The 72,089-nt window shown below is 36.5% G+C and overlaps 4 protein-coding genes across 5 annotated transcripts; 3 read left to right on the forward strand and 1 right to left on the reverse strand.

The window, feature by feature from the left end:
• Positions 1-13,656: 13,656 nt before the first annotated feature.
• LOC142609050 (peroxidase 44-like) lies at positions 13,657-15,802 on the reverse strand (the record flags this gene model as incomplete). Its single annotated transcript, XM_075780692.1, has 2 exons — positions 13,657-14,415; positions 15,608-15,802. Coding segments are annotated over 2 exons (954 nt in total), but the record flags the coding sequence as incomplete, so codon positions are not given.
• Positions 15,803-29,038: 13,236 nt separating this feature from the next.
• On the forward strand, positions 29,039-34,744 carry LOC142611223 (zinc finger protein VAR3, chloroplastic-like). The gene is made up of 5 exons (XM_075783274.1): positions 29,039-29,644; positions 29,726-29,831; positions 32,127-32,410; positions 32,583-32,681; positions 32,769-34,744. Exons 1-5 carry the CDS (start codon positions 29,091-29,093, stop codon positions 34,465-34,467), a joined length of 2,742 nt encoding a protein of 913 aa, XP_075639389.1. The 5' UTR covers positions 29,039-29,090; the 3' UTR covers positions 34,468-34,744.
• Positions 34,745-38,643: 3,899 nt separating this feature from the next.
• On the forward strand, positions 38,644-41,570 carry LOC142610012 (putative lysophospholipase BODYGUARD 4). Of its 2 annotated transcripts, none has more exons than XM_075781727.1 (4): positions 38,644-39,153; positions 40,085-40,449; positions 40,757-40,950; positions 41,072-41,570. In XM_075781727.1, exons 1-4 carry the CDS (start codon positions 38,733-38,735, stop codon positions 41,376-41,378), a joined length of 1,287 nt encoding a protein of 428 aa, XP_075637842.1. In that variant the 5' UTR covers positions 38,644-38,732; the 3' UTR covers positions 41,379-41,570. The 2 variants fall into 2 exon arrangements, with proteins under 2 accessions (XP_075637842.1, XP_075637843.1); XM_075781728.1 differs by having other exon boundaries at positions 38,645-39,153; positions 40,100-40,449.
• Positions 41,571-49,862: 8,292 nt separating this feature from the next.
• Positions 49,863-56,977, forward strand: LOC142609490 (NADH--cytochrome b5 reductase 1). The gene is made up of 9 exons (XM_075781084.1): positions 49,863-50,279; positions 52,446-52,587; positions 52,783-52,873; positions 52,990-53,067; positions 53,161-53,241; positions 53,359-53,448; positions 55,641-55,706; positions 56,384-56,470; positions 56,615-56,977. The coding sequence occupies exons 1-9, from the start codon at positions 50,171-50,173 to the stop codon at positions 56,705-56,707; spliced, it is 837 nt and encodes a 278-aa protein (XP_075637199.1). The 5' UTR covers positions 49,863-50,170; the 3' UTR covers positions 56,708-56,977.
• Positions 56,978-72,089: the final 15,112 nt, after the last annotated feature.

The raw sequence follows: 72,089 nt of genomic DNA on the forward strand, positions 1-72,089 counted from the left end.
TTGATCAGGGCAGCGGTGTAGATATCATGTACCCTGATTTATTTAAGGGGCTAAGGTTGAAGCTGGAAGATCTTACTCCTTATGACTCGCCACTCATAAGCTTTGAAGGAAGGGCCGTTGCGCCGAAGGGACAGATTCGTTTGCCCGTTCAATCCGGCTCAGAAACGGTTGAGGTGGATTTCATTGTGGTCGACGCGTACTCCCTATATACAGCCATCCTCGCCAGGCCATGGCTGCACACTCTGGGAGTCGTCTCCTCTACCTTGCATGTTAAGGTTAAGTTCCCCTCTGGGGAATATGTTGAAGAGATCCTCGGCAGCCAATCGGTGGCCAGACAATGCATATCGGCCGCAGTGCTTCATCAGACAAAAGCCGAGTCATCGGCTTTGCTCATCCAAGACTCATAGCAATTAATAGCTCCGGATGCACCTGGGGCGATGACAAGAGAGGAGGCAGTTTGTGAGGAGTTAGAGAAGTTTTTGATAGCGGATGATCCAGAGAGGTTCTTCCAAGTCGGCATACGTTTGCCGCACCAGGAGAAGATAGAGTTGTTGGAATTACTGAGAGGCAATATTGATGTTTTTGCGTGGGACCCTTATGAGGCTCCCGGCGTCGATCCGAGCTTCATTTGTCATCATTTAAATGTCAACCCCGCCATTATTCCGAGAAGGCAGCCACCTCGGCGTTCTTCCAAGGAACATTCCGATGCTGTCAAGGAGGAGGTGCTCAAACTCAAGAGGGCTGGGGCTATTAAAGAGGTTTTCTACCCCGAATTGTTGGCGCATACGGTCGTGGTCAAAAAGAAGAATGGAACGTGGAGAGTATGTGTGGACTTCACGGATTTGAATAAGGCCTGCCCCAAGGATTCGTTCCCAATGCCGCGTATTGACCAGCTTGTGGACGCCACTGTCGGACATCCTCGTATGAGTTTTTTGGATGCCTTCCAGGGTTACCATCAGATTCCATTGGCATTGGAGGATCAAGAGAAGACTGCTTTCATTATTCCAACAGGGAACTACCACTATAAGGTCATGCCGTTTGGGTTGAAGAATGCTGGGGCTACCTACCAAAGAATGATGACCAGAATGTTCGAACAGCAACTAGGGAAGACCATTGAGGTATATGTGGATGATATGGTGGTGAAGAGTAAAACAATACCTTCACACGTTAATGATTTGGCTAACACCTTCCAGGTGCTAAGAAAGTACAAGTTGCGCCTTAATGCCTCAAAGTGCTCTTTTGGCGTGGGATCTGAAAAGTTCTTGGGATATATGATTACTCATAGAGGCAAAGAGGTAAACCCAGCGCAGGTCAAGGCTATTCAGGATTTGCAGCCTCCTCGGAACCTAAAAGAAATCCAAAAATTGACCAGAATGATTGCCGCACTGAGCAGATTTATCTCTCGGTCAGCTGACCGGTGCCGTCCTTTCTTCCAGTTTTTGAATAAATGGAAGGGGTTTCAATGGACCAAGGACTGCGTGTTAGCCTTCCAACAGCTTAAGCATTATCTTTCTTGGCCACCCATTTTGTCTCGCCCCGAGGCGGACGAGGTGTTGTTTGCTTATCTGGCAGTGGCCGTCCACGCGGTCAGCCTGGTCCTCATAAGGGATGAAAGCGAGGTGCAAAGACCGGTCTACTACGTTAGTAAGTCTTTGAATGAGGCCGAGGTGCGCTATCTACTCTTGGAGAAAGCACTTTTGGCCATAGTTCATGCCACGCGGAAGCTTCCTCATTATTTCTAGTCTCACACTGTGGTGGTCCTTACCCAATTGCCTCTCAAGGCGGTGTTACGCAGCGCCGATTATTCTGGCAGGGTGGCAAAATGGGGAACCATTTTGGGAGCCTTTGACGTTAAGTACAGGCCTCGCACCTCCGTGAAGGGCCAGGTCCTTGCTGACTTGGTGGCAGAGTTTACCGAACCATTGCTAGAAGAAACTCTGAAAGAAGCACACATGGATGGAAAATCAGTTGGTGTGATCACACCCGCAGCACCTCCGACTTGGAAAATGTATGTGGATGGGGCAGCTAATCAGAGAGGGTCTGGTGTCGGACTTGTCCTAATATCCCCTAAGGGAATTGTCTTTGAAAAATCTCTAAGGCTGTCATTCTCGGCTACTAATAATGAAGCCGAGTACGAAGCAGTCTTGGTGGGCATGAACATGGTACATAGGATGGGTGGAAAGGAAGTCCATGCGTTCTTGGACTCTCAGTTAGTGGTCGGCCAGGTCACGGGGACCATGGAGGCTAGGGACCTAAGAATGCAGGAATATTTGGCCCAGGTCAAGCGTCAGCAAGCTGAATTTGACTCCTTCGTCTTAGCTCACATTTCTAGGAATGGAAACACCCATGCAGATTCTTTTGGCCACATTGGCAACTTCTTTGGCTCAGGATTTGCTAGAGCCAACTCTTATCGCTGTCAATGCGGCTCGCATCCATCTAATAAGGCCTGGACCTAGTTGGATTGACCCGGTCATATCTTTTCTTAAAAACGATATCCTTCCTAAAGATAAGTCTAAAGCAGATAAGATACGTCGAAAGGCGCCACGTTTCTGGTTGTCCGAGGACCAGAAACTGTATAAACGATCCTTCTCAGGACCGTACTTGTTGTGTGTGCACCCTGAATCAACGGAAGCACTTCTGGAAGAACTGCATGAAGGGATTTGTGGGAGCCACACCAGGAGAAGATCCTTAGCCCACAGAGCTCTGACTCAGGGTTATTGGTGGCCCAATATGCAGAGGGAGGCTCAAGATTATGCTCGAAAATGTGATCAATGTCAGAGGTTCGCCCCTAATATTTATCAACCTGGAGGGGTTCTCAACCCCCTCTCCAGTCCTTGGCCTTTCGCACAATGGGGATTGGACATCGTGGGGCCGTTTCTGAGGGCTGCAGGAAACAAAAGATGGCTTCTCGTGGGGACAGACTACTTCACTAAATGGGTTGAGGCCGAGCCCTTAGCAAATATCAGAGACGTTGATTCCAAGAAGTTTGTTTGGAAAAACATTGTCACTAGATTCAGAATACCACATACGCTTATTTCAGACAACGGCGTTCAATTCGATAGCAAGGCTTTTAGGAAATATTGTGGTGATATGGGCATCATAAATAGGTATTCCACCCCAGCTTATCCTCAGGGAAATGGGCAAGCCGAGACCGTCAACAAGGTCATAGTCAGTGGGCTCAAGAAAAGGTTGGACGATGCGAAAGGCAGATGGGTAGAAGAACTACCACACGTCTTGTGGACGTATCGGACTACACCACGCAGGTCCACTGGAGAAACGCCATTCTCTATGACTTATGGAGTCGAGGTGGTGATACCACTAGAATCTGGTTTTCCCACCCTAAAGACAAGTTCTTTTAGCCCGGAGAATAACGATGGCCTCCTAGAGAAATGCCTGGATTTGGTTGAGGAATGGCGCGAAGCAGCTATGGTCCAAATGGCTTATTATCAACAGAAGCTTAAGCGAGGATCTAATGCCCACGTGAAGCTAAGACCACTTGCACCTGGGGATCTTGTACTAAGAAAAGTTGTGGGCACCGCTAAGAACCCAGCTTGGGGTAAGCTAGGACCAAACTGGGAAGGTCTCTATCGCATTGTTTCAGTAGCTGGCATAAGGTCGTATCGTCTAGCTGATCTAGACGAAAGAATTGTACAACGCCCCTGGAATGTAAATAACCTTCGAAGGTATTACTATTAAAAAAGTGTGCTTTTCTTAGTTAACAGTTCAAAGTTATAAATATCTCAGGGGCTTACAGTTACTATTCTTAAGTGTCAAACAGAAACTTGGTTAAGTATGGTCCTCGGACCACAAACCTTGTGGAAATTGATATCTTGTCATTTGTTAAACGAAACCTTAGTTATGCCGGGTCCTCGGACCTCCTACTTTGGGGAAATTAACATTTGAAGTTACTATTCTTAAGTGTCAAACAGAAACTTGGTTAAGTAGGGTCCTCGGACCACAAATCTTGTGGAAATTGATATCTTGTCATTTGTTAAACAGAACCTTAGTTATGCCGGGTCCTCAGACCTCCTACTTTGGGGAAATTAACATTTGAAATTACTATTCTTAAGTGTCAAACAGAAACTTGGTTAAGTAGGGTCCTCGGACCACAAACCTTGTGGAAATTGATATCTTGTCATTTGTTAAACAGAACCTTAGTTATGCCGGGTCCTCGGACCTCCTACTTTGGGGAAATTAACATTTGAAGTTACTATTCTTAAGTGTCAAGCAGAAACTTGGTTAATTATGGTTCTCGGACCACAAGCCTTGTGAAAATTGATATCTTCTCATTTGTTAAACAACACCTTAGTCACTGTTTTTATCCTTATCACACGCTTTGTGGAAATCAGTATCTTACCATTCATTAACTTAGATCTTAAGTTCTATATCTTTAAGTGTTAAAGAAATTTTTGTAAGGAATGGCCCTCGGACCTTACATCCTACTGAAAGTAATACCTCAGATTACAAAAGTTTAACCATCATATGAGTTTTTTAACTAAGGCATTGTTTAATATCTAGACTAAGTTAATCTCTGTCAGGTTCTTAAATATTCTACTTTGCAAAGCAAATATTCGCATGGCTGTTTGGAGGTTATGATTGTGCAACTCCTGGAGTTAGAGTTGTTTATTCTGTTCTTCCTTTAACTATGTATTAGTGAGAACTTTCATGACAAGCACAAAAATAATAAAGTAAAACAAATACAACATGAGTGAAAGTTGAATAAAATTGTTCTTCATTAATTATATACATCATCAAAAAAAAAAGGGGGAGTACATGAAAGTCCTATGCTAGGCCCTAAGCTTGGGGAGGGGGGTCTTGGAGGGAGCTGTTGCCAACCTCAGTGCTCTTCAATTCCAGCTCAAAGGTAGACAAAACTTGCTTCCTTTTGTCTGTTGAAGGAACGAGGGGCTCCACGTTCTGAATTTGCTCCTTCTCGGCACCGCCACTCTCGTCCTTCTCTTTATGGGAACCTTCAGGTTCTGTAGGATCAGGAACAAGTTCTTGCACCACAGGAGGAAGGGCAAGGGAGGCAACAACATGAGGGTCTTCTATCTCCTGTATGTCTAGGGGAAGCCAAATGTTCTCAGGCTTCCTCAACTCGGAAGCTTAAGGAACCCCTACCGCATTCATGGCCTCTCTCCAGACCTGTTGACAGTACTCTCGGCACAAGGCCGTAAAGGTTTCTGTCAACAGTTCTTGCATTGCATTTACGCCTTCCTGATAGCTGGCCTTCTTCGCGGCCTCCAGTGCGTGCTTGTGGGCGTGAGTCTCCTCCTTCGCCCGCGTAAGCTCCTTCTCCAAATCAGAGCGTGCTCGTTGGGCTTGAGAGAGCTCGTCATCCTTTTGGCGAAGAAGCTTACGTTGCCCCTCCACTTGGTTTTCCATCGTCTTTAAGCTGGCCTCGGCACCATCCTTCTCTCTTTTTAAATCGGCCAGCTGCAATGTGATCTTCCCATTCTCTACTAGGACCTGGCCTAGGGACCTTTCTGCCTCTTGTCGTAGCTCTTGCTCCATCCCAGCGCATTTCCGAGAATCCTCCACGAACTTCTCGGCTGCGAAAACTTCTTGGATGGCCTGCAAAAAAAAAAAATGTCAGGAGGTTAAATATGGTAAAGTGTTTACAAATGAATCTAGAGTACAAGTGTGAGGTGGAACTTACCAGAGCTAAATCCCTTTTTAATGAAAGGAACAACTGAGGCTGGCCCATCTTCTCCAAGGTTTCCATATCCTTGGGCAGCAGAAGAGGACGCTCCAACGCCTCAGCCAAGTGGTGGGCGTGGCCTTGTTGGATTGCCCTAATACTGGAGTGGCAGGAGATTAGTGCACCGTCCAGTCTTAAGTCAGGAGACTAGATAGCCGGTGCTCGGTGCACTTCGGCCATGTCTCTGATCTCCCTACTCTCGACTGAGCGAGCCCGACCTTTGCCCTTGTCCAGCTTCTGCTGCTGAGCTGGCTGTGGTTGTTGTCGTGGCTTTTTTTGTTTTTCGCCACCAGTCTCCTCGGCCTTCCCCTTTCTTTTCTTTTTAGGCTCCTCAGTTGGAAGTTTGGGTTCGGCTGGAGGAGGGGGAGGTGGCAAAGATGGAAGAGCTTGGGACCTTCCCACCCTCTTCTGAGCAACTTTCTCGCCTCTTTTGGTTAGAAGGCCTTGAAGTTTGTCCATGTCCTCCTCGGAGTCATCTTCTGGGTGGGCAACAACGAACCCTGCAATTCCAAAGGCCTCGGTGGGCTCTTCTTCCTCGTCAGAGAGTATGACGAATTGGTTTCCTCGGGGTCTTTCGACGTCCTCGAGCTGAAACTTATCTATTTCGTCGTCTAATGTGTGCGAAGAGGACACTTGCTCCTCCGGGACAACAGTTGCTTGGGAGTGTGTCGAGAGGGGGATCGCCGCAATAGGACGACTGTACAGAATGGTGTTGGGGTCGTCAGGAATGTCGTGGTCGGCTAAGAAGTGCGGTCTGGCTACGTGAATCCTTCTTCGCCTCCGGTCACCCGCAATGATGGCGTTCTCAATCTCCTGGAAGTCCGAGGAGATAGGGTCGTACCCTAATATCAAATGAGCCGCCCTAAGTTGTAAGTCTTCACTCACGAACACCTCTGAGCGTAGCACTCGGTTCAGATCTGCGACGTTACAATGGCTCAAGCGAGGGCGCACGTGTTGTTTATTTGCAAAGAAAGACACCAAAACAAACAAACATGGTCAGATTTGTGGGACATGTAATAAACTAAAGTTAGACGCTTAAGTAGATGCAAATGTACATTTTTAGATGTTAGGTGGAGTTATGGGGTGGGAAATTAGATCCTAAGGAGTCGCACCTGGATCTCCCCACTCAACTGGGCAGTGAAGGCCGTCGTGCCAGTTGCCTGAGACGATGAGGTAGTCGTCCTTCATGCCTTTATTGGACTTGGGCAAACAGGAGACCAACCTAACTACGCTAGAGCGAGATTTGATATAATAGCCTACCCTAGTGAGTTTGTGGCATTCGTACATAAAGGCAACGTCATGCCAGGTAAGGTTCAGACCCATCTGCTCATTTAGAGCATTGACGCTTCCTAAGACTCTAAAGACGTTGGGAGCACACTGGCCAGGACACAACCGGTGGTTGCGGAGGTATTCCCTAGTCACACTTCTCATAGGGAGGGTCATCCCACCTTCTATGAAGGCAATCATGGGGATGATAACCTCTTCCGGTTTCCTAGACCCAGCTACGGCTTCCGCCGGGCTTCCGCCGGACAGTATCTTAAACCTACGTCACTGGGAATGTGGTATTTGGCTCTGAAGCCTTCCATCCCAGCGGCGGTGTCAACTAAACACTTAAATCTACTCATTAGGAAGGAAGGAAAGACTAAGTTTTAAGAGGGAGAACGGTTAAAATGGGAGCCGAGGACAAGATCCGAGGAGAATGGAGTAAAGAAAAAGAATAGGAACTTACAAGTTTGAAGTTGTGCGAGTTTCCACGAATTTCTGTAGAGAAAAGGTGATTACTGATGTTTTGATGGGATTGGCCTCTGAAGAAATAAATGAAGGTGCAGGTTCCCAAAGCGTCACGACGCGCGAGAAGCGGCCTCGAAATTATATTCGTCCCGCCCAAATTTTCAGGGGGTAACAAGGGCCGTTGGATGCTCATCTTACCGTTGAACGTGGGAGACAAGGTGTAACTTACGGTAATTAATGCGCGCGTTTTTGAAATTAAAATCGCCAAGTGGCATCCTCTGGAACGCAAAACGATCTCCACACGTGTAGTTTATTTACAAAACGTGTGGGGTAAGTTCTTGTTGGATCAAAACCCTATTTTTCTCCTCGGATGCTGAAAAATAGAGTTTTGAGGGGCTATTGTGGGGAGTAAAAGAACCCAAGCGGGTATTTGGACCCTTGGGCTCTAGCAAGGAGGGCCGATCTGTTCTTGAGCTAAGAATTTGTTAGTACTGCGAATCGGCCCAAACGCTGAGGGTCCGAGGACACATCCGAGGGTGAGTTTCTCCTCCGATAGACCCAAGAAAACTCGTAGATTCACTACGAAGGTCAAGGCAGAACTCTGAAAAGACTGTTGGTTAAGAGGGGGAAACCCTAAACCTTCTAGATACACCGATGTTAGAAAAATATCATAAGCAAAGGCTGCCACCTCCACATTAAAGACTCTGCACCTACCTCCCTGGCCGCATTAATGGGGAAGTGACCCCTGAACAGTAAAACTGAAACTTCTGGTCACTATTCAAAAGCATCAGGAAAAGAAGTATTTAAGGGGGGTAAAGGCCAAAGAAAAGGGCCCAGTTTGAAACGGAGAAAGAAATTAAGAATTGTAATCTTTAAGAAAGAAAGAGAAATAATATAGCAGTAGTCCTCGGCTCACGTCCGAGGAGGCCCGTCGGCAATTATCATTCATTATGTACAAGTGTTTGCACGCCAAAGCCTGTTATCAAGTTCTCAGTACCTTTAGTCTAGATTTCAAGCCCACGCTCTACAAATTTCATTGTTTAAGGCTCATTGGGCCTGAGCCCATAATTTTCTTTGGGTCCAGGTGCAATTGTGCACTTACAAGTATAACACCAAAACAACACAAGCTATATGAAGAGAACTTAGTGTTTGGGTTTTATTTAGAAAGATGGGCAAAAGCGTAAATAACAAAATTGCATAATATATTTTTTAATACATATCTTAAAACTTAAATATATATATTAAATATAGATGGGTCTGGTCAGGTTATGTGGATTTGTGAATCTTATGACCCAAACCAAACCCGACCCACTGTAAATATAAAAAAATAAAAATAAAAATTCACAACCCAACCCAACCCACCAATCCCTAAAAACCGACCAAACCTAGTGGGTTGGGTTGGATTGGGTTGGTTTTGGCAAGTTGGCTACACACCCCTAATTGTAGGGATCAACCAACTTCTACCCAAGTTAGGCTTTGACCAACAAAGGATAGGATCATCCTCCTAATCTCACAGTTCATTTCCATGGAAAAGCCGGTATTGTCCCTCTACTAAAAAAGTCCTGAACAAACAAAAACATCTTTCTTTTAATTTCATTTTCTATCCAAATATATTTCATAAATATCGCTACACATCCACAATTTGTTCATAACATAAAATAAACATTGATAAACTTTGTGAAATCTCATTTCTTTTCAAGTATTTGATGCAAGAGAAGTTCTTTAAAACTGAAAACATGAACCACTAAAGGCTCACATCACTATCCCTTAACTTAAGGCATATATCTTGAAGTCTCAAAGCTTGTAGTGGAGTCCCCTACTAGTCCTGACCTGTCCCTAGTTCAAAGGATAGCAATTCCATCACTTAGAACGCATTCTAACACATAAAGGTTATTCTTTTCACAACTTATCAGCTCTCGTGCATTTCCATTCCTTCTTATTCTTTATCCCATCTAGGTTCCTACCCTATAATTACCCAAAGGCAACCAAAAAGAAAGAATACAATTACATATCAAACATCAAACTTACCAATTATCAACTCAATCCTTTCACCATCGCTTTGGGAATAAATCCCCAATTTTACCAATTATCATATTTGATTTTTACACTTAATAATTCACTTGGTACAAAAATTCATAAAATTAAATGGGACACATGGCTCAAAATTGAGAATTCAATTGAAATATAATTTTATATATATATATATATATATATATATATATATATATATATATTAGTGGCAATTTTAAACATTTACACATAAAATCATAAAATAATTACAAACGGTCTTATTTTCATGTTGGGATCTTTTATACATATACTATAGATGTTATACATCAATTTCAAATCCTTTTTGAAAACATCATATGACCTTGAACTAAAAAATCCGTTAAATAAAGCTCATATTTCATTCAATCCAATATACATACAAACAAGGTTTGCACTCAAATCATACAAACAAAGCCAGGCCCCCCCCCCCCCCCCCTCCAACTCCTATATTAAATAAACACTGATGGTAGTGCTATAGGTAATCTAGGATTGGCTGGTGCAAAAGGAGTATTAAGAAATCATCTGGGTGGCTGGATATCTGGTTTCTCCTCTCATTTGGGACTAGCAACAAATAATATGGCAGAATTGGCAGCTGTAAGACAGGGTTTGGCAATTTCTTGGGATATGGAGTTTAAATTCATACAACTTGAGCTTGATTCTACTATAGTGCTAACTTGGTTAATAGAGACACATGCAACTTATCCTCCTAATATGATACCTTTAATTTGTGATTACAAGAATCTCATGGATCGAGACTAGGAGGTTCAAGTGCTTCACATTTACCGTGAAGCAAATGATTGCGCAGACGCTTTGGCGAAGTGGGGAGCTCACCAGCAACACCTTTTGTCTATTTATAGCATATGTCCCAGTTTTGTATATGTATGTTATATGCGGGATTTGGCAGGCCTCAAGACAAATAGACTATGTGTCCGACGGCCAAATGTTGTTGATGTATACACACTTAATTTATAAATAAGACCCCTGTTTCCATTATATATAAAATAAAATAAAAAATAAAAAGCAAAAAGCCATGCCCTTTAGAAATCCTTTTTATCTACACGCAATTTCACATACGTATGCCCTTTAGAAATCCTTGTTATCCACATGAATTGCACTCAAATATAACATAGGTATTTACATTATTGTAAATTATGTTCCATACCATTATTCAAACATTTTATCTAATAGTTTGACTTTTAAATTAACCTACTTAGAATTAAATATTTACTAAGCATATATCACTCATGCTAAATCAATTTGATATTACCTTACTGGTTACTAGGGTTAGTTGGACTAAGTTAAGGTATTAAAACGGTGCGAGGCATCACATCATTAGCACATGAGGGCTCCTCATCCGTTCCTTATAGCTCACTTCAACGCAACAGTAACGGTTCTAAGATTTTTTTTTTTTTTTTTTTTCAGAATGGTCATTAAAAAACTTAAATTAAAAAATAAACATAAAAATAAACTTTTTTTGAAAAACTGAAACATATTCATAAAAATAAACTTGAATATATTGACATAATATATATATATATGCGTAAATATATAAAGTTTTAAAATTTTCTTTTACGAGTTTTCATATTTTGAAATCATTGTATGATAGTTTCATCATCAATGCTATTAGCTACATCTTTTTATGTACAAAACCAAAAATTAATTACAACTACACAAAATAAGATGACACGTAATTTCTACCTACATAGGTTGGGCTCACGACCGAGGGGAAAAATGGGCATTTGCCTTTAATTTACAAAATATGCAGCAAAATGCCCCATGTTTTAAACCTCAATATCTTTAAAATCGGGTTATAAGTATATTTTTAATTGAAACTCAACATTAGCAATGTTGAATTTCACTTAAATTTTCAAAAAAAAAATTAAGTGGCAAAATATGCATAAAATTCAACATTGCTAATGTCAAGTTCCATCTGTAACTCGATCTTGTTAAAATCGAGTTTAAAAAATAGAGGCATTTTGCTAAATAGTTTTAAAACAGATACATTTTGCTGCATAGTTTGTAAGTTAGAAGCAAATGCCCATTTTCTCCCACAACTGAGCTCTATCTCTCTTCAAAGGTTGGGTCCTATAATCAAGATTCATATTCATAGGAAATGGGTTATTGACGGTTAAATGCCCATGATTATATCATTCACAGGAAGATAATGGGCTTATCTCTCAACACGAGGCTCGGGCCCACATTTTCTCACGCTTAATGGGCTAATAATAAGATCCTAAGCACTTGGAGCCCAAATCTTTATAAAAATTCAAATGGGCCCAATCCACTTACAAGTGAGCTCATGCACAACAAAGTGTTCTCAAGACCATCTTATCCATACTCCAAAAAGAGTTGAACTGTAGGTTCTAGTTAACTCGACTGATAAAGTCTCTAATAGTTAAATAAAAGATCTAGGGTTTAATTTCCGCCTACGCCAAAAACTGATCCATGTCTTGGTCTAATAATAAAGAGCTATCATCACGAAAACACCATAGAATGAAACTTAAAATAAAATAATAAAGAAAAAAAAAGAATAAGAAAAAAAGAGTTGGACTTGTGCTCTAGCTGGCACAACATCTTCTTTCCAAGAAAACAAACAAAGAGCTTAGGATATTCGATTAGGACTTAGGACATTAACACCAAGAAACCCTAGACAGAAATTTCCCAATCTAACCATAGCAAATAAGTGTGATCACCACAAGCATTTATTCATGTTCCAAGCCCATGAGTTTTCATGGGTGTAAGCTTGGTTCATATTTATAAGGCCAGGGGCGAAGCTACATTGCTCCAAAAAAAAAAAAATTCCCCTACAACTATACTAGTAATAGGATATAATCCTCCAAAAAAATTAGAACCGGCCCCCCAATTATTTTTAAGATTTCTAATTAGTCCAATAGATTTTTAGTTGGCTTCCTCAATTGTTCAAAACTTTATTACTTGTCCACCCCAATTATTCCTAAGATTTATAGTTAGTCCAAAAGATAATGACTAATAGTTGATCTTCTCAATTGTCCAAAAAATTTATAATTAATCCAATGGATAATAACTCACTCTCTAGCATCATTGACAACCCATTTCCCAACATAATTTCAATTTTTTTTTTTTCATCTTTAGGTACCTACGGAGTTTTGTTGTAGCTGCTAGTGCTAGCTCATCGCCCCATTTTCTTTCTTCTCAACACACAAACTCCTATCTCAACCAAAATTATTAATCCATTTTTTTCTTAGTGCAACATCATTTTCTTGACTCTTTAAAGAAGTGAATATGCAAGTGCATTTTATTTTCTCTCTCTCTTTTATCAATCATCAATGTTAATTTACCATTAGTATTATTTTTGTTTCTTTCTTCTGCCACTATGTGTGTGTTGATATGCATAAGGGTATTTAAGATTTTTTTTTTGTTCACATTTTTGTATTGCTATCTTTATTCTATTATAGATTATTAGGCATAACTTTGATGTGAACTGTTCTTTTATTGGATTTTTTTTTTTTTTTGTATTTGTCTATAATAAACTATATAATTTTTTTATGTTCATTTATATTTAAGAATATAAAAATATATCAAAGTTAATAATTTTATATTCAATATGAACTATGGTTAATATATCAATACTACAATTCGACCTCCAAGTAAAATTTTTTGGCTACGCCCTGTATAGGCAACAACTCTTCACTTTGTATCCAAAAAAAAAAACAACTCTTCATCATGAAAGTATGCCGCATGCATGAACTTGGCATGTCATAAATGGCAATGTGAACTTCAGCAAGAGTAGACCAATGCAAAGATTTTTATTGATTAAGCTCCTTAACCACCCGTTAAGTTTGGGAAAAATAGCCTAATCGGCATTTAATGTTATCTTTGAAACCTCAAGTTTAGATTTCAACAATAAAATAGCACACGCTCCAACAGTTAGAGCATTCCTATCTGGGAAACCAAAATGTAAATTGGGTCCCACTATTCAGAAAACTCTTTTATATTTCATTATAAATAAATATAATATATAATAAGAGCATCCATTAATCTTAGAGAGAGAGAGAGAGATATGAAATAAAAAACAACTGCATTTCAATCTTAGTACATACGTGGAAATACACAAATAGAAAATGAAGATGCAGCTTTGATATGTAGTTTCTTCAGAAGATTAATTTAACTTCTCAAAAGGCCCTAATTGGTTTCTTTTAATTGGCTGGATTGAAAACTCTGCAGTTATTTCGAATTTCCCCGGCTTTTCCAACAAGAACTTCAATGCTTCCCAGCTTTACCATAGCTTTTGCAAAGTTGTTCTGAAATCTAATCCCATTTGATGCAAAACCAGAAACAGTACTAGCGGTTGAATTATCCAGTGCAAGTTCCTGATCAAGCTGTAATATACCTCTCTTCAAAAGTATTTGATTATAGAACTTGTTGTCAAAGGAAAAAAAGGTATTATGATCCAAAAATACAGTAGCAGACACATTCGGTGCACATGTCTTGTTGAGCTTGGCAACCAAAGTAGGATCCATTGAAGGGTCAGGAACTCCAGAGCCCCTAAAGTTAGAAAGCCGATTGCTAAAGAAGAAGCAGCGTGCAAATCCAACAGTGTGTGCACCTAAAAGTGTCACCATTTCATTGAGGTCTATCCCTTTGGCTTTGAAAAATTGCAATGCCCCAGACACAGAGATTCCTGGTCCTGGCAAGTTCACATCGTCCGGATTCGACACTAGTCCATCACGCCTTCCAGTTGGCACTGTATAATTAGGCCCTCCGGCTAGAGCAATTGCGTCACGAGCTGCCAAAGTAATAATATCTGCACATGAAACAGTTGTAGAGCATGTATCCTCTAGGCTTTTCTTGGCCTTATCAATAACCTCATATCCTCTTACAGTTTGGTTTGGGCTAGCAATTTTCTCCGAAGAATTTTTCTTGGCTGAGTCTATTAGTATAGATGCACCACAACCCTGATGTAAAAGAATATAATGTTATGAAAAAAATATTGTTTTATACTCTTTTGATATGCCAAAGCTCTTCCAAGAGACAAGTTACAATATCTCAGAGAAATGTTGTGTCACACATCAAAGCATTGAGGGGGAATGTTAAAAATTAGGACAAAATTTAGATAGAAACTTGGTTGTAGCTCACAACTACAACTCTACTCATATTATATGTAAATTTTGAGAAATCAACCATTGGATTGCATTTTCTTCTTATATCTTTCATTCTTGCAAAATTTTCAAAATATCAAAGATCAATAGCTAGCTATGTCAGCAATCAACTATTTAAATTTCAAGTTTTTGTAGTCTAAAATTTTACATAAAAAATACATCTATGGATCGAATAATATATTATATCCGATTAGCATAAAGTTTGATTTGCATGTTAAGAACATAAAGAACATATAATCCAATTATCCAACACTTAGATTTTCAAAATATGTATCTATGTTAATTTTTTTTTTAGTAGAAATTCTAGCCATATTTTTTCCTAAAAATTAATGCTTCGTTATTTTGTGTTTTTTTTTTTTTTTGGCTGAATTGTGTATTTTAAACTAGTATATAGTCATTTACTTGGATGTAATTAGGTATGTGCATGATGGACAAGTGTAAAGACCATTATTTATGTTAGAAAAAGATATATTTGTAATTGGTGTAGTAGAGTATCAATTGAAGAGAGGAGAAAAGTACAGTCCTATTATTTCTCCCACTTTCAAAAAAATTTGTCGTCATTTTAGAAAAACTAATCTTTAATAGAAAATCTTAGAGAAACTCAACCAAATAATTGTTCCCTTCCATTCCAAAGTAAACACACTCTGTACATACAATCTCCACACTTTCTCACTAAGGCTGCACTTGGGATTTGAGAATAAATTAACTTATTTTACTTTTTAGTTTATTTTTGTTCCTAAAGTAAGTCTCATTGCACTGTTAAGTGAGTCTCATTGTTCTAAAATTCAGTTTTTAGCTTTTTTTCTACTCACTTTGCAACAAAAAAAATTTAGTTGCAACAAAATAAGTAATTCCCAAATAGACCCTTAAGTGTTCACAGTTTTCAAGTGTCTATTGTTAACATGTGATGACAAGTACACGTATATACAGTGCATATATAGTTTGAGTGTGGGATAATTAACCAAAGCCAAATGTTATAATAACTTACTCTAACAAAACAATCGTGAAAATGCATGCGTAGGAAGGCCGCCGTTATGGATGGATCCCTAGAGAATTCATTTTTCACCACTTGCTGGACAATTGATTCTGCTTGCGGACAGGTAGACTTGTAGAAATCAACCTGCAGGTTGGCCAATACAGGGGGAATAACAAAGAGAAAGAGAGAGTAAGAATGACCCAAATTTGATCATTTGCATTTTTTTAATAGGATTAGTATTCTTTTTCATATGGGGTTGTGGCAATGGTTTTGAGCTTTGAGAGAATTAATAGCAAACAACACAGATTGGCATGACGTGCAAGGTCAAAGTAGCAATCAACATTGAACTATGAGGTCCGTGAAAGAAAGCGATTTATCAATTTGGCTGCTTTTGATTTCAGATGGGATAAAATTCAATGTTTTGTTTTTTTGATAATGGGTCCAAACCCTCATTGTTGAGGAGTGCCTACATGCATACAAGTTTCTATTATGTTGACATTCTTCCATACCCAAATCAAATTATTGAGGATTTTTATATTGTTATAGTGGAAACAGAGAATTATTCTTGAGCTTATTATAAGTGCTAGGACGGCATTCAAACTTTCTTCCTTTTCTTTTTTATAGGTAAGTAAATTAATGGCAATAAATCCAGAACCAAGATGACAAATAATCACAGTGCTGGCCAACACAACAGCAGGCCAATTCTATGTGCTGAACATTTCATTGACCCCACGCAATTAAGCAAAACGTTTGACAAATGGAAAAATTATAACAATGATTATTGTTAATATGTTATGGTCTATTCTTTCCTTCATTATCATATGACAATGAGGGCACCTTATTTGACATTTGTCCCTTACTGCCCACTTTGAGGCCCATATCACACAACACAAGAAAATGGGTTAAAGCTTGTGCGCAAAGTCCAACCCAATAATATTCCCACTTCATCTCTATATGGGCATGAATTTTTTGCCCAAATTCTTTACATCCAACGGAATGTGAATGGACTTCACGACCTACATTATTTGACTCATATAACAAATGGGGATTGTGACTCACAAAACAAAAATTATCACTACACAAAATGGGATGGCCCATATTATTTTCACTTACATGGGTTGGGCTCACGGCCGAGCTCTATCTCTCTTCAAGGGTTGGGTCAATGAGTCCCATAATCAAGATCTCATATTCATAGAACATAGTCAATGGCAAAATCATATTATTCTCAAGACAAAATTTTAATTGGCTTATATATCAACAGAAGGCTCTAGCCCACATTCTCTTATGCTTAATGGGTTCATAAGTTGCAAAGCACTTGGAGCCCACATACCTCATAAAAGCCTAATGAGTAGTTGTAGAATTAAATCCTTAAGGCCCACTATCTTTACACGCTCCAAAAAGAGTTGGACCGCTCATCGACATCTTTGGTGGGTAAGTGGATTCTAATTAAGTGGAAACCAACTGATACTCTAGCCTTCAAAACTAACCTTGGGGCCGTTTTTGAGGACACTGACGAAGCCAGTATTGGGTGGTGGTTTGGAATTCCTTGGTATTCACCAATTTATCTTTGAAGGCAAACCCTGAAATAGCTATAAACTTCCTTAAGCAAGGTAATAACTTGCAATCTGCTTATAGTTACTTGATCAAACATAATTTTTCTTATGTAAACTTTTTACAGAGTTATTCTTTTTATTGTGTTTATCGGCAAGTTAATGCAATAGCACGTGCCTTAGTTAGGAGATCAAAATTTTCTTCACCTTTATTAATTTGGATGGAAGATATTTGTTTCCACTTATTTCGGCTGATTTACCAACCAGTTGAATAAAATCTATGCTGATATTTTTCTCAACCAAAAAAAATGTACTCCAAAAGACGTGCTACTTATTTTTATAGTTATAGCACTTTTTTTTATATATATAAAATAGAATTCTACTCTATCCTAATCTAAATATATATAGTACTTAATAATAGGCAACATTGTATGGTAATCGGGTAACTAATGGATTACAATCCAAAGGTCTACTCACAAGTGCATGAGTAATTACTTTATTGTGTAACTGAAAATTTATAATATACTATTTGATGCTAATAAATACTTTTCATAATGGGATAGTCGATATCATCTAATTGGTAATAATAATAAGTAATAATGCAAATAACAATGAGAATGAATAGAGAAGTTTTAAATGTGTCATTGTTTTATTTTTATTTTTTTACAAAAAGACATGTGTCATCACTGTAAACATCTATTAGTTGCAATGATCCAACTTTTATAATATATATATAATTAGATGCCCACAAAATAAAATTTAAAAGGAATTTTTAGAAAAAGATTTAATGCAATGTTTAGGGGGGGGGGGGGTTTAAACATAAGTGGTTGTTTTTTTCTTTTTGTTTTTTTTTTATAATAATTATCAAATGGTCAAATGTGAATAGTTAGCACACAAAAAATGTAAATAATAGATACATTCATCTTCACCTTTTAAGAGTATTAATTACAAAAATATTTGTAATGTACCTTTAATTTATTCTATAATTAAATGTATTGGCACATATCAAGTGTGTTATGTTATGGACAAATTGCAACTTGCCACTTGGCATTATTTGTCTACATCATTCAAAATAGATAGGTTGCACTACTTGTCATAGTTTTGTGTATTCCACTGGTTGTAGGATTATATATATATAACACATACATGTGTGTAACACTATCCGGAATTGATTGGCGATTGACAAATTGATGGAATCGATCAAGCCTAATCCAAAACTCGACTAATTTGCTCGATGCAAAGATCAATTGTGGTCCTATCCTTTGAAACTAGACAGCTTCTGGGACGAGTGACAAGTCATTGATATATATAACACATACATGTGCGTAACGCTGTCCAGAACTAATCGGCAATTGACAAATTGCTGGAATCAATCAGGCCTGATCCAAAACTCGACTAATTTGCTTGATGCAGCAATCAATTGTAGTCCTATCCTTTGAAACTAGATAGCTTCTAGGATGAGTGACGAGTCATTGATATATATAACACATACATGTGTGTAACGCTATCTGGAACCAATCAACAACTGAAAAATTGATAGAATCGATTGGGCCTAATCCAAAACTCAACTGATTCGCTCGATTCAGCAATCAATTGTGGTCCTATCCTTTGAAACTAGACAGCTTATAGGGCGAGTGACGAGTCATTGCTAGAAAAATTGATTCAAACTGATTTGACTGATCTCTACTATTAAACTTCATCATTCTCCACCAATATAAGGGTTTCTCTACAGTCCTCCACAAGATCCTAGTCAAATTTCATCAATATTGCCACCATTCTGATCAGATTTTGAGGGTTTCTTGAACAGGTTTGACAAGATCTTCATAGATCCGACTACTCTCTCTGCCTTTTAGCCAACTCTAATTAACATCCAATTGCCACCTAACAAGACCCAAGCAGTTTGAACCAACATCCCTTCACAATTGGTGTCGAGTTCCAACCTTCCTTATCCAAAGTGGTCAAGTCGAGTCCAAATTGAGCACAAACCTAACTTGAACCATGGACAAACCTACATGTGTGTAATAATTTATCTTGACTAATATAATGGCATCACAATTTGTACACCCCTTCCCCTTTCCCAAACAAAAATCCTGGCTACGCCCCTATTTGGCATATAAAACGCCATATCAGTGCCACCAATCTAACCATAAAATTGATATTGCTTTCATCCCCATTTCAAAATGTTCTTACAATTTGGTTTATGCTCTTAGTCATCTTAGCATTTCTTTAATTAAATATCCAAATATAAATATAAAGTATTAAGGGTCTGTTTGAATACTATTTATTTTGCTTAAAATTGAAAACTTATTGTTGAAAACACTATAACAAAATAATTTTTAAACTATGAATGGTGTTGTGGGACCCACGGCTGACCTGCTTATGTGTGTTTTTTGAAGTTTGGCTAGGTCATGAACAATACCGTGGGACCCAGCCAAAAAACGCAAAACGCCTAATAATTTCTAGGCAAACGCACACTAAATATGAAACACAAAAAATTGCAAATTTCACTTGGTCATTTCTCTGCTTCTTTGTGGCCTGAAAATCTCAATCAAGTTCTTATTGTCACTTCTTCTCCACAATAAACCTAAAGGAAAAAAAATACTCACCTCCCTTGAGATTTGGAAAAAAAAAAAAGTGATAACCCTCTTACATAAGTGATAAATTTAGAATAACAAGGCAAGGTTTATAAAGCATCAAAAAACTTGCAATGACAAATCTCTTTACAATCCGTTGAAAATGGGAATAAAATGGAGCAAAATTCATACTAGATTTTAAAATACTCTTTAATTAAAACAAATGGTTTTAGAATTGGAAAGAAAGAAATAAAGAAAAATTAAGAGGGTATTTGGATTGAGGTGCTTTGAGTTATATAACTCAAAACCCAAAATCTGTGGGACCCACTAAGTGAAAACTAGTTGAGCTTTATTTTCATTCTTTGTTTCCAAAACTCGTTTCTCAAAATTTTGAGATATGGGAATGAAAATTGAGAACTAATGAAATGATGTTTTCAATTTTTAAAATTTGAGTTTGATGGCATTTTCGTTATTAAGTTAAACCGTGTGGGGCCCAACGCAGTGAGTAGTCAAATCAAACCTCAATATTGTTGGAACTCTTTCTCCCTTTGGCTTATCCTTGGCTTAGCAATGAGTTTTATAGTACCTTTTCCCTCAGTTTTTTCTCTCTACCTTTAGATGCCATTACTCTAAATCCGACTTCCCCATTCACTCATCTCACCCACCTCTCTGAACCAATATAAATCACTTCCTTTACCTTTTCTTTTCCTAGTCTTTATATCAATCTCCAATGGCTTCAGTTGTTCAAAAGCTCACGCACTAAAAAGGAGATTGATCGAAGAACCCATCCTAGTCGAGACCCAGCATCACCAACAAGCCCATCTGTCACCAACGCCCAAATCGGTCAATTCATCAGCTCCTAACTCTACCCAAGTGACCACGTTTTATCTCTCTCCCTCTGTAAACTCACTTTGCTTTGTTTTCAATTTCTCTAAATTTCAGTGTTTGTATTTCAACGTTTTTGTACAAGTGCTTTGTTTTTTTTTTTTTTTTGTATTTCAATGTTTTTTTATCCAATTTCTCTAAACATTGATGGGTTTTGTAAAATAATCAAATTTGTGTCTGATGAAATGTGGACTTTCAAACTTTGAATGGATATATTTTATGGGTTATTGTATGGTTTAATTCTGGTTGTAAGTTAAAAATCCTAACTTTTTTGTGACTTTGTTTGCCATTGTGTAGTGAACAAAAAACCCTGTGTTGTGACTGATAACCACTATTTCCTTACTGATCTGAGTTTGTGTCTGTCTTGACTGTTTTTTGTTTATATATGGGTTTTCAGCTTATAATTAAAAGTTTGCTAGAAATATGTGGGTCTTCTACCAAGTGTTTGAGGTTGCATCCATTGGATTTGTTATGGGTTTTATGCTGTATATAATTTTGGAAGCCCAATTTTGTTTGATCTTTCAAAAGGCCGAAAGGACCCACATTGACACATTATTAAAACCTATGATCTATAAATTAACACATTTTGTGCTGGGATATTTGTATTAGATGGCTCATGAATCACAAGAGGTGGATGACAAAATGTGGCCTCCCTATATTGAACAAATTTTTTTAGACTATGTTGAATGAATAACTCAAAGGGAATATGAAAATTGGTGTGTTTAAGACCCTTGTTTGGGAATCTATTACCAAGCAACTTAATACCCATACTGGGAAAACTTTCCCCACTAAGAAGGTGATCCAAGAGCATAAGTAGACATGGCAATACGGGTTAGAATTTTCTGACCCGACCAGGAAAATACCTTACCCAAACCTGATTTTTTTGACCCGAAGCAAAAGCGGGTTGACCCGTGACCCAATTTTTTTGCGGGTCAACTCGACCCAACCCGAATAACCCATGACCCGACCCATTAAAAAATTCGCTAAAAAAATATTTAAATTACGTCTTGATACTAAGTGCATAAAGCACAAAGTACCAAAACAAATAATTAATATATTATAGATATAAAGTTATAAAAAATTAAAACTATTGTCAAGACATGACATGAGAAAATGACTATTTGATTCATCAAAACCAATAAGATCTAGCTTCAGTGCTTGCCAATTGCCATGAGACAAGACAACACGTTACACAAGGGCCAAGGCTGTCAAGAGTCAAGACAACCATTAAAATAAAATAAAAATATCTCATTAAGCTAAGTTGTAGTCCATTGCCCAAAGCCAAAGGCACAAACAAATGAACAATGCACAAACGGCAAACCTGAAAGTTGAGTCAAACCAAACCACAAAGCTTCCTTTCCCAGTTCCTCTACTCTTTCTCTTGCGCCTCCGGCCTCTACCCTTCTTCACACTTTTTTAGTTTCACACAAAGCAGTCAAAGCTTATGCCTCTGCACTTCTCCACTGCTCTGTAGCCTCTGCTTTCTCACTTCTCTCAATTCTTTGTCTCTCGCCACCCACAGGCCACATAGCCTCTAACTTTACTATTATTTTAAATGCAACAGGAACATGTGCACTTAAGAAAATCGATAACTTGCTACTTTGCTGGCTTACTTATTTTGTTTGTTTTAAAATCTATCTCTTTTTGAAGATGTAAACTTAGAATTATATGCATTTTGACAGTGAACTATTAACATTGAAGACTTTTTCCATCATGAATTTATAACTATAAATAATTTTTGTCATGCTCAAAAGTATCAGAATTTGAAGGATATTAACAAGTGACATTTGCTTAATAAAGTTTATTCATTCTCTCTAAACAAGTTGTCATTGATTTGTTTTTGTAATTGAAAAAAAAAAAAAAAAAAAAAAAAAAAAAAAAAAAAAAAACTTGTTTGAAAAATACAGGTAAACCTGACCCGACCCGCAACTTGATTGACCCATTTAAAAATGACCCCGTTTTGACCCACAAACTTGATTGACACGACCCGTACCCAACCCGTCCCAAGCCCGACCCGACCCGCCCGTTTTGCCACGTCTGGGGCTAAGGCAAAAGCAACAAAAGTGGGGGCAATTGTTGAATAATACGAGGTTAGGGTGGGATGAGTTAACACAAACTGTTACTGGTTTTGAAGAGATGTGGGCAAATGTGATTGCGGTAAGTTCTTTATTCCATCTGGTGTTTGAATACCTCTATTAACTTCCCTGTTGTCTTTTGTATGTCATGTTGTTTGATGTCAATTTGATTTTGTATCTTTTCAGAGAGATTCAAAAGCATCATTGTTACAGAAGAATGGTTGCCCCCATTTTGACAAACTAAAACAACTATTTACCCCTACTACTGCAGCTAGGGCCCTTCAGATTTCTTCTAACACCCTAACCCTAAATAATGATGAAAAGCGTGCCCTAGAGGAGGCACTTGCCAACGATGTTCATTGTACCTAAGTGGGTCATGATGATTGCTATAGCCTGAACCTGGAGGGAATACCAAGGGATGAAAGCCCTTTTAATGACCAAACCCAACGTGCTAAGAAGCATCCCATTCAAGATTTTGGTGGCAAGGGGAAGAAGGTTGCCAAGAAAGTGAATAGGGGGAGTAAGATGACTACTGCTTTACAGGAGTATACTGCAATGACTAGAGAGAGGTATTCCTAAAGAAGGGGGAGGACAATTGGTAGCTTAGACCATTTTGGCCAATTAGCTACTATAGGTGATCCATGCTCACTGGAAAAGGCTATTGAAGTTCTGATTTAGCATAAGGACATTGATGATGATGCATATTTTGCCAATTTCACGGCTCTTCACCTCAAAGAGAACAGGGTGGTGTTCATGGGAATCCCAAAGCGTAGGAGGAAGAGGTGGATGGACCTAGCTGCAAAGCAGAATGGCAACAGACAAAAATGATCTGCTTTATTATTATTTCATTTATATTATTTGGGCTTTGTTGTTCAAATTTCATGGAGTTAGATGTACTTATTAAAATAGGTTTAAGACGTGGTTGGTTGGACCATCTTTTGGTTTGCTTGTGGTAGCTATCATAGATGACTGAAAACTTAATATGTATGTTATTTGATGGTGTTTGTAGTAGACTTTGCTTATTCTTTGGTCATGTTTAGTAATCGCTATTTTTAGTGTGATGTTATCTTCAATATTTTAGCATTCATAACTGTTGTTTTATGTTCTTTTTACATTTTCTTAAATTTGTTATATCATAAGTAGCGAATCTGCCCTATCTATTTCATAAACTAAATATTGAATATGATACGTGCTAATCCTTTTTCATTGTAGCATATAGGTCATAATGTCTGGTTCCAATGACTCATTCTGGACTTATGACTTTGAAAGCGCCTTCTGCAACAATGATTATGAGATGCATTGTGGGGATAATGACTTTGATGATGAGTACTTGAACCTAGATGATGAGATGGTCAATGGGAGCTATGATTTGATGACCTTTTCTTTAACCAAGATGCTTAGATGCATGAATTTTGCAATGATACTGGGCAAGGCTGCCTCAACCTTAACCATGACATCCTCCACAGTAAGTATGATACAAATTACGACTGGTCAAATACTATTACTAATTCTGATAGTGATAGTGAGAAGGAATTTAATTATGTATACGACTTGGTGGGGGAGATAGTATCATATGTACAATGACACTACGACAAATGTCCAATGCGTACAACCATTTTTACTGCTAGTGGTTACATGGACGAAGTTAGAGATGGAAATCCGAAGCAATGTTTTTAGATGTTCCGCATGTCTTTGCCATTGTTTTATCATTTGGTTGATGAGTTGAAACAACATGGATATCTAAAGGAAGGAAAGGGTCACATTGATGTGCAAGAATCTATTGCTGTGTTCTTTTACATCATCAGGCATAACACCTGAATGCGATGTGTTGCAGACAGATTTCAGCATTTGACTGAGACGGTGGCCTGCAAATTTCGAAAGGTTCTGCAGGTTGTCCACTCCTATGGTCAACACTTGATTAAACCCGATCCGAATGTGGTAGGCCTCCCACGACATCTCCAAGTGAACAAGTATCACTCATGGTTTGAGGTATAATTATCTTTATTGATAAAAAAAAGTTTTTTTTACAAGACTATAAATAATTGGAACAATGAGTTGAGCTTCCCTTATTGCTTTTAATGATAAAAATCTTTGTTTCCAAGGCTATAAATTGTTGGATCCATGGTTTTAGACCTCTCTTATTGCTTTTATTGATAAAAATATTTGTTTACAAGGTTGTAAATTATTGGAACACTTGGTTTGAAATTCTCTTATTGCTTTTCTTGTTAAAAATATTTGTTTTCAAGGTTGTAAATTGTTGGAACCATAGTTTTGGACTTCCCTTAGTGCTTTTATTGATAAAAATATTTGTTTGCAAGGCTGTAAATTGATGAAACCATGGGTTTTTTCTTTAAGTCATTTGTTGGAACCATGGGTTTAAAAGGCTGTAAAAATCTTTGTTTGCTTTGTTATCTTTACGATTCAGTTTAGTAATGGGCTAATGTACTTCCTGATGCAGTAGTAATGTAGCAAGAGTACTCACTATGCTAGGGAGAACTATCACTTATCTCAAAGAGATAAGTGATAAATGTTTGAGTTTTGTGCATTGGATTAATGTGAGATTGTTTATAATTAAATTTTAATTATTTGTAAAGATGCATTGGAGCAATTGATGGAAATCATGTAAGTGCTTGGCCTCCAACAGGCAGAAGTCAAGCTTATAGGAGTAGAAAAAACACTTTCACCACTAATCTGATGTGTGCATGTGATCATGACATGCGGTTTATGTTATCCATTCGGGTTGGGAAGGTAGTACGAATGATTTAAGGGTTTTGGAGGAAGCCATTAAGGACCTAAACCATGGATTTCCATGGCCACCACAATGTATATTTCTTAAATTTTAGTAAGTAAAACACATTTGGATATGTGTGAATCTAATACATAATAGACTAATATTTTGTTTATCATGCTGTTTCATACTACTTGGTTAATTCGGGGTACCCCATTAGTATGTCTTTCCTTCCATCGCACAAGTCCACCCATTACCATACTCAAGAGTTCAGATCAAGAAATAGGCAACTGACAACCAAGGAGTTATATAACTATAGGCACTCCTCATTGCGCATGGTTATTGAGCGATACTTTGGTGTCTTGAAGGCCTATTTTCCCATTTTGAACTTGATGCCAAACTTCAAGCCTTTGCGCCAATGGTATGTCATTTTTGCCTTTTGTGTTGTGCACAATTTCATACGCATCAACAGTTGGTCTGGTGAGTTGTTTCACACCTGGAAGAATGCTAATCTTGATGGAGGTGCTGGCCAAAATAAGGGTAATGGATCTGTAGGTGCATCTAGTAGTACAACCACCCAGAGGCATATTAGGGAAATGTCTGACCAGGCCAAGTGAGCTATGAATTAATTTAGAGATGACATCACCAACCGCATGTGAGATGATTATGTGCATCATCGACATTGAATCTGGAAATATGTTATAGACAGCTTTTTGTATATTGTGGATTATTTTGTTAGGTTGTTGGTGCCATTAATCCACTTGGCGGTATATTTAAATATATGGGTTGTAATATTATAGATATGAACTTGAGCGGGCCTATTTCAAGCTAAGTGACACTTATTCACTGATTACAATGTATATGATGCATTTTTTGGATGATATGACTCATTATGTTGATTTGATTTAGGGGGTCAGCATATTATCTTCATTACCAAAGCCTTGTTGACAATGTATTTGTAACTTATATATTATTCCTATAATTTGACAATGAAATATGTTATGTCATCTTTATCTTAATACTCAAATGTGTGTGTGTATATATATATTGTTTCTTAGATATGTAAACAATTTAGATTGTTTTCAATGCACAGGTTATGTCAAAGACTTGTTGACAATGCATAGGTTATCCCAAGTATAGTTCCTATAACACTCAATCACAAGTATAGGGATATGTACACAATTTTCCGTTCTCACAAACTTGGAAACTGGAAAAACAGAAGGACTTGTTATAGGACATGATGATGTCAAGCGTTGACAAAAGTTACAAAATTATGTTACAGTCATGTGTCCAAACTAACTCGGTTACATATTGCCTATTACATACGTGCAAATGTCAGGGAAAACATAGTTGAGTCATTCCAACTTCCCCAATCCTAGTACTAAACAGGTAGAATACAAGAAACAACACCCATGATACAACTAGAGCTTGTTTATACTTGTTCATCTTCTTTTCAACAATCCTTTGTGCAACCTTAGCTTTTTTTGCCTTTCGCTTCGTAACTCTTTCCCTTTCTCATGCTTCATCTTCTAATACATGAGCTCTGTTTGCGCTCTCATTAGCAAGCATTGCCTCATTCTCTAGCCTCCTGAGCCTTGCTATCACGATAGGTGTTGTTTCAGCACCATGCCTACAGGTGTTGTTGTCCAACCATCTAAAAAATTTACAATGACGGTCATCATCTTGCAATGTAAATGACAACATCAATATAGGCTAAATGAAGGAATTTATGACATAAAACGAACAATGTAACTAAATGTAATTGGACCTCACCGGCTTCTATTTCCTACAACCATAAAACCTCCTACCAAAGTTATGGAGCGACAATGATGTCCTAAGCATACAACAATCATTATCACATAGATGGCCATTAGAGCTGGAGTAATAGTTACTTCCTTCAGACATTGTTTCAAACACCCCTACCTCTGCGCATGGCACAAAATGATTAGTTTTTCAATGTCAATGTTTGCGTTGAAACTAGCAAGGTAACAATTGTATTTGACTAAAATTCAAGTGTAATATAAAAGAACATAAACAAATTGTACTAACTAGATAGATCACAACCAATTCAAAGCCAAATAAAATATAAAGTTTGTTTTGATTTGCACCAACCCAAACAGGTCAGTTTAAGGAGAGAATGAACTTAAACATATGAGCAAAACTTTGAAACACTTCATATTTGCAACAATTCAGATTAAACATTTACTCATTATCTAAAAATGATTGACAGACCACCTTTTACTTCATTTATCAACCAAAAATGTAGATTATGATCAAGTTTCTAAACAAGCACAAGCAAACTCATAATTAAGAAGAAACCAAATACCCAAATTGCTCATCTCAGCTTATACTTCCAAAAAGCTAAGCAAACTCAACCTTGCTCAAACGAAATTGAAACACATAGTTTAGTAGTAAGAAATAAATAAATCCAAAAAATAGATGAGTAGGGAAAATAAATATAACTATTACATGTAAGATGGATGACCCATTGTTTGAATTTGGGGTTCTTTCGGGGCAAAGTAAGAAGGGAAACTTAGACACAACAGAGGCCTAGAGCTGAAAAGGAAAAGAAGAACCTATGGAATCTAGGACTCCTACCTTTGGCTGAGAAGAAACAAAAAGAAGGGTTTGATGGAGATGTGTTTCAACCAATTCTTGGATTTTGGGGTTCTTTCTAGACAAAGGAAGAAGAGGAAATCTTGTACACCATAGCCTGTAAAACAGAGAAGGAAAAGGAACTCACAGGTAGAAACGAGGCAACTAAAACCAAGAGTGAGCGAGAAGAAATTTTGTTAGGGGTTTGCAGGAGATGGGTCTTGGGGATATGGAGGCCAAAGTGTAGAGATGATGCACTTTGTTCTAGCATTTAGTGTGTGTGTGTGTGTGAGATAAGGAAGACAAAACAATATTTTGGGTGAAAGGAGAGAGAAAGTCATGTGTGAGATAATTGCCCATTCTGAACTGTGTAGGTTGTGGGCTCTACCAAAAAGTGAAAAAGTTGAGTACTGAGAAGAGATACACGATTTTGAGTTATTGAACTAAACAAGAATTTTCAGTTTTGGGTTTTTAGTTGAAATAGAGTTTTGAGACATGAGTGATGAGTTTGAATGATGTGTTTTGAGTTATGATTTTTGAGTTTTGAGATAGTCTCAATCCAAACACCCTCTAATTCTTCTTCCAATGTGGGAGTTCTTCTAAGACAATAGGTCCTATATTTCATGGCCTTATTTATCATCGTTAGTAATGGAAGTATAGTACCATTAATTCTTAGTATTTTAGGTATTTCAAGTTAAATTGAAGAGAATGTGTGTACTTGTTTTAAACATTTTAACTTTAAAAGGGATTGTAGTCTTAGAAAATCACCCTTACTCATACACAATATTTTAAACATTAATTAACAATTAAAAAAGAAATATGGTAGAATTTAAATCTATGTCATCCACTATATGGCGAATGCTCTTGTCATTAGCTTAAAACTCCAATTGATATTTGATGTTATAAATTTTATTAATTGAGTTAATTAAAATTTACTGAATGGTTGTGAGATGGAGAAAAAATATATATTCCTTTCAAATTTAAATTTAGGGTGAAGCTTAAATTTTCCCACTTGGCAAGGGAGGAGCCCTGTTTTTGGCCGAAACAGAAGTTAGAAGTGAGTTGGGCAGATATCGACCACTCTTGTAAATGCTGGCAGTCACACTCACACACCACTCAAACAAAACCCTGCCCCCAACTCCAAGCCAAAAAATAATCCCACCCTCTGACTCTGCTGCAGCGCTCACGCATACATTTCCGGCCTTAAAAACCAAACACATAACAGTAGTTGCAGTAAAAATGAGTGGCGGCGCCACCCGGTTTCTCACTCTTCTCAACACTACAAATTCCTTCCCTCTACTCCTCCTCCACCACCAACGCCACCGCCTCCTCCTCCTCCGCCACCAACACAAACTCCTCTCTCACTTCCACTACCACCCACTCACCCTCTCTCCCTCTTCCCCAATCAAACAACAACAACTCCACACCCGCTCTGCCGCCCTAAGAACCGATCACTCTCCTCCTAACTCTCACCCATGGCCCGAATGGTCCACCCTTCTCCATCATCTCTCACTCTCTCACTCTACCGGATATGGGTTTTCCGCCGAAGATGAATTCGTGGCTCCTGGTGGTTTGCCCGATGACTTTGTGCGCGCCGCCACTGCTTGCTTGGCTTTTGCTCGTCAAAATCCAAATATCTTGGGGTATGTTCTTCTAATTTTTTTTTCTCATCCTCGTTTTCTTTAATTGTTGATTTATGTTTTGCTTTGCTTTGGCTTGTTCAGTTTGCTTTCCAGGAGGGATATTGCGGTGGTTGTTGAAAATGGTTCGCCATTTCTGTTCAAGAATGGTGAGGAGTCAGTGAGGAGGATGAGATCGTTTTTAGGCAATGTAAGTATTGGAAATTTCATTTGTTTAATCTTTGGGTAGTGTTTTGAGCTCAATTGGTAAAATCTCTTGTTGTTTATTAAAATAAATTCTTGAATATTGATTGTCCAATTCTGACATTGGCTGTGTACATACTGGTAGGCTTTAATAAAGTTTCAACAATACTATGGACACAACAAATTTGTGATTAGCCAAAAGCCTTGTAGCTCAACTCGCACCTACTAGTGTTCAAATTTCGCCTGCCCTGCCCTATTGTTGTAACTAATGAATTATTAAATATAAGATAAAAGAAAATTGTGATTAGTGCAACATCGCTTGCATGTGGGACCACCATTGACATGACTTTTATTGTACACCAATCACAATCTGTCACCTCAACATTTGTGAAATTTGTTGTGGTTTAATGCTTAATAATAATGTAACTGCAAATGTTGTTATAGCTTAGGAAATCAAAGACTTAGTCGTGTTGTAGTGTCAGTTTACAGTCCTATATAATGCAAGCGACCTAAATATTCAATGCATATCAACACTTTGTGCGTCTAAAGAACATCAATAAAAAATAAAAAATAAAGATTTGATTCTCTCTTTATTGGCTATAAACATTAGTTTTACTTGAATTAGGAAAAGCACCACCAGTTTTGTCTAGTTTGATGATTTTGAAAGATAATGCTTTCATTGAGCGTATTTTTAGTGAGATTGAACTATATGCTTAAATAAGCTACTGTTCATTTCCTCAAATTTGGGAACATAAGCCTATTGATGACCATTTAATAAAAAACAAATGGTCTTCATTTTGCTTGGGAAACCTGGGAAATCTATTTTGAATATCATGTCAACTATCATTTTTTTGCTTATTAAAATATGTCAGCCTGTCGGAGGTGAATCAGAGCTGTCTAACAACCTCTCTACCCCACATATGAAACATACTTCCCCATTTTATGTGCTTGTTTTGGATTCAATCTACTATTCCAGGAGCTCTGTTATCACTACAGATTCCATTGCCCACGAAAACTTTATAAAATTACCTGCTTGCTATTTCTTCGAAGAGCAGCTGGTTCTGCTTCATCAAACACTAAGTGAACCTTAATTTTTCCAAAATGTAGACCAATTAACTAAAAGAGAAATGGATTGCTGCATCTTTTGAATCTGAAAGTTAATATAACCCAAGCTAAGTAGCACTTTATATAACTGTGTTTGGTAATAACTTAGACTACCGTTTTCTTCCTTATATTACATTTTATTCTTGCTGCCTCTTCTGATTCTTAAATGGTCAGTTCTCAACAGCCAAATATGCCTCCTTGTTCTTCTGTCTTTGTCTCTAAATACAGTGTCAATAAGTAATTTACCACTTATTTATGGATAATACGATTTATTACTAATGAAAAAGAATGTGCAGCATGAACTCATTGAAAAATTTGAATAATAACCCAAAGTAACGAGTGAGCTCTAACTCAAATGACTCCTCCTTCCCTTTTAATAGAAGGATGGACGAGGACGTCATGGGTTCAAGCCCCACAGTGTGTGTAACTTGCCAATCAATGTATGGTTTGGCTCAAATAACACCTGGTGTTACACCCCAAGTTTCACACCTTTTTTGCACTGTTGATTTCCATTGCATCCAACGGTGGTACAGGCACCCCAAAATTCCCTACTTTCCTTTGTGCTCTCTCTCTCTCTCTCTCTCCCTCTCTTCCTCATATCCTTGTAAATGGCAATTGCTTTTCCAGTTTAGTGAGAACAGTCATTGAGCTTTTCTTTTCCTTTAATTTCTCTCTCTCTCTCTCTCTTTTTTTCCTAAAAATGAGAAGCAATAGCAGCATAGAACTTTCACAGAGTTAAATGACACAAAGCAATGACTTTTTTGCTGTTGGATGCAATGAAATCAACAATGCAAAAAAAAAAAAAATGGTGTAATACTTGGGGTATTACACCAGTTGTAACTTGAACCTGAATACATATAAAGTAATCAAATAAAATAAATTGGGGATAAAAAAATAAGAAGAATGTGGGTGTTCTACAATTATCCCTCTTCAAACCTATACTTTAGTGCATTTATGATGTTGAGTCTAAATTATATGGAAAATATGGGGATATTATGTGTTAGACATACATTGTGATTATTCTTACATCTCATGTTTAAAAAATCACAAATCATAAGATTTTCCACTCTATTAATTATCTTCTAATTTTTGGTTTTGGACACTAATACTTAAAAGTTCAGTTCCCTTAAGTATTTGAAAGTTGCAATCACTAAAGTAATTTTTTTCCTTTTCTCTTCAATTGTGTGTCAATTTATAGGTATTGGACACAGATATAGCGCATACTGTTGATTTGATGAAATTTATATTGAGTTATGCCAGCAATCCATCTGTTACTTCCGAGAGAAACAATTTTGACAATGTTGAACTTGTTGAATCGTCTGTCCGGACTCTATTGAGCGAATTTGCTAAGTTTAGCTATAGCACTTCAGAATCAAACTCTTTTGGGTCCTTACAAAATCAGTCTCCTGACAGATTTGGACAAACATCAAGGCCCGTAGGGCAGAAGGTTGAAATGAAAAGAGGTGATTGGATTTGCCAGAGGTAGAGTCCTTTTAATGGCCTAAAGTTTTTTGATTTAAGGAAGGTTGTTTCTAGCTAATTTACTGGTATCTTTGTTAATTGATGGGAAAATGTGTATATTCTGAGTAGTTTTAATTATCATATGCCATCTTCTTTGATAAGTGACACTTATTTAATTATCTTTATCAAGCAGGTGTAGTTTCATGAACTTTGCAAGAAACATGAAATGCCTTGAATGTGAGGAGACACGACCGAAGAGAGAGTTGACTGGTGGAGAGTGGGAGTGTCCTCAGTGAGTATCACCCCTTTACTTTGTTTCTTCTCTGCCTCTGTTGTGATGGCAAATGATAAACTTTATTTTTTACTTATCCCTTTTCAGATGTGATTTCTTTAATTATGGGAGGAACATGGTATGCTTAAGGTGCGACTGTAAGCGGCCTGGAGAAGTCTCTATTGGTACCGCCAACACCACTTCAGGAGTAGGATTTAGAAATGGGAATAAGGTTGACATTGATAGCAGGTTGGCTGCAAATGAAGAGAAGGCACAGAGGTGGTTCAGCAAGGTTTCCCAGCTGGATAGTACTTCTGACATGAGCAGTGCCATAACAGATGAAGATTTTCCTGAAATAATGCCATTGAGAAAAGGGGTTAACAGATTTGTTGTGAGCACAAGGAAGACACCTTTAGAGAGGCGGCTGGCCAATGCTCAGTACCGAAGAAACTTGGGTAATGACGGCACTCCTGAGGGTAACGATTCCCAAGGGGCAGGTGCAAACATGACAATCAATTGCAGTTTAGATGCCATTCTTGGCAGTACATCTGCCGTTTCTGAATCTAATAATAAGAGTACAGCTGCTGGAGAATATACTGGATCAGATAGTCCCCAGCCTATCTCTGGTTCAGCTTCTAGACAGTATGGACTCCCCAGAGGAGGCAATTCCAATTTTGTTCCATTTGTACCATTGCCTTCAGATATGTTTGCCAAGAAGCCTGAAAATTCAAAAACAGAGGGGATTGATCAGGCAGCGAGAGACAAGCAGAAATCTGTTGCTTCAAACACTATTGAATGGACGGGCAATGCTTCTGGGAGCAGTGTGCCTGATAAATCAGTAGGCAGTTCACAGCACTCTGAGAACCTAGTGAGTCAGAATGAGAGAAATGATACGGAGAAAGAGCAAGCTGAAAAATCTGAAAGGTGGTTCAAGAAGGTAGCAGAGCTGCATAATGTTACAGATCTAGCTAGTGCAATTTCAGATGAAGACTTCCCTGAGATCATGCCAATGCGTAAAGGAGAGAACCGATTTGTAGTCAGCAAAAAGAAAGATCGTTCTTTAACTTCTCCGGCTTACAAGAGACGTATGGCCATGGAGCAAGGTAACAGTACTGATTTTGTCCCCTTTGTACCCTTCCCACCTGACTACTTTGCTAAAAAGGACAAACCAGAGTTGGATGGGGCAGATTCGGCCAATAAAGCTGCTGAGGAAACTTCTTCAGTTTCTGCCATGGCAGAGAATAATAGTGTTCAACAGACAGGAAATCCACAGAGCAGTTTGGAGAACTGGAATGCAAAAGCTTCTGGAGAGAACTTGAGTGAGACTAAGACAAGTGCTGTTTACAGGGACCCAACCACTGGAAATTCAACAGAGACTTATGTCAATGCCAAGTCTAATAGCAAGGAGAATGTGAACAGTTGGTATCCTGAGAAGAAGAATACTGGTGATTCACCAATTTTGACGAGTTCACCTCAACCATCTGAAAATCAGAACACTAGAGAGAGCTGGACTGGAAAGAGCTTGGAGGGTTCATTGGTGAAGGAACCAAACCCTCTCGACCTGTCAGAGGAGGCCAAGGCAGAAAGGTGGTTTCGGCGTGTTGCTCAGATTAAGGATATCTCAGAGTTGAGTCAGATACCTGATGAGGATTTTCCATCAATAATGCCAATGCGGAAGGGTGTGAACAGGTTTGTCGTCAGTAAGAGGAAAACGCCATTGGAGAGGAGGTTGACATCTCCTCAGTACAGAAGAAATCTACCAACAGTGAGCTCTGATCCCGTGAAGAAGGAAACTGATGGTAGCTGAAACGCATGGAATTTTTGTATGTTTTTGTTCTTGAAAGTGAGATAATTACCTGACAAATTTTGTTCTAAAATTATATTGGAAAACCTTGTAAACATTTTATTACAATGTGAATAAGAATTTTGGAGCCCGTTTAGTACATGTGTTTAAATACATGTTCTCAATTTTTAAACAATATTACATATATTTTCACACACTTTTTCACTTTAACGTATTTTCAAAAAATACAAATAACTTTACTAGAACAACATTACCAAACGGCCCCTTGATGTTTGCAATATCTACTTTTGATCAAGTGTCTTGGTAAACTTAGACTATTATATAGTTTTGAGCTTACTCCATGTACCATAAATAATTTCTCATCCTTCTCTTTACTAAAACCCACAAAGTATCATAGTGAGAGCCCTAAAGGGTCTTCGGAAATTGGCTTGAAAGATGGTATCAAAGAGCTAGAAATAAAAAAAGATGTGTCTCCTGTTAACTCTCTATGTGTTGGAAAATTTGGTTAAAATTCAAAAGTTGGTCATTTCACCCTAAATTCTTCATCTAGAACTTTGATTTGCAGCTATAATCCATATGGGGCCAAAGAGAGTGACCCCTGTAATATAATCAAATAAGTCACTAACGAGGTTTAGTACTCTAAATATATTTAAATTAAATTACAAAAATCTCTCTTGGGATGTAAGAGAATGACACTCTTGTCCAAAAACATAAGAGAAATGACACTTCCAATTTCTTGAGTATTGGAGAAAATCCACGGTCAACGCTATTACTTATTTATTTATTTATTTTTTTTATGAAACAGGAAAACCAAGATTTAGTCTATCTATTAATAACACTAATAGAAAATTACAAATTTTAAAAAAACTCTATTGACCAAGCCCTAACCATAGTAAAAAGTTTTGGCTATAAATTATTATTCCTTAACTTCCATAAAACTAGCAAAAGAGCACTCTTGGTAACAACTCTAAGGATGTATGAAGATCTAGTTAACCACAGAAATTCTCTCTTGCCCTTTACTATTCTAACACTACCACACACACTTCACTTAGCTCAACTAGTGTTGTCCTGATTCTTTTTTTTTTTTTTTTTTTTAACAGAGAGTTTCAACTTATGACATCCGCTCTTGATAATAGTTCTTTATTATCAGACCAAGATACCAATCAGTTGTTAGTATATCTTAGACACCAATTGATATCTTAGACCGGATGATAATTGATAAAGAGTAATTATCAAATTGTTGAACTCAAAACTTTTTTTATAATTTACCCATTTATTTATTAAATTCCGATTCGCGCGCAAGACATCCAAATGATCACAATTTTTTTTTTTTTTTTTTTGAGGGGAAAGCCATGAAACTTCTTTTATTCAAATAAGCCTAATGAATTGGCTTGAACTACACTTTGAAACTGTGGTGGAACTTTCTCCATCCATACTAAAAAATCTGGTATGCCTATGACATATCTAGCCAAACTATGAACTAAAGTATTATATTCCCTCCTTGTATGAGAGTAAAATAATTCCTCAAAATGTTGTGACAAGTTCTTTGCGTCTTCAATCAGCAAACCCAGTGGGACCAGCAACCTTTCCTCCTCCATTAATCCTTTAATGACACTCAAAGAATCACCTTCCAAGATAGCTCGTTTAACTCCAACATCCAGTGCAAAAGAAAGCGCCCAACCTGCAGCAAACACCTCAATCTCATTACTGCTTAGCTGTTGGTGCACCTGTTTTGAGCATGAAGCTATTACACGGCCTCTGTGATCTCTAATCAATACTTCCGCTTCAAATTTTTTATCATGTGGAAAAATCGCACCATCAAAATTTATTTTGTAAAGTTCTGATGGTGGTGGCTTCCAATGATTTTCAGATTGACAGATTTGCTGCACCTGTGTAGCTGGGGTTACTTGTCTACCTTGGTAATCATCAAGCCAAACTTTTGAGAGGTAAGCAAGCTGGTGAAGTGCTTCCGCAGGCTGGTTAAGGCGAACCCAATTCCGCTGATTCCATATTCTCCAGGCTGTAACTACTTTAATTAACCACGATAGGAGCTCTTTGAAATCCAAAAGTTGCATTGAACTTCGGCAACTCCATAGCTCCACATCTGCCCACACCGAATCTAGTTCTGAGCATGACCACAATGCGTGCAAGGCTGTCTCAAAGGAAGCGTGACATCTGACACAAAAAGGGTCCACCGATATTGTGCTCTGAAACAGAGAATTTTTTGTGGGCATGGCCTCGCGGCAAGCACGCCACAACAACGTTTTTACCTTCAGTGGAACCTTCATGGACCATATCTCCCTCCATACTTGCTTACCTTCAGTGGAACCTTCATGGACCATATCCTCCTCCATTTTTAAAAATTTGTACCCGGTTTTGCAACTATACCTTCCATCACTAGAGTGTGGCCAGTATAAAACATCCTCTACTGCATTACGGCTTAAGGGAATTCTCTTAATTAGTTCTGCTTCTTCAGTGTTGAACAAACCATCTACCATTTCTACATCCCATTGCCTACTAGTTGGATTAATTAAGATATCCACCGTAGCATTTTCTAAATCTTCCAAAGGATAGGATTCCACCTGTGAAGGGTACTTCTTTGGCAGCCAGTGATCTTGCCAAATTCTAATTTTTTTTCCCATCACCCACTCTCCACCTAGCCCCCCTTTGAATAACATCCCTCCCTACTAATATACTCCTCCAAGCATAAGAGCCCATCCTTGAGTCATTTGCCTCCATAATAGTTGAGTTTGGAAAAAACCGGGCCTTGAAAACTTTGTAGAAAAGGGAATTTTGATTATGCAAAAGGCGTCACGCTTGCTTTGCTAGTAAAGAGTCATTGAATTTGGCTAAATCTTTAAAACCCATACCACCCACATCTTTGGACTTGGTCAATTCATTCCATTTAACCCAATGGATCTTCCTTCGGTCACCTCTTTGTCCCCACCAAATTTTTTTTATCACGGCTTCAATCTCATTACACAGACCTATTGGAATTTTGAAACATCCCATAGTATAAGTGGGGTGGCTTGGATGACTGATTTTATCAACACCTCCCTTCCTACTTGTGAAAGTAACTTCCCTTCCCAGCCTTGGATTTTTTGCCACACCCTCTCCTTAATGTAGTTGAAATTTGCTTTTTTTCCTCTTCCCGCAAAAGATGGCAGCCCCAAATATTTTTCATATTGCATAATTTCTGGTACACCCCACGCTTCTTTAATTTGGTCATTTATAGCACCATTCATTGCCTTGCTAAAGAAAAGTGCCGTCTTGCTCTTATTGATTTTTTGGCCGGAAGCATCTTCATAATCATTCAACATATCCAACACCTTGCCACACTCCTCCATTGTAGCCTTGCAAAAAAGGAGACTATCATCTGCAAAAAGCAAATGTATTAGTTTTGAGCCTCTTCTACAAAGGGAGAAGCCATGGATATCCTCATTCCTTTTTGCTTTTTTAATCAACCCATTCAACCCTTCAGTACAAAGCAAGAAAAGGAAATGGGAAATAAGGTCGCCTTGCCTTATACCCCTTGTTAGGTGAATCATGCCACATAACTCTCCATTCACCAACACTGAGTAGGTAACAGTTTTAACACACAACATAATCAGATGTATCCACCCTTTATTGAAGCCCATCCTCCTCATAATTTCTTCTAAAAAATGTCATTCCACCCTATCATAAGCCTTACTCATATCAAGTTTTACTGCCATATAGTCATGGGAGCCAGACTTATATCTTTGCAAGCAGTGTAGGGTTTCAAAGGCTACCATTATATTATCAAAAATAATTCTATGTTTAGTAAAAGCTGATAGATGTTCTATAACGATAGAGGGTAAGATTTTCTTTAAACAGTTGGCTAAAACTTTAGAGAAAATTTTATACAACACGTTACACAAGCTAACATGGCAATATTAGTGAGCATGGTCAGGAGAGCTAACTTTAGGAATTAATGTGATAAAAGTATGATCACAAAATTAATATCAAACGTATGCCCATCAAAATATACATCAAACGTATGAATCTTATTTGAGAAGACAAACAAGAGTGGACGTAGCTTCCGTTTCCATACCGAACACGACAATTTCCTTGCTGACCTCGGGATTCTCATTCGACTCGACGTGGCTCAACATTTGTCACAGCTTTTCTTTACACAATGACCATACCATGCTTTCTTCGCTATCAAGATATATATCTATATATATAACCAGCTCATCTCTGCTGTCTCTCGATGCTTCCACTCTCTATTTCCCATTCCCATCCCCATTATGACTACTCCACCAGTTTTCTCAGCGAAATGGCTAATAAAATCTTCTGGAAAACTCATCACAGTCATCGTTTTCCTCATCCTTGATTTTCTTGACATTTTTTTTTGCATAGTATTTAGGATTCTTGATGAGTGCTTTGAAGGGAAGGCCTCTCCGTGTTACTGTGAAAAGAAAGGAGAACTGGTTGGTGATGATGAACTTCAACTGTCAGAAACTTTGTATAGGAGGAAAAACGTTTTCAGGGAAATGGGGTTTCTTGGGTTCGCAAGAATATGGGAGAATTCCAAGAAAAGAGGTGGTGTTGTTGGTGGAGAAGTGGAGGTCAATAGATGGTCTGATTGTGGGTGTGAATCCTGTGTTTCTTGGATGAAGAATGGCGATCATCAAAAGCTTCATGTTGTTGTGAGGGAGCCTTCAAAAGGTAATTTGAGAATTCCCCCATTTGTCAATTTCCCTTTAATTAATTAAGATATTTGTTGAATTCAAATTTGTGGTAATTTTGTTGGTTGACGAGGAAGAACTTTTATTACTAAGTTCACGTTTGGTTTTGTTGCACTGTAAGAAGAATAGTTCAATACCATTTGTTTTAGGACTACAGCGCTCAATAGATTATTATGAGTAACTGTTTATCACTTCTTTTTTTCGTTACCATTCACTGCTTATCACATCAGAGTTATGGGAAATAAAGTAGTTGTCCTATAATTTCTCACCAGGTATTTGATTGACCAATACTACAAACACAACAATTATTTTTTGGTTTAACAAACACAGTAAATAGTTATGTTGGGACACTTTTATTGATTCTCATCCGAACCTAATCCTGATATCATTTTTTTAACGTACCATTAAAAACTTACCTCCTAAACAGGTGTGAAATTATTTGTGTACATAAATAGTTGAAATGGGTGGTGTTTATTACACACTATCACACATTCAAACTGAAGTCACGATTTATGTGCAATTATTTGAGTGTGTACCTAAGACTGTATAATAGGTGTGTGAACTAGTTTTTTCTTTTTTCCTTTTTCTTATTTTATTACCTTCACTTAGAACCAAATGGAGCATCATTATGATTATTGAAGAACCTAAACGTATAACACTATAAAGCAATTGGGTTGCCCCCTGACTCCGGCTATTAAATTATTGGATAAACAATTAAATTTACCATTTATTAACAGCTTAAATAGTAAAACTTTTAAGATAATTGATAATATGTCACTTGTTCCTTCTTCAATATAGATAGGAAGGGGCAAAGGGGTCCACACCTTTACATAATTTTGGGTTGATTGTTGAGTATGAATGGTATATGTTTCTGTCAAATGTAACATAAGATTTTACTAATGTGTTTATAGTTTTATGTTTGACAGCGACCATTGATGATTGCAGGGTAAAGCCAACTGAGAATGTGATATTCTTGCATGGATTCGTTTGCTCCTCCTCATTTTGGACAGAAACGGTGTTTCCATATATTTCTGAACCCAAAAACCGCAATTATAGGCTGTTTGCTGTTGACCTTCTGGGATTTGGAAGAAGCCCAAAGCCAAGGGATTGTTCATACACTTTGAAAGATCATATCGAAATGATTGAAAAATCTGTGATCTATCCATTTGCATTGGATTCATTTCATTTAGTTGCCCACTCCATGGGATGTATAATTGCGCTAGCCTTAGCTGCAAAGCACTCAAACTCAGTAAAATCGATCACCCTTGTAGCACCTGTAAGTGCATAATATTACATGGTAGATATGTGTGCTATTAAGTTAAACTTCTATAATTTTCTGGAATCACTTAACAGTTTCTTCTGCAACATTGTGATGTCCAACATCATTAACTAAGTTTTGTCTGCTCTAGTTTTTCAGTCAGCAATCGTCAAATGTGCATTAAGTGTGAAAATCTAGTCTAGCTTTCTAAACATATTTGGATATATTCTTTGTTCTGTCTCATCTTTGTCAATATATCTTACTAGGTGAAAAGAGAAACAATTTTATATCTTGCTTAAATCTTTCTGTGGTTTTTTATTGTTAGCCTTTCTTTCCTACTGAAGATGGAGGAAGTTTAATTGCGCTTAATAAACTTGCCGAAAAGAGTTTGTGGCTGCCATTGTTGTTTGGTTCATCGGTTATGACATGGTATGAGCACTTGGGTCGATGTGTTTGTTTTCTGATTTGCCGAAACCACAGGACATGGGAGAAAATGTTGAAGCTAATTACTGGGAAAAGGTAACATACCGCATTTATCATGATTAGAAAGGGATTTAACCACAATCAATCAGCATTGTTTTAGTTTCTTGCATTAGTTAGGACCAATTATTTTGAACTTGTCTTTCTTTTCCTCCCCCAGGGATCTCCATTTCGCGGCGATTGATTTGACCAGACACACCCATCATTCAGGTTGGCATACCATGCATAATGTGATATGTGGCGGAGCAACAGTCTTGGATGACCACCTCACAGTTTTGGTCAAGGCCGGCACAAAAATATGTATTGTTCATGGTGATGGTGACCAGGTTGTCCCAATAGAATGCACCAACAACATCAAAATGAAAGCTCCTCATTCAGAGGTTAATATCCTTAAGAATGCTGGACATGGCTCTGTAATCTTTGGTAGAGAGAAGGAATTTGCTCAATATCTAGAGCATATATGGTAATACATGAAACTTTTAGTCCCTCTTATGCAATCTTTATTTTCCAAAAGATTTTTTCTTAGTAAGAGTTGAAATGAGGGAAAATAAATTTATGTTTTCTGATTGGAGAATGTACTTGTAACAAATAAGTGAATAATATCACATTTTAATTTAAAATAACACATGTAGCATTTGTTACGTGTGACCTTACTTCATGACGAAGTCCTACTGACGTAATAATGCTCTTTAATTTACACTTGGCCTTATGTATGAGTTATTCAGGATTTTCGAATTCACAAAAATGAAAGAAGAATGTCCTTACTTTTCCCACTTAGCTCAAGTTGCGAGTTTCATTGCTTAATAACTCTTCCAAATTCCAACTAGACCAATTTTCGATTGACCATCCAGCCAAAATAGAATATCAGACAAGATCTCAACCTATTTTCATCGTATTTAAGTCTACTTAGAACAGTGTGAGTCAGCCCAGTTAACCCAAAACAATAGATTTGTTAGAGAGTGAATTTTACAAGCAAACTACAAAGTCACGTAAGTTTAGGCTCAAGAATGACTGGGCTCAAGTTAAAAGGGAATGAGACATAAATTCAACATAAAATCCCTCCTCGGGCAAGTCCGAGGACAGATTGTTCTTATATTGATCAAATATAATCTTTTTACAATGAGTTCTTGTATTTTCTTTTCTCTCTCTCCCTTTTTTCAGAATTGCATACCCATTTTTGTGGGAGTCACTTACTTATATAGTTCCTTCCAATACATCACAGTCTTCTAGCTGTTCAATTTTTAGGGAACCCTTTGGATGTTTGTTTCATCAAGACCTTTCTTTCTGAAGGTGGTAGGAGGGGCTGTGAGCTGTGAAGACACTATTCATGTGTCATTTCTTAATAAAGGCAGCCGATTCAGTTGATGCAGAGCATTAAATGTGAAGGTGGTAGTTACCTTCCCAAATATTTCTTTTTTCCGTTGCTTACACAACTCTGTTACCTTCCTTGGAGCTCCTCTTTCCAGTATAGTTGACTACCTCGAGATACCTCTACTCCTCAGGAACCTCAGTTCATGCACTGGTTTCCCTTTTCTCCTCGGTCTTCCTGTCTATGTGCACATGGATCTTTAATCATCCTCAGGTTTTTAATTATCCTCGGATAGGGCCTATAGCCCAAAAATGTGCTCGGATCACCTGCTCACACAATAGAGTCTATTGTGTTGAAGAGGTGAATGTGGATGCGATTTTTTCTAGTAGTAAAAGGAAAAACCACTCCAGAGTATATAATAAACAAACTACAAATTTCTTTATAATCAACAAGTCAAGTCTGACCGAGCTCACTATTACAGATTACTCTCTATCTCTTGTAGAAGGGGAAGGGATATTTATACTAACTCTTCTCCTCGTTATGGGGGACAAAAAGGGCTTCTTATCCCCTTGTAGGTCTCTTCCTACTCTTTTCTTGGGACTGAGTGTGTTATTGTGAGACTTCCATTATTCAAGCGAGTCATTTAATATTTAACGCTGGGCAGCCTGGGCTATGTTAGGTTGGTGGAAGTAATTAATGCGGAGGTGATAGTTGTCGTCTTAACACGCTTCATTCACCTCTCTTCGACAAACTTAGTCCTTCTCAGTTGTTTAACCATCTCAACTCTTTCCTATGTTAGTAGGCTTCTCGGCTAGTTCTCGAGGATGTGTGGATCCTCGGGAGATGTCTATTGTTAAAGCCCAACTATCGACCTTCCTCATTATATCCGAGCTACAGGTTGGTCATTCTTTATCAGGAACATCCTATTGGGTTGGGCTTTGTTGTTCCTGATATGGTTTCCTTATATTCGGATCGGCCTTGCTCCTTTGGGCCCATGAATCGGTTTGCTCCCCCCTCAAGAACCTTAACATTCTTTCTCTCCGAAGATTCAATACAAGCACTGATTTCATCTGCCAACTTTTTTTTCTCTAAGCATGTCACATTACTTATTAACTTAAAAATATTGGGGGAAAAAATGAAAAAAAAAAAAAAAAAAGTGGCCTGTTAGTTTGTTACTGTAAGACTATCACCTAGAAAGACCATCACCACTACTACCGTCAACCCTAATGACCACAACACTCCTCTAGTTTTCAAATTGCATATGTGCATTGAATGTGAAAAATTTTGTCTACCTTCCTTAAGCATATATGGATCTTTTCTTTATTTTGTTTCTCGAGGAAGGCTTAGGTTTAGTGCGTCTTGTGCACTAGACTTTATGGGATGTTGTCCCATGGCAATTTCTAAACACGTGGTAGCATCATAATAGATAGTGTCCTTATGTCTTATCTTTGAAACTATATCTCACTTAGCTCAAAAGAAAAATAATTGCATATTGTACTTTGATTTTTTTGTGTTTTTTTTTAAAAATAATTGTTGGCCTTACTTTTTTTGCTTTCCTTCTAAAGATGAAGGAAGTTTAATTGCGTTTATTAAACTTACTGAGAGGAGATTGAGGCCACCATTGTGGTTTAGTTCATCAGTCATGTCATGGTATGAGCACTTCGGTCGAGGTGTTTGTTTTTTGTTTTGTAGGACATGGGAGAAAATGTTGAAGCTACTTACTCAGGAATGGTAAAAAATGACAGTTATCAAAAAAAGAAATTTTTTGATGAACAAATCGCACTTATAATGACTAGAGGGGACAAAATTTAATTAATCAAACACTATTTTTAGTTTCTTGCATTATTAAGGGCATATTATCCTGAAGTTGTCTATATTTCTTTCTCCATGGATCTCCATTTCATGATGATTGATTTGACTCAACACACCCATGATTAAAGCTTGGCATACCATGCATTATGTGATATGCAGTGGAATAAAATTGTTGAATGACTACCTCACAGTACTGGTCAAGGCCTGCATAAAAATCAGTGTTGTTCATGCAGTGAGGGTCCAGAAATTTTGTTTAAGTTGTTCCTTAGAAAGCATAAATTGCATAATCTTATTTCTTTTTAGCCTTTAAGTAATTAGGTTTGATTCAATGTTATTAATTTCATTCTATTCTGGCTAGAAAATACTATGCCGGTAAACAAACCGGAATAGTAACCCACCCTATTTCACTTCGGAAAAAATTTCGGGCAATTTCGGTCTATTTCGAGTGTTTTGGTAAATACCGGCCGAAATTCAAGATTCGGCCAGCTTGAAATTTGTGCTTAAAAAAAAATTTGTTCTTAAAACCAAAACAAATTTGCATTCTGTAAACCAAAAAACTTCCAAAAGAAAAAAGAAAGAAAAGAAATGAAATGAACAAAGCTAAAAAAAAAATTGTATTGAGAAATTTGAGACTCAAAACTTGAGAAGAGACACTGCCACACACTAGTATTGGTAGAAGACACAGAAGTTACGAACAAGGAGGAAGGCAAAACGTAGATGTAAATGTGTAGATGTAAATGTGTAGATGAAAATGTGATAAAATTTAAAAATATGAAGTGTAAAAATCGAAGAAACAGAAAACGTGTGTGATTAAGAATAAATAAGAAAAAATAATTAAAAATGAGAAGTAAATAATATATATCTGGTGAGGAAAAATAATACTGTAATAAAAAATAATAAAATGTTGAAAATTGTGTTTTATTGGGCAGTGGCTTGATATCAAAGCCATTGGCCAGCCTATAGCAATTTTATTTTATATATATATATATATATATATTTTTTTTCATTTTTGCTTGAAAGACCCTAATATAATGTTTTTTTTTTTTTAAACTCAAAATAATAGAAAATTTTATTGAAACGAAATAGAATACAAGTAAAAGTCTAGCCATTAAGCTCAATTTTTTTTTTTTTGGGAAAAGGGGAACAGTAAACCATTAAAACATGTCCTTTCCTGTACCAAAACAAAGAGTAGCCCATAGCCTATGGGCCATAGGCATTACACCCCTGTCCACTGCGAACCTATCAGACTTGTGCTGCCATCATTTGTTGAAAGAACTTAAATATATTGTTAAGTTACTTAAATTATAGATCAAAACTTAATTTTATTGGTATAAAAAAAATTCAGAGTGGTCCTAAAATTTTTTTTAAAGATAAATGAATATAAAATTTTAAATTATCATATATGAATTTTTTTTTTCAAGTCAGGGTGGTCCTGAGACCACCCTAGCTGTAAGGTGGCGCCACCATTGTGTTCATGGGGATAGGGATCTAGTTATCTCTATAAAGAGCACCAACAACATCAAGATGGAAGCTCCATATTAAAAGGTTAATATCGTTAGGAATGCTGGCATGGCACTATTATCCTTGGTAGAGAGAAGGAATTTTTAGATATCTAGAACACATATGGGCATCTCTTGCTATATTGCCAGCACTGAGGAATTATTGGATTAAATAATTAAATTCACCGTTCCTAATAGTTTAAGTTTTAATTAGGACAATAGACAACTGATCATGATATCATAATAGGAGGTCCCAAGTTCAATTATTGTCTCTAATTTACCTTATATTTTAAAAATTCTCACTTGTTAAACCCCACTTAATAAGGACAGTTATGGTTTGTTTGGTTGTGTTGTTTAAATAATAGTTTTTGTTATTTAAACAACATAACACGTATTTTCACAATACTTTTTCACTTACACGTGTTTTTACAATATTTAAACAACCTTTTTAAAACAACATTATCAAACGGGCCCTTAAACTCGCGCATGAAAGAGAAATTATTAGATGCACAAGAGAACTGCTGAAATGGTCCCCTAAGGCCCTAACCAATAAAAGGATATCATTTATGCAAATGTGACATCATTTGATGATTTTTTTATTTTTTACTACATGCTTGCATATGTGATATTGTTTCATTGCTTGGGAGGACCACCTCAGCCGTCCTCCTAGTGGACCTAATAACTTCTGCACATGAAGAGATATTATTAGATTAAATAATTAAACTTGCCCTTCAATTTTTTTTTTTTTTTTTTTTGTCTTATGTCTAATATTTCAATACACTAACCCTTCATAATAGCCAAAGTGATATCCTAGTTTTTCTCACTTTGCTATAGTATAAGTTCTACTGCGTAAATGAACCAACTTTCGATTGAACATTCAGCCAAGATAGAATATCAAACAAGATTTTACACCTTATTTCATTGTGTTTAAGGAAAGATTTCTAGTGATTTGAAGAGGTGAATCTCATGATTTCCCATGACATTGTGTTAATAAAAATGTGGGAGATTTTGGTAGGGCTCATGTATTTTCTCCTCAAGCACATAAAAATGTAATCTCCCCAAATTGGGGAGAAAGTATGAGAGAAAATGAGAACAAAAACTATTGGTTGTTTTGAACAAAAATGTCCTTTCTAGCAAATTTTTTTTTTTACTTCTTTGCGTTTTTGTCTTTTTTTTTTTTCTATTCTCAGTCGGTTTTTTTTTTTTTTTTTTTTTGTGCTCATCCATTTTGGGTTATTATGCTCATCTTCTTTCTTTTAAAATGAAGTGCACGTCCAGACACAATTTTTTTAATATAAAAATAAGGACAAATTTTTGCTCCAAATATGTTTGGAGCCTTGGGCTCTGACCAATAATACGAAGAAGACATATGTTCAGTCATGTGCAATGGTCGTAACTCACTTGGTTGGTTGGGTTAAATAAGTCATCTTCCTATTGAAGGTTTGAGCCAAATATTTTCCAAAATATAATGTGTTACCTTTTGTCTTATTTAACAGGGATATGATAGTTAATTTATATAAATTACATTTTCTATCGTTTCATTTTTCTTTTCAACCAAATGGGTTTTCCATCTCAATACTTTTCTATTTTTCCAAACAAACACATGTGAGGGAAAATTAAATCTTTTATACTCCCGATCAATGCTTGACATAGTCTTTTTCTCATTGGGACTAAAGTAATTTAACGGCCCTTTAGAAAAATTCATTGAGAAGGATACTACTACTCCTCCTCCTCCTCCTCATCATCATTATTATTATTAGGGCTAATTATACTCTTCTTCCACAAAATTTTAGGAAATGACAATCTATCTCAACTTGAAGGGACAAAACAATTTCCCCCTTGACATCTGATTGACCAAATTTTGTTAAATTAATATTAAAAATGTTGTATACTAACGTGTCTTTTACTTATGGGTAGATTTTCAAAACTATCTTATTTCATAGTTAAAATTCATGGTTTTAAAATTTTACTTAAGTTAAAATATTAAGCGTGAATTTTACTCTTTCTTTCTTTTTTTAATGGATTACGGAGAAATTTTCAATTACAAGTATTTTGGTATTTGATAGATTTTGCATTTTATGCTAAACTTATTAGTTTTTTTTTTATTTACTAACCATGGTTAAACTTTTATAAAGAGATTTTTCTAATAAAAATTAGAATATTTCATTATTAATATAAACAAAAGTGAGAGAGTGTTAATTTCTTCAAACCTCAAGGGAAATGATGTTTTTTCCTTTAGATATAGAAGAGAGTGTCATTCCTCCAAATTCTAAGGGAGTGGAGTGTAATTACCCCTTATTATTATTATAGTAGATATGATATAATTTCAACTTATGACATATGCTTCATGATAAAAACTCTTTATTATCAGACCAAGACATCAATTAGTTTTTGGTGTAGACACGAGTTTGACCTTCAGATTTTTTATTTGACAACAAAAACTTTACTAATTGAATTAACTATAATTCACCAAAATCTTTATTTTTCAAAAATCAAATTAATAATGTCTACAAATTTTTTTTAATGCATTTTTTTTTATAGACAAAATTTAGTTACAAAATTAGTTGTAGCCTAGGGCTACAACCTTACTTAATATTATTAACATTATTACATATTTTGAAAATCTACTGTTTGATTGCATGTTGTTTACATTTTCAATACATATGTCAAATTTTGTGATAATCAGATATTATTTACTATATAATCTATAAAATCATATTTTATGTATAATTTTAAACTACAAAAACTTGCAATTTAAACAATTTATTGATGACATAGTTATTAATGATAAATCTAATGGTGAATTTGTCAAAACTTAAATTTAATAAAAAGATATAAAGTAAAACAATTTTATAACTAAATTTTCTCATATTTTTATTGACAGAGTGCTTGTTTTAGAATTGAGATATGGTGCATTGCACGGTGCAACTAACTATTGGGTGTGTTTTTCTTTAAAAAAAATAGATGTGAGAAGAAGTTAAAAAATAAAGTGTGAAAGTAAAATAGTAAAAAATTGAAAGTAATAAAATTTTTTATTCAAGGACTGAGATTAAAAGTAACTTTTGATAGTTTTAATCTTAACCTTAAATTTGCTATTGGACGGTGGAATAAATTAACCTTATCTCAATCCCCTGTTTTATACAAACCAAGTGCACTTGATACAAAACCGTTGGCTACGCTGTTTTATGAACCTGGGTAGTTGGGTCTAATTATTCGAAATTACTCAACTGTCCTTCCGCAACAATTCTTTTTGTAATCTTACACCCATTGTGAAAAATATTATTTTTCGATCCTCCTAATTGCAAGCCATACTATTAATTACTAGGGAACATATTGTAGTTGAAAATTTAACATTGAAAATAAAATTAAAAAGTAGAAATACAGAATTAATTTTGAAAAATCTACCAAATGAGATCCAATTGCAGCTATTTTTTTTATGTTTAAATTTTATTGCATGAATTGTGATCATAAAAATCAAATAATCTTACTAATAATGTCTACATTTTTTTGAATTAACGTGATTTTTCAATTGATGAGAATTTTAAATCTTGAAAGGAATAGATTCTTGAATGTTTAAAATAAGAAAAAAATTAAATTTTGGAAAGTTGTATTTATGTAGTACTTAATTTTCATATTTATAATTATATAAGACAACAATAAATGTAATGTAAACTCAGTTAGAACTTAGAAGTAAAGAATTAATAAATTTGAAAATTATGAACAAATTTTTAATGAAAAAAATATCCTTGGTCAAAGTCTATAATCTTATTTTGATGAAAAATAGACAGTTTGTTTTCTATATTTAGCTTTATAAAGTTAGTTTTAAGGAGAAAAAAGGTGAGCGGCTAAAATTAATTGTCATAATTTGTTTTTCATCAATTTTTTTTTGATGGGTTGTTTTTCTTCAATTGATACAACTAAGAAAGGGAATTCAAATATTAATTTTTTCTCATAAAGAAGACGATAAAACATACAACCAAGCAACAATACAAAGCACTTAACAAGAAATTATAAGATAATCACTAACAAAATTTAAAAAGGTTTTTTTTTTATTCACTTTTTTTTTTATAGGGTTCTAGTCCTTTTTGTTTTCAATCTTGCAGCCTTGCGATGGCTTCATGATTTTAATATTCTAAATAAATAAATATTCTTTTTATCAACATTTAGTTACAAACAAAGCTCTTAATATTTTTTTTTTGAGAAACAACAAAGCTCTTAATATTATTATTATAAACAATTGAAAGAAGAAAAAAGAAAAGAAAAGAAAAGGTCCAGAACAAAACAAACACCTAATAATAAATAAATGAGCGTTGTTATGCATTATGACGTGAAAAAAAACAAACATAAAAAAAGACTAATAGAGATTAAATAGAGGGTGGTGTGGGTAGTGGCAGTAGTAGGTGCACCAGAAGCAGAAGAAGAAGCAGAAGCAGATCCCCTTTCTACAATCCAAAGACTTTTTTGTCACCTACCACTATCGCTACCAAATTTCTCTATTATTTTCTTCACTTTCGTGTCGTTTTCACCACCAATAAGTCTGTTTTTGATAAAAGAAAACAAACACAGTGGTCTGTGTCTGTGTCTCTGACATATACCCTTTTGCTCTCTCTCTGGAGTCGAGGATCATCATATTCATATCATGGATTTCTTAGAGACAATAGATACTCAGATTCTTGTGGGTGCAGCAGTGGCTCTTGTAGCCATTGTTGTTGCTGCTTTCTATATCTTTTCCTCCAACAAACCCAAAGGTTTGACCTGCTTCTGCTTGCTTTTACATTATTTTAATATTTCTTTACCTACCTGATTCATTGTTTCACATAGTCTTCAATTTTTGAATTCTGGGTCTTTGAAATCCTTTTAATCTATGCAGTTTAAGTTACTTATTTCTATTTGGTCAATAAGGATTTTTGAGATTAAATATATCCTGGATGTTAAATTTTGCTTATTTTGTACCTTACAAAGATTGTGAAGTCAAAATGAATAACTTGCATGTTTTGACTTGCTAACTTTTTAAGTAAAGACCGTATCTTTTGTTCTATGTTTCTTGTTTGGAGGAGCTAAGAATCATTCATTTTTCTGATATGCCGATAGTCTAATCAGGTTGTTAATGTCTAGTTGTAGAAAAGGCTAACAAGATGAAAATGCGCTTTTTTTTTTGAAAGGCTTAAACATATTGTCAAATGGCTGTTTGTTCCTAGAGTGTGCTTATATAAACCTTTTTAAAATTTTTTTTTTTTTTATGTCTAGACAATGGTATGCAGCATATGTATTATAGTATAAAAAACTTTTGAATGTATTGCAACAACAGTCTTGTTTGTATTTGATATATTTGGTATTTGGATCAAAAAATTGATTACGTTCTTCTTTCCATTTAATTTTTTTTAAATTTTCTGTTCATTAGAATTTTTAATTAGCATTTTTTTTAGTCTACCCTATCATCTTTATGTCTTTGTAATGCTTAATTCTTGCATTCTGAAGAAGTTGATTATTTGGATCTTGATTCTTGAAAGATTAAAAAATATATGATTTTAAGAAATTTAATTCTAGTGCTTTCCATTAAAAGTAAATTTTATTCTCATTTTGGTGATTTGGAAATTTCATTTGGATTTAGCAATTTGAAATGCAGGAGTCTGAAGAATAATTACTACCATAAATTGTTTGATTTGAATTTTGATAGCACATGATGGATTTGAGTTTTGAGAATTTTGCCCCAACAAAAGCAGTTGTGATGTTATATATCTGAAATAATATTTTCACTTAATCATTTCAAATCTGCATATCAATAAAGCTTATATCCATCCATCAATTTCATCAATAAATTTGTCTTTCATATTTTATTTAAGTCATTTAAATTACAAGCTAAGATCCAAATCCTTCTTTTCACATACTTCTATATAAATGAACTATTATGGTGATGCTAACCCCAAGGGCTAGCACAATCAGGTGGTGCCCATGACTCATGAAGTGGATGTCACTATTTCGAATCTCCCGTTCACTCTCCCTTTGGAGCCAAAACTTAATTATATATAGTGATCTTTTATATTTTATATTTGAAATCTTATGAATATCTAATTACTTGGAGAGAAATAACTTATACCCTATTAAAGCCTCAGTTTCCGAAAGAAACTGAATTGTGGACTGACTCATACATGATATGGTCGTGGATGTCTTGAAAGATGACTAATTTATAAAAAAAAATAAAAAAAATCTTGAGAGATGACTAAACAAGTAAGCTGCATGTGAGCAACCTGGTTTTGGATTGTTAAGAGGTTCCTACTGTCCTACAGGTCCTTTTGCAATAATACAAGCTGGGATTAAGCTTAAGGCTCGATTGTTGCCCAATTCTACCTTGAGCACTTTTAAATTTCTTTAAGTCTTAATCTCAGCCCAGTTTCAGTCAATCCAGCTAGATCTATTCAATCCTGGCCTTGGCAGGCTATTTATCTTAATAAGAAAGGAAAAAAGAAGAGAACAGAAAAAGATTGGCTTGGCTGACTTTGTTATATGACTTATATCCCTAATTTCCTGTATCCTCTACCCTTCATTGATCTTATGTTTTTATTATTTGTTTTTCTAAAATCACTGATAGGGCAGTAAACCATTTGATGATCTATTTCTGGTTAATTACTTCATAAATGTATAAAGCATTCTCCATGCTGTAAACTCTAAGCATAGCCAACATTCCTCACATTCTTTAAAAAACCATATTTTGCAAGCTATTTGATAGTTAATTCACTTGGGTGCTACTGATGTATGAATGGATCTTTTTATTCATATACAATCTTTGTTGTACCCTTCCTTTCTTCTCTTTTGGAAATACTAATTTGGCACTGCTTCTATGTGAGGTGAATCATTTTGTTGTGCGGTAATTATATTTATTTGTGTTCTTCTAATGTCATGGTATGCACTTACAGGCTGCTTAGATCCTGAGAATTTCAAGCAGTTTAAACTTGTAAAGCGCACACAATTGAGCCATAATGTGGCTAAGTTCAGATTTGAACTTCCTTCACCAACTTCAGTTTTGGGTCTTCCAATTGGACAACATATAAGTTGCAGGTTTGGTTTTGTAGCCCTGCAGACATAATAAATTAAAGGGTTTTTTTTTTTTTTTTTTTTCCATGTTGTCACTTGTCAGAACTTGTTATAGCAAATAGTTGTCAATGATATTGATCAATAGGATGGAAATTTTCTTCATTTTTACCGTCCTCTATCAATGTTTTCGCTATTTTTACTAGCTGCTTTCTAGAACAGGGGCAAGGATTTCCAAGGTGAAGAAGTGATCAAACCATATACTCCAACTACATTGGATTCTGATGTTGGACATTTTGAACTAGTTATAAAGGTTATATTTCAAATTTTTGATCGGTGGATTTGACTTTATTCAGTTAAATTATGCTAAAAGTTATTAATTTTGACCCTTTTGAACTGGTCTTCTGCTTTGATTTTTACTGGAATTAGATGTATCCACAAGGAAGGATGTCACACCATTTTCGTGAGATGCGGGTTGGAGATTATCTTGCCGTAAAGGGACCCAAGGTACGCTTTCCTTGTGGTGTTAGTGAATAAAATGCCTTTGGCTGAATCTTTTCTAAATCTGGAAATTGGTGTGCAAAATGATACTGCTACCAGGGCCGTTTCAAGTACCAACCTGGCCAAGTTAGAGCATTTGGCATGATTGCTGGAGGCTCTGGAATTACTCCCATGTTCCAAGTATGTATAGAAATAATTTTTGTTGCATATTTGGTCATTTTATGGTATCGTACTATTGTTTTTCTGAAGGTTTTGATGTTAATAACATATGTTGCTTTGTTCTTGCCCATGCTTCAGGTTGCTAGAGCCATATTAGAAAATCCCAAAGACAAGACAAAGGTGCACCTTATTTATGCCAATGTTACATATGAGGACATTCTTTTGAAGGTAATTTTTGTTACTCTATGGATCCTTGTGTCTTTTACTTTATTATGAAGCATTTGAGCTTTTAAGACTTAAATAAATTCCATTTGGGCCAAATAATGATGTCCCATAATATATGTTTGTTATGGTAGGCATGCTTGGTCCATATGTGGATTTTCCAATTAATGGATGCTAGTGAATTAGCGCATGATGCTTATTTTATAGAGGAATGCAAAGTATAGTGAATTACTCTTTCCTAAATCATGTAGATGACAAAGACTATTCATTTTGGGACTAGGAGTAGGAAAGACTGAATATATGTGTGCGCGCGCGCGCGCACACACACACACAAGCATTATAAATTTGAGGATGACAAAAAATTGACATCAATTATGCATGTGGAAATGGCAAGGAGGTGAGTTCTAGGTGTTGGTATTAAGTTTCTTTAGGATAGAAAATTGCTAGTTCATTATTAATTAAGTTTTATTAAATTCGGGGTAATAGTAATTTCTAGGTTTCCTAGAATTGGCTTTTATCAGAGGCCCGCAAGTCTTCTTTTATGATTTGAGTCCTTTTTTCTATTTTGTTTTAGTAGTTTCATGATTTACTTTTTGTTATCTATGAGAGTTAGGGTAGGAATATCATCATTCAGATCTTTTCTATTTTGCTGCCTGTTTTATTATGACAATAGAGCAAATAGACACCATTATAGCAATGTTCCACTAAGAAGCATGGACATGGGTACTGGTACAACATGGCGACATGTTAATTTTTTAAAAAAAAATAGGACACGGGTATGGCGGGACACGTCTATTAAATAATTATAAAATATATTTTACCTATCAAAAACAAATTATTAAATATATTTTTATTTTTATTTTCTATATATTATTAAGCATTTTTTTTCTTATGATGTTAAATGTATATCAAATGAAGAGTAATAATTTATAATAAAGCAAATCCATAACTATTAAAGGATTCTTAGAAATTAGAATACAACCCAAGAATAAAGATATTTATAATTTTCAAATGCACTATTACTTTTCAAAGCATGCATACTCTCTTTGTTTTGTGAAAGGGTATTTGATTCCACTTGTTCTCGTGTCTTGCATTTTTTTTTTCTTTCTAAAAAGGACACGGCTGGGACATGCATGCATAAGTGTCCTGGGCATATCAAGTGTTTGACATGGGTACCGCACCTCAAATGAAGTGTTCATGCTTTCTAGATGTTCAATTTATCATTTTAATAGTGCAATGCCATTTTAGTTTGTGGACATTGATATTAAAGAATTGTAAATTTGTGTCATGCTCCCCTCCCCAAATATGCTCTATCTCAACCAGCACCTTCTCCCCTTGTGATGTTGTGGGTTCCAAACCTATTGGGTGCGTGTGTAACTTATCAATTAAAATAAATATAAAAAATACTGTACCAAAATGTACAACCCCCACCCCCATAAAAAAGAAAAAGAAAAGGAACAAAAAAAATCTTTTCTCAGAGTAAAGAAAAGCTTTCCTTTAAAATAATATGGATGCCTCCTGCTAAACTCTTAAGATTTAGTTGTCTAGATGGTGGAATGAACATTATGAACATGCACACATGCTCATCTCAGACAATATAGTGTGTTTTATGTTTGCCATAAAATTAATTTAAAGTTCACCATTCTCGGGAGTCCTTTGGTTGTAACCTAAGGCTACAATTTTACTAAATAAAATAAATATTACTACATGTTTTGAAAATCTAACCGTTGAATTGTATGTTCTTTACGCTCTTAATACATATGTCAAATTTTGTGTAAATCGGATATTATTTTATATATGATCTATAAACTTATATTTTATGCATAATTTCAAACTATAAAAATTTGCAATTTAAACAATTTATTGATAACGTAGCTATTGATTTTTAATTTTTTAGAAATTTTACGAGCATGGAGGATAGAAAAAGATGTAATCTAATGGTGGATTTGTTAAAATTCACCTCCAATAAAAAGACATTGAGTAAGGCTGTAGCCTAAATCTATAATCAATTTTGTAGCTAAATTTTGTCATTTTCTCTTTAATGTATATCTGATTTTGCATACAATTATGGGTCTGAATTTCTGAGGATGAAGTTTATATTGACAATTAGACTAGACAGATCTAAGAAATGCAAGATCTCTGTTTATCTAATTTCCCATATATGCAAATCCAATTAACCCCATCTTAAATATATGCAGGAAGAACTGGATGGTCTTGCTAATAACTATCCTGATCGCTTCAAAGTCTTCTATGTCTTGAATCAGGTTAGTTTTTTCATTATACGGCTTGTCTCTAAATTATTTTTCTTTCACCTCTTGGTTAATATTGAATTTACAAGAGTGGTTTTGAAAAGCTTTAAATTAATCTTGAGTCTTTTTTTTTTTTTTTTTTTTAATCTTGTGTGATAATCAGTAATACATAAAACTTTGCCATTCAATGAACTTGTGATGCATTATACTTTATGCTTTTCCCTCCCGCTATCACAATTGGTCTTTAAAACAGAGATGGTGTCTTGACATAAAAAGGCTCCTTGTCCAGCATATCAACCAAAATCCTTTTTTCTTTCTTTCTTTGTTTTTGGTGCTCAATGCTGTATCTCATGTGTCACTTAAACTGCTTGAGATTGTTCAATTGACATTTTCTTTATTCACAATGGTCTGCCTGATGGATTAATGTCATAATTTATAAATTTTGCTTTGGATTTTTCATGTTCTGCAAAAAAAAAGTAATCCTAATGTGTGGGTAAGCTTGCTCGTGCCTTAGAGTGGCAACAGCACAACATGTTTGGTAGGTCCAAATCCTGTTCAATTCTGCTGTAATGCATGTGCACTCTCATAACTCAAGCAGGCCAGCTGCTGTCTGTCTTGATATTGTATGTATGACTTGATGACTTATTTTTTCTCCATGGGAACTAACTGCGTGGATAATGTCACTTCCTCAGCCTCCTGAAGAGTGGCATGGTGGTCTTGGCTTTGTATCAAAGGAGATGATTCAAACTCACTGCCCTGCACCGGCCCCTGATATTCAGGTAAAAACTTGACTATTTACATTTGTTTCTTTCTGTAATCTATTTAGCATATTATATATCTGGGCAGTTACATTTGTGATAGAAAAGAAGGTACCAGATTTTGTAACTGTGGATAATAACTTATTTTGATACTTTAATATGCAGATTCTGAGGTGTGGTCCACCTCCCATGAACAAGGCCATGGCTGCACACCTCGAGGCCCTTGAATATACATCTGAAATGCAGTTCCAATTCTGAATTTCTTTTGCAAGGTCTTTAACCTTGACGATGCCCTTGAATGTACATCTGATATGCAATTCCACTTCTGAATCTCTTTTGCAAGGTCTTTAAAGTTTAACCTTGATTTGGACTGGCTTTTATTACTTTCGAGTATTGAAGAACAGAAATTATATCCTAGGACTTTAATGTCTTGTTCTAAAGTCTAAATGGTATTGTTAAGCATAATTAGAGGGACTTGTAACTTTCTTGCTTTTAACTAAATAAAGATATCCAATGATAATTTTTGAAGTGGAAAAGTGCATACATGGGTTCACTTACTAGTTACCTCAGGATACTTTGTTTATGGTGGCGTGTGATTCGTGTTAGTGGGTTTGTTCATTTTGTGTCAAGGCAAAGGGTATTCAATCCTAACGTAACTCATTTAATAATCTTGTCAAAATCCCTCGACTCTAACTCTGCTCCTTTTATTAAGTTGGTGACATGACACAACACATTTCAACCCATTTATTACATAAGCAAAGGGTTATGATTTTGGAGTTTCAATGTATAATTTATTAGTATAACTATTAAAATTCTTTTAGTTACTTAAGTTATATTTAGAATTCAAATTTATATTAGATAAAAAATACATTTATCTATATGTATTAGGTCATTTAAGGTTGTTGCAAGTTAAACAAGGAACCTATTAATCGTGTTAAAATATGTCGACTCATTTTGACATGAATTCATTTATACTAAACAAAACAATAACTTGCAAAAATTGTGATGTGTTTGTGAGTAATCTCAAACATTTTCACACATTTATCTTATTTTATTCTATTTTTATAAGAAAAGACAATTTTCATTTGATGGTAGGCGTATTCTCACCATCCAAGTCAACTATGCCTCAAACTGTCCATTTTATACTAGGGATAGTGAAAACGTTTCACACCACTTAACTTGCTTGGTCTGTTTTGCCTCACGCGGATTTTTCCCATCTTTAAGAGGTGATGGGGCAAGGAAGGTTGGGGTTTTGCTTGTCCCTTTCCGTCTTGTCTCACTCGTCTTAAATGTACGTGGGTGTGCATGTATGTGTGTGTATATATATATTACTTAATAAATATTTAAATTATCTATACATATAATTTAATCTTTTTTATGTTATCTTGTGTTTTTTTTTTAATACATATTCTACTACTATTTCCAAATTGCTTGTATCTCATTCTCTCTTAGTACTCTCGCTCATCTTGTCTTGACTTGTCCCAAATGTATATATAAATATATTTTTTTGAATTATTTATTCATATAATTTAATCATTTATGTGCATTTCTTAGTTATAATTTTTTTTTAATACATATTCTATTTGGTTTCCAAAATACTTGTATCTCATTATCTCTTATTAGCTCTCATAATCGCCATTTTCCTTTTTGTTTCATTTTTACCTCATTACTTTTATTAAAATTAGTAAAACATCTCCAATCCATCCCAAATCTGACTTGTCTTGTTCTCATCCTAAAGAGGAGATGGGGGTGGGGACAGGACACCAATGAGTGGCGATATTGAAAATATTAGTTGGAGTTCATTTGTTGTTGCATTACTTTGCTTGTGTAGGAGTTACTGGAAAATTTTGTTTCATTTTCTATATGTAATTACCGCTTCATAATGGGATTGGACATAGATTTCTAGTGCTCCAACCATGGGAATCTCAATGCTCTTTGCACTGACCCATGAGGAGTAAACTATGGATATATGACCCCATCTGTCATAACTATGTATCAGGTATTAAAAGGAACTCTTAGTAGGGATTGAACTTAGGATATCTAGGTTTACAGGTCATCTCAAGCCTCTACCCAATAGACTACACCCCAACCAGTTAAAATCTCTCCCAATTATTGAAAAGGCTAAAATGTATGTTACATACTCTTAAGTTTGGGGTTTTAAATTGGTCCTTCAATTTATACCTTCAACTATTACAATTGCATTAATATCAATGTCTTTTTGGTTGTGGTATGTTATATTGTTGCCTCTGAACCATCTAACAATAATACCGTTTTATATTTTTCTATCTAAAACAATGTTTTTGTGAAGGTTAATAGTAATAATCTACCAGACATTGTGGAAGGGGCGTATTGATATTGTTGTAATATTTGAGGATGTAAACAGTAAACTACAAATTTTCATATTTAAGGAATTGATTTAGAAGCAATCGATGACTTAGAGGTTGCGTTTGGATACTTGAATTTGGAGTTGGATTTGAATTTTAATTTTAATCACTCTAACCCAAATCCATGTGCCAAAATCCTGCCATACAAACATATCAATAGGGTGTAATAGTGTTTGAAGCCTTTTAGCCTAATTAAAATGTCTGGTTAGGTGAAAGATTGATAGTTTATATCTATTGTCTGGAGGTCCTTACGTCTAGAGAATGATTAAGGACATTGGTTATTAGCTCTATATTTCAGATTGGATTGGTATCTCTAAAGCTCTTTGTGGCCGAATTATGGAGGAGCACATACCAGGGCTAAAAAGATTACTTATAGGAAGGTGGATACTGGGTGGTGTTGTTAGAACTTGGAACTAATTCAGAAACGGTGATTGGTAAACTTGGCGGACACCTTGTCCAATTAAAACCCAAATAGAGAAATTATTGAGACTATTAGACAACTTCTTGGCATGTTACCACATGTATGGGTTTGGTTCAACTATTTGTTATTGTTTCTCGCCTGTTTCAATGCAAAAATGCAAAAAACAAAAGTCACGTTATTGAACACAAAAAAAAAAAACAAAAAAACATGATTTGTAAATTTATTGATCACATTCTGAAGCCGCAGACCTGATTTTCTTTTTCTTGCTTTCCTTCGCAATTTTGTCAGTTATACATATTTATACAATTACAACACTCTTCTATTATAATGACTTAATATACTCTTTAGAAATGAGGGGGAACGGCAACAAGATTTTTGACGGTGACCAAACATTGATGAATATCCTTACAACTTGAAAGACACTATGCTAAAGCTAAGAAAGGGAAAACTGAGTTAAGGCCCTTACCAACCTAGAGGTTGACCAAGGAGACTTTGATGGTAATGTCAGTAAAAACCAATGGGAGAGTGACAGAAATGAAAATGGAACAGTAACAGTGATAAGGATTGCGTACCTTACTATATTGAATAGAGGAGTCTTTATAGTTGAGTGCGGAATTGGTTTTGGCACTGGCAGGAAATTGAATCCATTACCCTAAGACTTGTTAGGTAGTCATCCCTTAGTCTGGCTGAGTGGACGTGTGTCAAGATAGCAACTCTCAATTTACAGACAAAGGGGACGCTACACCATGACATTAAATTCTTATAGCTAGTTAAAGATATATTAGCCCGATGTAATAGGTTTTAAGCTTATTCATATTTGTACTAGTAGTTTAGAGTTTAGTCGTTTATATATACTTGTGTTAGAATTTTTTGTAACACAAGTTATTGTTTACACTTTTACATAATAAAAATATAGTCCTTAAGAGAGATTTTTTTGTAAATATAGGCTGATAAGGTTAAATCACGTAACCTTCTTATTTTCGGTATTTCTATTCTATGTTTTTTCTTATGCATAGATTCTAGTATATATAACATGGTATAACACATCGCATTGCTAATAATATATTTAACATGGTCAATTGTGGGAACGATAAATACTGTTATGAAATGAGCGACACTACTTTTAAGGATTGCTGCTATAGTTTACCAATTGGGAAAAGGAATTCGCAGATCAGCCGAACAAGATGATTGCATAGCTTGGTCTTAAGTGTAAGGCTTAAAGCAACTCCCCACTAGGACTAAAGGAGTGATATTGCACGCAAAATATCACATTCTCAGGCCATGCCAATAAACAGTAAAAAGTGTAACTTTTCTAGGCATGGCTTAGATGTTTCTATCCTAACAATTATGACCCAAGGACACGCATAAGTGATGAGTTTATTGGTCTGAGACATGATATAAATTTGGAGGTTTTAGGTTCATTCTATAATATTATTGGTCTAACAATTTTTCAGGGTGATTTATGGGTACAGAGTATAATAGTCTAACCAAAGAATAAAACATCACTTATATATATGGAATCAATGATCCAAGTCCAACCCATATATGTAGTGTAGACCTAGACTTTGACTCTCTTAACTTCTCAATAATGCTGCCTAGACTATCCAATTGTATTGCATTGCATTAAAAACAGATCAATGCTATTAACTTCTCTTTTGTAATTGTGTTATAGAGAGTGACGGTAAAGTTTGTATAGATGTCATTAATGCTGGTGGGAACCTAATTCTTTGGAGACTTTTGAATTTTGTTGACTCAGTTAAGAATGTAATCAGTGACTATAGTCATGTATTTTTTAACTGGGTTCATAGGGAGGCTTATCAGGCTGCCCATGTGCTTGCCATTTGGTCCCTTAACCAATCTTTGTTTAGTTCTTTTGATTTGGGTTTTGGCCCTCCAAGTTTTGTTAATGTTATCTTGGCTGAGTGCCTCAGGCTTTGGTGTTTGTTGTTGTTCAATAAGATTTTTGGAAAAAAATAATAATAATAATAACATCCGATATTCAACCGGTTTGTGTTCTCTAGTCAGTTTGACCTAATGATTAAAGTTTAGTGCCCAGTATACATCTGCATCTACGAATCGTATCAACTGTTAAACTAGCAATAGCTTCCTGTAATTCAATATTATGCATTATAATCGTACATAAATTTATTCAAGAATTTTTAGGGTATTGCAACTATACGGCAGTGTAGAGCGTAGATAAAAGATGCAATTTGCAATGGGATATGTAATGATATGTGGGATTGCGGGTTCACGGAAATCAAAACCAAATATAATATTGTTTTTGAAGGGTAGCAAACAAGGAGTCAATAAAGAAATAGTAGTATATAGCTAACTAACATGGTGCTAATCCATTTTCGTGAGGGTTAAAGCCTATCCAGTTATACCTTACCTAGTTATATATAATGTAGGTGTACAATTTGTACCCGAACCCAAACGAGTGATGAGCTCAAGTCCAAAAAGCCTTATACAATGAAATTTGTAAAGCGTGGGCTTGAAACCTAGGCTTTACGGATATTGGACAACAGATAAGTGGGCTAGATCACCACTACCTACGCAATCAATGGATGAAAATAACGGAAATTCTCCTCGGACGTAAACCGATGATCATTTGTATTGCCTTTCTTTCTTTAAACAAAAGATTAAGACTGAAAATAGTATGTACAGTGCTCTATCTATCTCTTCCTCTCTCTTTTTTCTTCGATTCCCCCTTTCCTAATGCCTCTTTCCTTTCTTATATCCCTTTTTCCCTCCATTTCATCTTCCACGTGTAGCACAGATCACCTAATTAGATACTTGTTCGATCCACCACTTTCTGGAAGTCTTCAAACAATAACTGGAAGGTTGAACATTTACTGTTTAGAGGTCATTTCTCCATTAATGCGGCCAGAGAGGTAAGTGCAGGGTCTTTAATACGGTGGTAGCAGCCTTTTTCCTTGATATTGCTCATACGCTCCCCCTCTCTATGACTGTGTGGAACACATCTTTACCCAACAAGCTTTCCAGAATTTTCTCCCCAAACATCATGGTGTGTCATACGATCTTCACTTGACTCAGCCGAGGAGATGCCTCTCCTCAGACAAGCTCATCAACCTTTCTAGTAAGAGCTGGCCTGTGGGCCTCAAAGGCTCTGCTCGGACAAGCTCACACCGCCAAATCAGGCCCAAGGCCCAATTGTGTGTTCTGACCATTTTTACCCACACAATAGCCCCTCAAAACTTCATTTTTCTCCCCATCTGGGAAGGAAAGTGAAGTTTTGACACATCACACAACCTTCACATGCTTTTCAAATCAGCACGCGTGAAAACATCATCTCGCCTCTTTTAAGCTGCCACTGACGTTTCGAAATCTGCCATACGCACATTAATTATTGTAGGTAACACCCTGTCCCCCACTCCAACGGTGCGATGCACATCCAACGGCTCGGGTCTTCTACTTAGATTTGGGCGGGATAACTCCCATTCAATGCCGCTTCCCATATGCCAAAACATCTAGGAAACTAAAATTCAACCTCTCACTTCAGAAATCAATCAAATCTCAAAAGTTCATACTCTCTCTCCTCTTAAGAAGCTCGCGAAGAACTGTCTACCTCTTTCCCATAAGTTCTCAAACTTTTAAGTTCATTTATCCTTGGCTATTGTTCTCGACCATTAATTATATCCTTCTCGTCTCTAAAATTTCACCCTTACCTTGACCAAATGGGTAGATTCAAGTGTCTAGTAGATACCAATGCAGGTATGAAGGGTTTTCGGGCTAAGTATCGTATTCCTCAAAACGTAGGTTTAAGATATTGCCCTCCTGAAGCCATAGCTGACGATAAGTAAGAAGGAGAAGTTGTCATTCTCATCATCGCATTTTTAGAGGGTGGGATGACACTTCCTATGAAAAATGTAATCAGTGAGTACCTCTGCAACCATAGGCTGTGCCCAGACCAATGCACACCTAACGTGTTTAGAGTTTTAGGCTGTGTCGATGCTCTAAATGAGCAAATGGGTCTGAATCTCACATGACACGACGTCGTTTATATGTACTAGTGTCATAAGCTTAAAGAAGCAGTATACTATCTTAAATCTAGATCTAGTATTATTAGGCTCATATCCTATCTTCCCAAATCCAACAAAGGTATGAAGGACGATTACCTGATTGCTTCTGGAATGTGGCACGACGGTCCTCATTACCCAGTCGAATGGGGAACCCCAGGTGTGACTCCATAGAAATTAGATTCCCTAACCTATGACTTACATGTTTTAATTTTACCGTTTCTAATTGTTTGTTATTACTTCTTTACTTGGTAGTCATTGCTGATCTAACCACACTTGTATTCTCGGATGTTTTTGCAGACAAACAACACGTACGGCCTTGTCTAAGCATTTGCAGCATCGCGGATCTCAATCACGTTTTACGATCCGAGGTGTACGTGAGTGAAGACCTGCAAGTGAGAGCAGCCCACCTCATATTGGGATACAACCCACTGTCAGAGGACTTCCAAGACGTTGGGAACGCGATAATTGCGGGTGACAAAAGACGCAGAAGGATAGACATTTCGAGACTTGGCTTTCTTTCTGCCCACGAACTACTGGACGATCCCTCGTTTATCTTCTACGTACGCCCGATCGCAGTAGTCCCTCTTTCGGTGCACTTTCAGGCAACAGCTATCCGAGAAGAGTCAACATCCTCGCAACAGTCACTCGAAGAGGAAATAGATCAGTTCCGACTTGAGGAAGCTAAGAGACCCATGGAGAGCCATATTGTCACCATCTCGGACAAGGAAAATGAACCTTCCGAGAGTTCAGGTGTAAAGGGCTTAGTGACTGCACAAGTTGATATCAGTGCCAAGGAAGAAGAGATGTCCAGCCTAAGAGCACTGATGACCAGGAGGGGCACACAAGCTCTCAAAAAGGATGCAGTTGGATCTCAACCTCCTCCCAAGCTGCCACCACCTCCTCTTCCTTTCGACCCCAAGATTCATGCCCTTGACCCCAAAAAGAAAAGGAAAAACGAGGCCGAGGAGGCAGAAATGATGAAACAGAAGAAACTAAAGCAACAACAAGAACAAAAAGTTGCCAAGGGTGGAATGCACGCCTACTCTGTGGAGAGAGGGGAAAGCCATGATATGGCCGAGGTGCACCGCACGCAGGCTAATTGGTCTCCTGTACTGGAACTAGATGGGGCTCCAATTTTCAGCCACTCTAGCATAAGGGAGTTCCAAAGAGGACATGGCCATCACTTGGCGAACGCCCTAGAACAGCCTTTTCTTCTTCCAAAGGACATGGAGGCTTTGGAGAGTATGACCCAACCCCACCTATTTCTCTCCCTAAAAAGGGACTTGGCTTTGGTAAGTGTCCTCCAACTACTTCTATCTCACTGTTTATATTATCTTTCAGTATAAAGTCTTTCATATGTGTTTCTATGTTGTTTCTTTCATAATGTGCTTGTTCAATATTTCAACGCAGGCCATCCAATAGGTTTTTGTTGCTGAGAAATGGGTAGAGGACTCTCGGAAACAGGCTACGGCTGAGCTCCAGGTTAGAGTCGAGACCGAAAAGGCCTTAGGCCGTGTCGTGGCCGACAATGAGGATCTGGCCAAAAAATTGGCAGACGAGAAGAGAGAGAGAAACAGTGCTGAGGTCGGCCTCAAAACTACTAAGACCCAAGTGAAGGGGCAGTGGAAACTTCTGCACCAAAAAGAAGAGGATCTATTCAAGGCTCAGCAAGAAAATTCAGACTTAAAAAAGGAGCTTGCTCAAGCTAAGGAAAAGGCCTGTACCCTCAGGGAAACAATGGAGGCTGCCAAGAAGGCTTCTTACAATGAAGGGGTTGAGGCAACGGAAACCTGGCTGACTGAGGAGCTAGCAGAATTGTGTAGGGAGTACTGTCAACAAGTTTGGGTAGAAGCCCTAAACGTGGTAGGACTCCCCACAACTTCTGAATGGAGGAAGTCCGAGAATATTTGGATTCCATAAGACATCCTAGTGATTGAAGACCTTCCTCCTGTCTTAACTACCTCCGAGACAGTGCCTTTAATGCAAATCACATGCGTAGCACAATTGACTTAATATCCCAACGTATAGAGAAATCTTCTTAATGCCTCAGCCAATGCTAATAATCTGACATGAAACTATGCTCACTTTATCAACTTAAATTATCAACAGATAAACTATGTATTGAAACTGTAATATCTGAAGTGCAATAGGATACAATTGAATATGTATGGATATATCTGGACTCAAGACAGGAGAAACACAGTTTAAGACTTGATTTGATGTTTAACTTGGACATAAAGCAAATCAGTAAACTTACTATGGTGTATGGCCCAAGAATCAAGGCTTATTCGAATCTCTGTCAGATACTTAGAAAAACAAAGCGAAATGTTAATTTTTCCAAAGTAGATAATCCAATGACCAGACATAACCAAGATTCTGTTTAACACTTAATAAAATATCAATTTCCACAAGGTATGTGGTCCGAGGAGCCACGCATGACCAAGTTTCTGTTTGATAATGAACAGTAATGTTAATTTCCCTAACGTAGATGGCTCGATGACCAAACGTAACTAAAGTTTTGTTTAACACTTAATAAAATATCAATTTCCACGAGGTATGTGGTCCGAGGAGCCACGCATGACCAAGTTTCTGTTTGATACGTATAAGAATGAACAATAATGTTAATTTCCTCAAAGTAGATGGCCCGATGACCAGATGTAACTAAGGTTCTGTTTAACACTTAATAAAATATCAATTTCCACGAGGTATGTGGTTTGAGGAGCCATGTATGACCAAGTTTTCTGTTTGATACTTATAAGAATGAACAGTAATGTTAATTTACCTAAAGTAGATGGTCCGAGGACCAGACGTAACAAGGTTCTATTTAACACTTAATAAAATATCAATTTCCACGAGGTATGTGGTTCGAGGAGCCATGCATGACCAAGTTTCTGTTTGATACTTATAAGAATGAACAGTAATGTTGATTTTTCCAAAGTAGATAATCCAATAACCAGACATAACCAAGATTCTGTTCAACACTTAATAAAATATCAATTTCCACGAGGTATGTGGTCCGAGGAGCCACGCATGACCAAGTTTCTGTTTGATACTTATAAGAATGAACAGTAATGTTAATTTCCTCAAAGTAGATGGCCCGAGCACCAGACGTAACTAAGGTTCTGTTTAACACTTAACAAAATATCAATTTTCACGAGGTATGTGGTCCGAGGAGCCACACATGACCAAGTTTCTGTTTGATACTTATAAGAATGAACAGTAATGTTAATTTTCCCAAAGTAGATGGCCCGAGGACTAGACATAACTAAGGTTCTGTTTAACACTTAATAAAATATCAATTTCCATGAGGTATGTGGTCCGAGGAGCCATGCATGACCAAGTTTCTATTTGATACTTATAAGAATGAACAGTAATGTTAATTTCCCCAAAGTAGATGGTCCGAGGACCAGACGTAACTAAGGTTCTGTTTTACACTTAATAAAATATCAATTTCCATGAGGCATGTGATTCGAGGAGCCATACATGACCAAGTTTCTGTTTGATACTTATAAGAATGAACCAAATCATAACACAATAATAATAGAACAAGGAATGGCAAAAGAGTCTTTCATTAATAATAGTACCTTCGTAGGTTATTTACATTCCATGGACGTTGTACAACTTTTTCATCTAAGTCTGCTAGACGATATGCCCCTATGCCCGCTACAAAAATAATTCGATATGGTCATTCCCAAGTAGGTCCTAGCTTTTCCCATGCTGAGTTTTTGGCTGTACCCAAGATCTTCCTTAATACTAAGTCTCCAGGTGCAAGTGGCCTCAACTTCACATGAGCATCATACCCTCGTTTGAGCTTATGCTAATAATAAGCTAGCTGAACCATGGCGGCCTCTCCCCGTTCCTCAACTTGATCCAGGCTTTTCTCTAGCAAACCATCATTATTGCTTGGGATGAAAGAGCTTGTCTTCAACGTCGAAAACCCAATTTCCAAAGGGATCACAGCCTCGGCCCCATAAGTCATGGAGAAGGGCGTTTCCCTCGTGGATCTTCGGGGTGTAGTTCGATATGTCCACAGAACATGTGGCAACTCTTCCACCCACCTTCCCTTTGCATCATCCAGCCTCTTCTTGAGTCCATTTACTATAACTTTGTTAACTGCCTCGGCCGGCCCATTTTCTTGTGGATAAGTTGGAGTGGAGTATTTATTCGTGATACCTAGGTCACAACAGTATTTTCTGAAGGCCTTACTATCAAACTGCAGGCCGTTATTTGAAATAAGAGTGTGAGGTATCCCAAACCTAGTGATAGTATTCTTCCAAACAAACTTCTTTACATCCACATCTCTAATGTTTGACAAAGGCTCAGCTTTAACCCACTTGGTAAAGTAATTGGTTCCTACGAGCAACCACCTTTTATTTCCCACAGCCTTTGGGAAAGGCCTTACTATATTCAATCCCCATTAATCAAATGGCCAAGGACTAAACAAATGATTAAGTACACCACTGGGCTGATGGATGTTAGGAGCAAATTTCTGGCATTAGTCACATTTTCTCGCGTAATCTTGAGTCTCTCTCTGCATATTGGGCCACCAATATCCCTAGGTCAGAGCTCTATGAGCTAAAGACCTTCCTCCTGTATGACTTCCACAAATCCCTTTATGCAACTCCTCCAATAATGACTCTGTCCCTTCAGGGTGTATACACAGCAAGTATGGCCCAGAAAAGGAGCGTTTATACAGCTTCTGATCCTCGAACAACCAGAAGCGCCTTTCTACGAACTTTATCTGCCTCAAATCTCTCATCGGGTAGGACATCGCCCTTAAGAAAGGATATTATGGGGTCCATCCAACTAGTTCTAAACCTAACTTGATGAATATGGACAGCACCAGCAGCTGTTCGAGCAGGTTTCAACAAATCTTCAACGAGAATGACTCGAGGCAAACCTTGAGCCGAAGATGTTGCAAGTGTGGCTAATGAATCAACGTGTGTGTTCCCACTCCTAGATATATGCATCAAGGTAAAAGAGTCAAGTTTGGATTGTAAACACCTGACCGAGGTCAAATATTCTTGCATTCTCGGATCCTTAGCCTCTAATGTTCCCATCACTTGGCCCACGACTAACTGAGAATCCAAGAACATTTGGACTGACTTTCCCCTCATTTTCTGAACCATATCTATCCCAACCAATACAGCCTCGTACTCAGCCTCATTATTAGTGGCCGAGAACCCCAATCTCAACGATTTCTCTAAAGTAATTCCTTTAGGGGATACCAAAACTAACCCCACACCTGATCCGCTTTGGTTCGCCGTGCCATTGATGTACACTTTCCAAATTGGAAGTTCTCTACACGAAATCATGCCAATTGATTTTCCATCCATGTGCAACCCCTTTGCACTTTCTTCTAATGAAGATTCAGCGAACTCTGCCACTAACTTAGCAAGGACCTAGCCATTGACAGAAGTGTAAGGCATATATTTAATATCGAAAGCCCCCAAGATAGTTCCCCACTTAGTTATCCTCCCTGAGTAATCAGCACTTCGCAATACCAACTTAAGAGGGAGCTGGGTTAAAACAACAACTGTAACGCCCCAAAAATCATAAGCAATAAAATTCTATTTAATCTGAAAAATCCATAAAACTATTAAATAAAAGAATCCAGCAACCTAAAAAATTTCATCACAAATGTCAAAGCTCTAATCCACCAAAAATCAAAACATCCTCAAATAGTTCTCCAGTACAATGTTTATTACCATAAAAAAAATAAAAATAAATCTTCAGTCCACAAAATAATTTGTAACTGTTGACTTCCAGGAATCTCTACTCCAATAATCCCTCTAATGTATCTGTAAGGGGAAATAAAGGGGTGAGATAACTCAATAAGTGGAAATCACTAACATTGGGGTGTGGGAACAACCTTAAAAAAAAAAATTCTTACAAACAATTCATTACTCGTATCTCATCAATATTTTACCATCAAATATTTCATATAAAAGAAATAATAATCTTTATATAGTGAGCCATCATAATGTGTGTGTGTGTATATATGTGTGTATATATATATATATATATATATATATATATATATATATATATATATATATATATATATATATCAATACCATCACAAACACAATTTCCTAGGCTTTACTCGTGGTCAACGTTTACATCCCGTTGACAGGGTTGTGCTATCCCCTTTTTGGGACTAGAACCTCTTTTTCATTCCCTTTTTTAAGGATGGTTCCTTTGGAACCTAAAGGTGCACTCCCTTGCTAAGTAGCTTCCTTTTTGGATCCTCAATAGTATACTCCCTTGCTAAGGAGCCACCAAATGTGCACTGTCCCCTTTTCTAGGCCCGTCCTTTACTAAGAACTAGTTGCAGTATGATTGTCCCTTGCTAAGGACTAACACAATACTAAGCTCTTTAATCACGACTTGCCATAGGTTTTCAAAACATATTCAAGATGCTCACATAAATAATCCATTCATAATTCTCAAAATATAAATATATATTCATACATACAAGTTTAAATAAATTTAGATTGTCCCACATGTTTTTCATAAAATGAATATTCAATGTACACATCAAGCATTTATAAAGTATCAATTTATATATAATATCAACATATTTATTTAATATAGAATAGTTTAATAATCAAACATTATTTTGGAAAAGCCCCCAAAATTAGCAAACACCACTTACCTCTTAGTTGCTCAATAAAAGAAATCAACCTCCCTTGAATCACAATAGATCAGTAGAATTAGAACCTAGCAACACCAAAGATAGGTCTATCAATACACAATTTCCTTCTCAAAAACCTATTCTTACACTTAAACAATTTTATCCTAGACAATACTAATATATCCAAAAATTTTCATTTATTCACTTAAAAAATATTGCTGCCAAAACTTTTTTTTTTCCATTGATATAGTCATGAATATTCAAGACTTCAAAATGGCTGAGTAAGGGAAATCTCATCAATCTACAATTCACATCCTTTCTTGTCTTGTAGCTATATCCATCACTCCTAGTCTAATATAATAATAATCATAGGACATCCTTTCCCATGATATAAGGATAAATGGGGGTTAATGAGATCAGAATGTTTGCCTAAAAGTCCTACATTTAATATATTGATAGGTTAGATTTTATGAAGTCATGCCTATTGCCCTGTTAGCTACTAAAGCAATTTCAAGCACTATTCCTCCTTGAAAATGTGGGATGATTCTCTAGCCATATATTACATATCTCAGTTCATCTAATAAATGACTCATAACTCTTGATGCCGCAAGACACAAAGGACGTTGCTGGGTATAGATTGGACAATGATAAGAGTGTAGGTGCATGACATATGGTGGAGGAATTAACAAGGCTATATATAATTTTAAAATAACCATAGAGTAGCCCTATTATTCTATCATGTACACCAGTAAGAGACGCCTCCTATAAGAGTGGGAACAAACCATACCTGTAGACTCCAATCTCACGGCCACAGTGAAGAAAAGTAAAGCTCAACAGTTGGTTGAAGCAAAAGGATGCCCCATCAACAAAATACACGTGTGACAAAAGAGGAAGAAAGCTAGGGTTTTATTTATTTAATTTTTTTTTTAAGGCTTAACAAGGCCCATATATATTCACTTATGTCACCTCACTTGGGCTTCATATTCCATAGTATATATCTCACTTTTAATATCTTAGGTCCAAATCAATTTAATTCATTTAATTGTAGGCCTCCTTTATAATTTACATATAATAATTAAATTGGTATTAAAATTATGGGGTGTTGCAACAACTGTATGGGATTGAAAATAGTAAGGAAGCTTATGCGTAGCATGCACTACAGCTAGAATCACCTTCTCCAACGGCAAATAACGCAGTTCAGCTTCATGCAGAGATTTGCTCACATAGTAAACTGGTCTCTATATACCACTATCATCCAGTATTAAAACCAAGCTGACGGTGTGAATAGCCACTGCTATATACGCAAACAGGATTTCATCCACCTCTGGCCGAGACATGATGGGTGGTCGAGAAAAATACTCTTTAAGTTGTTGAAAAGCTAAGACACACTCCTTGGTCCATTCGAATCCCTTCCACTTATTTAGCAACTGGAAGAAAGGTCTACACCTATCAGCAGATCGAGAAATAAACCTGTTGAGAGCAGCAGTCATCCTTGTTAGCTTCTAAATTTCCTTTGGATTCTGAGGAGGTTGCAGGCTGTTAATTTCCTTGACTTGTGCCAGATTTACTTCTATTCCTCTATGAGTCACCATGTAGCCTAGGAATTTACAAGAGCCTACGCCAAAAGAGCATTTAGAGGCGTTAAGGCGCAACTTGTACCTCCTTAGAGTCTGAAAAGTGTTATTCAAATCTTTCACATGCATGGAAACGACCTTGCTTTTCACCGCCATGTCATCCACATACACTTTAATAGTCTTTCCCAGCTACGACTCAAACATCCTGGTCATCATTCTTTAATAGATAGCCCCTGCGTTTTTTAGACCAAATGGCATCACCTTGTAATGATAATTCCCCATAGGAGTAATGAAGGTTGTCTTCTCCTGATCACCCTGGGCCAAATATATTTGGTGATAGCCTTGGAAAGCATTCAAAAAACTCATCTGAGGATGTTCAACCGTAGCATCCACCAACTGATCTATGCGAGGCATCGGAAATGAATCCTTAGGACAAGTCTTGTTTAGATCAGTGAAGTTCACACACACTCTCCACTTTCCGTTCTTCTTCTTCACCACCACAGTATGAGCCAACCATTCCGGATAAAAAACTTCTTTAATTGCCCCAGCCATTTTAAGCTTGAGCACCTCTTCCTTGACAGCTT

Source organism: Castanea sativa, chromosome 9, assembly GCF_040712315.1.
Source record: "Castanea sativa cultivar Marrone di Chiusa Pesio chromosome 9, ASM4071231v1".
NCBI lineage: Eukaryota > Viridiplantae > Streptophyta > Magnoliopsida > Fagales > Fagaceae > Castanea > Castanea sativa.

Coding starts and splice junctions, on each gene's coding strand:
- LOC142611223 (XM_075783274.1), top strand. CDS start 29,091: ATGCTGGCAGTCACACTCACACACCACTCAAACAAAACCCTGCCCCCA. Junction 32,411..32,582: donor GGTGATTGGATTTGCCAGAG/GTAGAGTCCTTT, acceptor TTTATCAAGCAG/GTGTAGTTTCATGAACTTTG. Junction 32,682..32,768: donor GGAGAGTGGGAGTGTCCTCA/GTGAGTATCACC, acceptor ATCCCTTTTCAG/ATGTGATTTCTTTAATTATG.
- LOC142610012 (XM_075781727.1), top strand. CDS start 38,733: ATGACTACTCCACCAGTTTTCTCAGCGAAATGGCTAATAAAATCTTCT. Junction 39,154..40,084: donor TGTGAGGGAGCCTTCAAAAG/GTAATTTGAGAA, acceptor ATGTGTTTATAG/TTTTATGTTTGACAGCGACC. Junction 40,951..41,071: donor AAGCTAATTACTGGGAAAAG/GTAACATACCGC, acceptor TTCCTCCCCCAG/GGATCTCCATTTCGCGGCGA.
- LOC142609490 (XM_075781084.1), top strand. CDS start 50,171: ATGGATTTCTTAGAGACAATAGATACTCAGATTCTTGTGGGTGCAGCA. Junction 50,280..52,445: donor TTCCTCCAACAAACCCAAAG/GTTTGACCTGCT, acceptor ATGCACTTACAG/GCTGCTTAGATCCTGAGAAT. Junction 56,471..56,614: donor CACCGGCCCCTGATATTCAG/GTAAAAACTTGA, acceptor TTTAATATGCAG/ATTCTGAGGTGTGGTCCACC.